The 60046-nt window shown below is 48.8% G+C and overlaps 24 protein-coding genes across 24 annotated transcripts; 1 reads left to right on the top strand and 23 right to left on the bottom strand.

Annotated features, from left to right (window-relative positions):
* The first annotated feature begins 10412 nt into the window (after positions 1-10412).
* On the top strand, positions 10413-12922 carry LOC147325286 (uncharacterized). The gene is made up of 3 exons (XM_086297730.1): positions 10413-11335; positions 11453-11605; positions 11675-12922. The coding sequence occupies exons 1-3, from the start codon at positions 10517-10519 to the stop codon at positions 12920-12922; spliced, it is 2220 nt and encodes a 739-aa protein (XP_086153856.1). The 5' UTR covers positions 10413-10516.
* An 8032-nt stretch (positions 12923-20954) lies between these two features.
* Positions 20955-21620, bottom strand: LOC147325285 (nesprin-2-like). Its single transcript, XM_086299731.1, has one exon. The coding sequence runs from the start codon at positions 21609-21611 to the stop codon at positions 20955-20957; it is 657 nt and encodes a 218-aa protein (XP_086155857.1). The 5' UTR covers positions 21612-21620.
* Positions 21621-21627: 7 nt separating this feature from the next.
* LOC147325284 (nesprin-2-like) lies at positions 21628-22710 on the bottom strand. Its single transcript, XM_086299729.1, has one exon. The coding sequence runs from the start codon at positions 22699-22701 to the stop codon at positions 22045-22047; it is 657 nt and encodes a 218-aa protein (XP_086155855.1). The 5' UTR covers positions 22702-22710; the 3' UTR covers positions 21628-22044.
* Positions 22711-23134: 424 nt separating this feature from the next.
* Positions 23135-23800, bottom strand: LOC147325283 (nesprin-2-like). Its single transcript, XM_086299728.1, has one exon. It carries the CDS (start codon positions 23789-23791, stop codon positions 23135-23137), a length of 657 nt encoding a protein of 218 aa, XP_086155854.1. The 5' UTR covers positions 23792-23800.
* Positions 23801-24224: 424 nt separating this feature from the next.
* Positions 24225-24890, bottom strand: LOC147325282 (nesprin-2-like). Its single transcript, XM_086299727.1, has one exon. It carries the CDS (start codon positions 24879-24881, stop codon positions 24225-24227), a length of 657 nt encoding a protein of 218 aa, XP_086155853.1. The 5' UTR covers positions 24882-24890.
* Positions 24891-25314: 424 nt separating this feature from the next.
* On the bottom strand, positions 25315-25980 carry LOC147325281 (nesprin-2-like). The gene has a single exon (XM_086299726.1). It carries the CDS (start codon positions 25969-25971, stop codon positions 25315-25317), a length of 657 nt encoding a protein of 218 aa, XP_086155852.1. The 5' UTR covers positions 25972-25980.
* A 424-nt stretch (positions 25981-26404) lies between these two features.
* On the bottom strand, positions 26405-27070 carry LOC147325280 (nesprin-2-like). Its single transcript, XM_086299725.1, has one exon. The coding sequence runs from the start codon at positions 27059-27061 to the stop codon at positions 26405-26407; it is 657 nt and encodes a 218-aa protein (XP_086155851.1). The 5' UTR covers positions 27062-27070.
* Positions 27071-27494: 424 nt separating this feature from the next.
* Positions 27495-28283, bottom strand: LOC147325279 (nesprin-2-like). The gene has a single exon (XM_086299730.1). It carries the CDS (start codon positions 28149-28151, stop codon positions 27495-27497), a length of 657 nt encoding a protein of 218 aa, XP_086155856.1. The 5' UTR covers positions 28152-28283.
* A 24-nt stretch (positions 28284-28307) lies between these two features.
* On the bottom strand, positions 28308-29250 carry LOC147325278 (nesprin-2-like). Its single transcript, XM_086299721.1, has one exon. It carries the CDS (start codon positions 29239-29241, stop codon positions 28585-28587), a length of 657 nt encoding a protein of 218 aa, XP_086155847.1. The 5' UTR covers positions 29242-29250; the 3' UTR covers positions 28308-28584.
* A 424-nt stretch (positions 29251-29674) lies between these two features.
* On the bottom strand, positions 29675-30340 carry LOC147325277 (nesprin-2-like). Its single transcript, XM_086299720.1, has one exon. It carries the CDS (start codon positions 30329-30331, stop codon positions 29675-29677), a length of 657 nt encoding a protein of 218 aa, XP_086155846.1. The 5' UTR covers positions 30332-30340.
* A 424-nt stretch (positions 30341-30764) lies between these two features.
* On the bottom strand, positions 30765-31430 carry LOC147325276 (nesprin-2-like). Its single transcript, XM_086299719.1, has one exon. It carries the CDS (start codon positions 31419-31421, stop codon positions 30765-30767), a length of 657 nt encoding a protein of 218 aa, XP_086155845.1. The 5' UTR covers positions 31422-31430.
* Positions 31431-31854: 424 nt separating this feature from the next.
* Positions 31855-32520, bottom strand: LOC147325275 (nesprin-2-like). Its single transcript, XM_086299718.1, has one exon. It carries the CDS (start codon positions 32509-32511, stop codon positions 31855-31857), a length of 657 nt encoding a protein of 218 aa, XP_086155844.1. The 5' UTR covers positions 32512-32520.
* Positions 32521-32944: 424 nt separating this feature from the next.
* On the bottom strand, positions 32945-33610 carry LOC147325274 (nesprin-2-like). Its single transcript, XM_086299717.1, has one exon. It carries the CDS (start codon positions 33599-33601, stop codon positions 32945-32947), a length of 657 nt encoding a protein of 218 aa, XP_086155843.1. The 5' UTR covers positions 33602-33610.
* A 424-nt stretch (positions 33611-34034) lies between these two features.
* Positions 34035-34700, bottom strand: LOC147325273 (nesprin-2-like). Its single transcript, XM_086299716.1, has one exon. It carries the CDS (start codon positions 34689-34691, stop codon positions 34035-34037), a length of 657 nt encoding a protein of 218 aa, XP_086155842.1. The 5' UTR covers positions 34692-34700.
* A 424-nt stretch (positions 34701-35124) lies between these two features.
* Positions 35125-35790, bottom strand: LOC147325272 (nesprin-2-like). The gene has a single exon (XM_086299715.1). The coding sequence runs from the start codon at positions 35779-35781 to the stop codon at positions 35125-35127; it is 657 nt and encodes a 218-aa protein (XP_086155841.1). The 5' UTR covers positions 35782-35790.
* Positions 35791-36214: 424 nt separating this feature from the next.
* On the bottom strand, positions 36215-36880 carry LOC147325271 (nesprin-2-like). The gene has a single exon (XM_086299714.1). It carries the CDS (start codon positions 36869-36871, stop codon positions 36215-36217), a length of 657 nt encoding a protein of 218 aa, XP_086155840.1. The 5' UTR covers positions 36872-36880.
* A 424-nt stretch (positions 36881-37304) lies between these two features.
* LOC147325270 (nesprin-2-like) lies at positions 37305-37970 on the bottom strand. Its single transcript, XM_086299713.1, has one exon. The coding sequence runs from the start codon at positions 37959-37961 to the stop codon at positions 37305-37307; it is 657 nt and encodes a 218-aa protein (XP_086155839.1). The 5' UTR covers positions 37962-37970.
* Positions 37971-38394: 424 nt separating this feature from the next.
* LOC147325269 (nesprin-2-like) lies at positions 38395-39060 on the bottom strand. Its single transcript, XM_086299712.1, has one exon. It carries the CDS (start codon positions 39049-39051, stop codon positions 38395-38397), a length of 657 nt encoding a protein of 218 aa, XP_086155838.1. The 5' UTR covers positions 39052-39060.
* A 424-nt stretch (positions 39061-39484) lies between these two features.
* LOC147325268 (nesprin-2-like) lies at positions 39485-40150 on the bottom strand. The gene has a single exon (XM_086299711.1). The coding sequence runs from the start codon at positions 40139-40141 to the stop codon at positions 39485-39487; it is 657 nt and encodes a 218-aa protein (XP_086155837.1). The 5' UTR covers positions 40142-40150.
* A 424-nt stretch (positions 40151-40574) lies between these two features.
* Positions 40575-41240, bottom strand: LOC147325267 (nesprin-2-like). The gene has a single exon (XM_086299710.1). The coding sequence runs from the start codon at positions 41229-41231 to the stop codon at positions 40575-40577; it is 657 nt and encodes a 218-aa protein (XP_086155836.1). The 5' UTR covers positions 41232-41240.
* A 424-nt stretch (positions 41241-41664) lies between these two features.
* LOC147325266 (nesprin-2-like) lies at positions 41665-42330 on the bottom strand. Its single transcript, XM_086299709.1, has one exon. The coding sequence runs from the start codon at positions 42319-42321 to the stop codon at positions 41665-41667; it is 657 nt and encodes a 218-aa protein (XP_086155835.1). The 5' UTR covers positions 42322-42330.
* Positions 42331-42754: 424 nt separating this feature from the next.
* LOC147325265 (nesprin-2-like) lies at positions 42755-43420 on the bottom strand. The gene has a single exon (XM_086299708.1). It carries the CDS (start codon positions 43409-43411, stop codon positions 42755-42757), a length of 657 nt encoding a protein of 218 aa, XP_086155834.1. The 5' UTR covers positions 43412-43420.
* Positions 43421-43844: 424 nt separating this feature from the next.
* On the bottom strand, positions 43845-44921 carry LOC147325264 (nesprin-2-like). Its single transcript, XM_086299723.1, has one exon. It carries the CDS (start codon positions 44499-44501, stop codon positions 43845-43847), a length of 657 nt encoding a protein of 218 aa, XP_086155849.1. The 5' UTR covers positions 44502-44921.
* A 9-nt stretch (positions 44922-44930) lies between these two features.
* LOC147325263 (nesprin-2-like) lies at positions 44931-48166 on the bottom strand. Its single transcript, XM_086299724.1, has one exon. The coding sequence runs from the start codon at positions 45598-45600 to the stop codon at positions 44947-44949; it is 654 nt and encodes a 217-aa protein (XP_086155850.1). The 5' UTR covers positions 45601-48166; the 3' UTR covers positions 44931-44946.
* Positions 48167-60046: the final 11880 nt, after the last annotated feature.

The raw sequence follows: 60046 nt of genomic DNA, 5'->3' as shown, positions 1-60046 counted from the left end.
GGCAAGTTCAGAAAGATAAGTTTTAAGGCGTGCTTTAAAAGAAAAAATAGAATCAGACTCCCGAATGCCAATCGGGAGGCTGTTCCATAACTCAGGTGCAGCAAAGGCAAACGATCGATCGCCTCTAGATTTCAACCGAGATCTGGGCTGAACTAACAATAACTGCGAGGATGACCTTAAAGCCCTGGCAGGGACATAAGGGTTTAAAAGTTCCTTAAGATAGGTTGGTGCAGTATTATTGATGATTTTAAAAGTAAGCAGCAAAATTTTAAATTGAATACGGTATTTGATAGGCAGCCAATGCAGCTCAGCAAGAACCGGAGTAATATGGTCAAACTTCTTGGTTTTAGTTAGAATACGAGCCGCAGCATTCTGAACTGTCTGTAATCTATGTAGAAGGGTAGCATGGAGACCAGAATAGAGTGAGTTACAGTAATCTAGTCTTGACGTTACAAAAGCATGAATGAGCTTTTCTAAGTCATTATACGGGATATAGTGTCTGGCCCTGGAGATGAGACGAAGCTGATAAAAACTAGATCTGACAACAGCAGACACCTGTTTATCAAGTTTAAAGGAGCTGTCAAACAAGACACCCAGATTCCTGACAGTATCAGAGAAAGAACTAGTAAGAAAGCCAAAGGCATCTTGAAGTTTGACGCGAAGGGCATTACTGCCAAAAATCACGATTTCAGTCTTTTTTTCATTGAGAATAAGAGTATTTGCCAACAGCCATTTCTTGACCTCACTCATGCACTCACGAAAGTTATTCAAAGATAAAGCGAGATCATCATGTAACTCAAAATAAATCTGGATGTCATCCGCATAATAGTGAAAAGCAATGTGGTATTTCTCAAAGATAGCACTTAAAGGAAGCATATACAGTGAGAAAAGGGTCGGGCCTAACACAGAACCCTGGGGGACACCACAGCAAACAGGTACAGGGGAAGAGGAAGATGAGGCCAGATGTACCGAAGAAAGCCGATTGGAGAGGTAAGATTTGAACCAGTCCAAGGCAGTGCCCTTAATGCCAACAGAGTGCTCTAATCTTGCGACTGTCCTTAGTAGGGACAGTGACAGCAAAACCTTCTAACAAACCTCACCCTGTCAGTCATGACAGAATATGATGCCCTTCTTAAATACACTGATGTTGATACAGGATAACCTTGTAAATTAAAGTAACCAAACAACCATTCAAATTAAGCAAGAACTCTAGCTTGTTTTTGTCTGGACTCCAAGCATTTTTTTTTATTAATCAAACTGACTTCCAGGATGTATTGCAGCATACCTCAGTCGTCCCCAAATGTTCTTGGTTTTAAATGCAAAAGCAAGTAAGCCATGTAATCATCGACTAGTTAAAGAAATATCGTACACCAGTCTAACGATATCTCCTCCTCCTTCCCAGACACCACAGATCCGCTGCAGTTCGCCTTCCGATCCAACAGATCCACAGAGGATGCCATCGCCCACGTCCTGCACACCACCCTCAGCCACGTGGACAAGAAACAGGGTAACTATGTGCGAATGCTGTTTGGTGATTAAAGTTCAGCGTTTAACACAATAGTGCCCTGCAGACTGTTCACAAAGCTCAGGGATCTGGGACTTAACAGCCGTCTGTGTGCATGGGTGTTGGACTTCCTCACTGGCAGAACTCAGGTGGTGAGGGTGGGCAGGTGCTTCTCCAACAGCATCACCATCAACACAGGAGCACCTCAGGGATGTGTCCTCTCGCCACTGCTCTACTCCCTCTACACTTCAGACTGTGTGGCCACCCATGGCTCCAACACCATTGTGAAGTTTGCTGACGACACAGTGGTGTTGGGTGCCATCTCCAACAACGATGAGGCGGCCTACATGGATGAAGTGAAGAATCTGGCATCATGGTGCCAGGACAACCACCTCCAGCTGAACGTCAGCAAGACCAAGGAGCTGGTGGTGGACTTCAGAAGGGGTCAGCACAGAGACTACAAGCCCATTATCATCAATGGAGCTCCAGTGGAGAGGGTGCAGTCCTTCAAGTATCTCGGTGTCCACATCTCCTCAGACCTGACATGGGCTGCCCACATTCAGGTCCAGACCAAAAAGGCTAGGCAGCGCCTGTATCACCTACGACAACTGAGGAAGTTCAGGGTCTCTCCAAAGATCCTCAGGATTTTCTATACAGGCGCTGTGGAGAGCATCCTCACACAGAACATCACATCGTGGTTTGGGAACAGCTGTGTGAAGGACCAAAAAGCTCTCCAGAGAGTGATCCGTACAGCAGAACGCTGCTGCAGGATTGCTCTCCCCCCGCTTCAGGACACCTACACCAGGAGATGCCGGACTAGAGCAGCGCAGATACTGAAGGACCCGTCCCATCCAGGCAACAAACTGTTCCAACTTCTGCAATCTGGTAGAAGGTTCCGCATCTTCCGGGCAAGGACAGAGAGACTCAAGAGGAGCTTCTATCCCCAAGCCATCCGTGCCCTAAACACACACACCCGCCCTCTCACATCATCTATAATTGACTGAGACAGGACTCTCTTCCAGACTCTCTCTCTATCTCTCTATCTATCTATCTATCTATCTATCTATCTATGAATATGAATGTAAGAAGGAGGGAAAAATGAATTTGAGAAAACAAATGAAGCTTTTACCCACTGACACAGGAGATGCACAGGGGACAAAAGACACAGTGGAAGACAAATGTATGTACATGGGGGACACATTATGACACAGCTGTGAACAGGCCACAGGTACTACCTACTCTGTAATTTCTGAGATTATTAGCCATAAGTAATAAAAAAAAAAGACATTTAACTTCAGAAACGGCATGATTATTTGTTATTGAGTGATTTCCATAATATTTATCTAAAAATATTATGGAAATCACTCAATAACAAATAATCATGCAAAAAAAAAAAAAATACACTGAGCCTGAGATTATTACTTATGGCTTGGAAACATCAAATATTCGCTCCCAACTACTGCTACCGCTGCGGCAACCAGGCGGCAATCATGGAACTAGACGACACCCTAAAATACTCTTTCTTGCAGTTTGATCCAGCGCCTCGCAGAGGGGAGCCCCACGTCACTCGCCGCACCCCAGACTACTTCCTGTAAACTCTGATTATTGATTGCCCTTTGACATTTGTACAGTATGACTTTCAACTGATGACAACATGAACTGGGAGGGTGAGAGACTTGGGGTGGAGCAGGAGGCACACCGGTACACATTGTATATCAACACACACGAAGAAAACAACTATTTAAACATTTAGCAAAAAACAATGTCTGTGTCTGAGGATGGACCAAAAAGTGTGTGCCATAATCATAACAATATCCATTGCCGAGGACTTGTATTGCGAATCTTCCCATTATATGGAAAAAACAAAACAGAAATGTTTAAATTCCCTTTCCTGTTACTGTGTAGCTGGACTGATGGCACCGAGGTCCAAGACATAAATTTTGCTACTCTGAATGCGGCTGTTTGAGTCCCACGCGCCATGGCTTATATTGAGTAGATCTGAACGTGATCTGTTTGCACTTTTGTAAATGAAAAGAAATGTAACATATGTCAAAATATGGAAAAGATTTCACACTACAGATGTTTGTTGTTTGTTTTTTTTCCCTTTTTTTTTCTTCCCAACCCAAGCTCTACACAAGGTTTCTTGTTCTTGTTTTTTTATTTAATTTTTTTTTTTTTTGCTTTGTTTTGTTTTGTTTTTTGCAGTCACACAGCTTGGTGTTTAAGATTACATGGAGTGTTCATCCACTTCAGCTCACTGACTCCCTCTGAGCTACAGCATCTGTATTAACCAAACAATTTTATTAATAAAGACGAAGGTGGCTTCTTGATGTGAAAAAAAAAAAAAAAAGAAACATCAAATACCAATCCGGACCAAATCCTCCAGTGGTCTGTTGTAAAGTTTGCAAACAAGACTTGTAGCATTTAACCAATAAAATCCATGTTTTCAAGTCACATAAAAAGTGAGTGGAAGCAGACAGTTTTTGATAAGGCCCATGTTACACATCCTATTTGATTAGATTCAAGGTAATTTTCATTAAAAAATACATGTAAAAATGCCTGTGCTATATGGTATACTGCTGTATGAAACAATCATCAGCAAATGTGATCATAAAAGAGTGTGACAATTATTCGTATTTGTCATGAATCGCCGTGCGGCAGGCAGGAGTAGGACCCAAAATGCAGGACTCACAGGCACGAGGGAATGAACTCAAAACTCAGCTTTATTCGCTGGCAGAACAAATATACAAACTAAACTGGGAAACCACAAACTAAGAACTCACAGAGAGACACAGGGAGATCCACACACGGCATGAGGGACGACGTCACACTGAACAGAGGGAGACGCAGACAGAAATACACAGAGGGTTAACGAGGGAAGTGGGAACACACGGGGAACACAGGTGACACTGATAATCATAACGAGACAGGGCGGGGTGAACTGAACACTGACGGGAGAGGTGAAACAGGAAGTACAGGAGGAGAGAGAGCACGAGTAGAACACCAACGTAACAGGCAGGGGAGACATGGAATAAACACGAAAGGGGACGAGGGCTCATAAATACATAGAGGGCACACAGGGGGAAGAGAGAGCACGGGGAGAACTTAGACATAAAGGGCAGGGGAAGCATGGAATAAAATACAAACATACAAGGAAACTAAGAACACTGGGCCAACATGGCCCAGGACCATGACAGTACCCCCCCCTCAAGGGCTGGCTCCAGACAGCCCAAACACAGAAAAAAAAAACCAAACAGAAAACAACCCAGGGCGGGCGGCGGGGGCCCAGGACGGAGGGCCCGGAACAGAAAACAAAAGAAGAGCACAGCAAACACCGGAGCCCAAGAAAATAACCCAAACACAGAGCAGTTCAGGGGGCCGGCCGTGCGCAAGGCAATGGCGGCGACGTGGAAACAGTTCAGGAGGCCGGCCGTGCGCAAGGCAACGGCGGCGGTGAAGGAGACGACGGAGCAGTTCAGGAGGCCGACCGCGCGGGAGGCGGCGGCGACGATGACAGCGCTGGTCCGGGGGCCGGCCGTGCGGAAGGCGACGGCGGCCACTCAGGCGAAGGCGGTCCGGGGGCCGGCCGTGCGGAAGGCGACGGCGGCCACTCAGGCGAAGGCGGTCCGGGGGCCGGCCGTGCGGAAGGCGACGGCGGCCACTCAGGCGAAGGCGGTCCGGGGGCCGGCCGTGCGGAAGGCGACGGCGGCCACTCAGGCGATGACGGTGCAGTTCAGGGGGCCGGCCGCGCGGAAGGCAGCGGCGGCGGCTCTCCAGTGTCAGGCGTACTGGCCGAGGCCCGGTGGGCACGGGACCAGTCAAGGCGGGACCAGGCGAAGCACAGGCTGAGGAGGCTGCGGCAGACGAAGACTCTGAGGAGGCTGCGGCAGACGAAGACTCTGAGGAGGCTGCGGCAGACGAAGGCTCTGAGGCCGGGCCAGACGAGGACGAAGACTCGGAGGCCGGACCAGACGAGGACGAAGACTCGGAGGCCGGACCAGACGAGGACGAAGACTCGGAGGCAGGACCAGACGGAGCTGCAGAAGCCAAAGCTGGACCAGAAGCACAGGCTGAGACTGGACCAGGCGTAGCAGAAGCACAGGCTGAGACTGGACCAGGCGTAGCAGAAGCACAGGCTGAGACGGGACCAGGCGTAGCAGAAGCACAGGCTGAGACTGGACCAGGCGTAGCAGAAGCACAGGCTGAGACTGGACCAGGCGTAGCGGAAGCACAGGCTGGCCCAGGCGTAGCGGAAGCACAGGCAGAGGCTGGCCCAGGCGATGACGAAGACTCGGATGCGGCTGGCCCAGGCGATGACGAAGACTCGGATGCGGCTGGACCAGGCGACGACGAGGCGGTCGCAGATGGCGGCTGGACAGGCTCCTCGGGCCCTCCAGCCGATGCGGCGTGAGGCTGAACGGGCCCCTCGGACCCTCCAGCGGAGACAGGAGGCTGAACGGGCCCCTCGGACCCTCCAGCGGAGACAGGAGGCTGAACGGGCCCCTCGGACCCTCCAGCGGAGACGGGAGGCTGAACGGGCCCCTCGGACCCTCCAGCGGAGACGGGAGGCTGAACGGGCCCCTCGGACCCTCCAGCGGAGGCCAAAACAACGCCAACAGGCATGAAGTCCTTCGGCCGACATGAGGACAACTGGCGCTGCACTGAGCACTGACTCTGCCCAGGCAATGCGAACATGGTGCAGTTCTTAGGGGGCTGCTTAAACTTCAGGGGTCCAGAATCAGCTGGTGACTGAGACCTAGCCTCTGGGGAAGCCCTGGAGTGGCAAACTGTGCCAACGGCGGCTAAACCATGGAAAGTACCCTGAGTAGAAATCCAGTTACCTCTCTGCATGGAGTGAATGAGCAAAACTGGCGACACAGGAGACTGAGCGGAGAGTGGCTGCTGGGCAGCTAACTGAGTTACTGGAGACACGGGTGAGAGCGGGAGCTGAGCTGCTGGAGACACGGGTGAGAGTGGGAGCTGAGCTACTGACGGTGGTGAAGTAGATAACTGCACGGGAGACTGAACTGAGGGCGTCTGCACTGGCACAGGGGACTGAACTGATGTCTGTTGTAACGGAGGTGGTGAGAGTGGAGAAGGCAGGGGAGTTGATGACTTCACAGGAGAATGAACCAGAGGTGAGTGCACAGGAGACTGAGCTAGAGGTGGTAGTGATAGTTGAGGGGAAAGTGGAGCTGGTGATTGAGTGGATGACTGTGCTAAGGGATGCTGCACTGGGGACAGCAGGGCTGCTGGAGACTGCACTGGGGACACTGGAGACTGCACTGGGGACACTGGAGACTGCACTGGGGACACTGGAGACTGCACTGGGGAAAGCAGAGCTGCAGGTGACTGCGCTAGAGACTGCAGTGATGGTTGTAGTGGAGGTGTGACGGGTGGAGGAGTGGCTGAAGTGGCTGCGGGTCGGGCGGCTAGTGGCTCAGCTACAGAGCATATTAACGGCAGGGCTATGGGTTGAATGACTGACTGAGTAGCAGCCTGAGTGGCTGGGTGTAGTGACGGTTGTGGTGGAAGAGAAACAGGTGGTAGTGTGGATGATGGAGCTAAGGGCGACTGAGTGGCAGACCGAACTGATGACTGAAGCGATGGTAGAGGTGAAAATGGAGCTTGTGGTGGAGTTAATGGCTGAGCTAGCGGGGACACAGGAGACTGAGCTGCGGGTGGCGGCGAGGGAGCTAACTGAGCTGCGGGTGGCGGCGAGGGAGCTAACTGAGCTGCGGGTGGCGGCGAGGGAGCTAACTGAGCTGGAAGTAGCAGCGAGGGAGCCGACGGAGCTTCTGGCAGCACAGAAGGTGAATTAGAAGGCCGAATGTCCGGCTGTGGGGTGGTGCGTCGGCGGCGTGAATGCCGTTTCTTTTTTGATGATGGCTCTGACGGGCCGAGCGGCTCCACATCCGGCCCTTCAGGCAGGTGGGTAGTAGCAGCTGGGGGATGAAGGTGAAGCTCGTTGCGGATTAAATCCTGTTCGAGTGGGTGGAGCGCACTGAGTAGCCAGGGAAGACCAGAGAACAAGCGCTGTAGTTTGGTTTCCACAGCACGGCGAAATTCCTTCCCCTCATGTTCGAGCCACAGATGCAGGAGTCTTTCCACGGAGTAGATTATGTCCAGACGCAGTTCTTCTGGTGGGTTGAGTGCTGCTGGGTCCATATCTGGTGACGTCGTACTGTCACGAATCGCCGTGCGGCAGGCAGGAGTAGGACCCAAAATGCAGGACTCACAGGCACGAGGGAATGAACTCAAAACTCAGCTTTATTCGCTGGCAGAACAAATATACAAACTAAACTGGGAAACCACAAACTAAGAACTCACAGAGAGACACAGGGCGATCCACACACGGCATGAGGGACGACGTCACACTGAACAGAGGGAGACGCAGACAGAAATACACAGAGGGTTAACGAGGGAAGTGGGAACACACGGGGAACACAGGTGACACTGATAATCATAACGAGACAGGGCGGGGTGAACTGAACACTGACGGGAGAGGTGAAACAGGAAGTACAGGAGGAGAGAGAGCACGAGTAGAACACCAACGTAACAGGCAGGGGAGACATGGAATAAACACGAAAGGGGACGAGGGCTCATAAATACATAGAGGGCACACAGGGGGAAGAGAGAGCACGGGGAGAACTTAGACATAAAGGGCAGGGGAAGCATGGAATAAAATACAAACATACAAGGAAACTAAGAACACTGGGCCAACATGGCCCAGGACCATGACAGTATTATTATCAGTTCTTGGCATTTGTACTGTGTGCTGCTGTTACTAGCCACCCAAACCAGAGACAGATGAAAACTGTGTGCCCCCTAAATAATGTCTTTGATTGTTGATTACATTAATAATGGATTTGCTTATTCAGTCAAATCAGTGAAGTAGACAATAAATCATTTCCAGATCACACTAAAAAAAGGTGCAATATCAGTTTCTTAAGAAGTGTCAAAAAAACAGATAAAGGCTGTATACAACATTATACATTATGTGTCTGTAGATACTGGACGGTTCTCTTGTGTTGTGCAGCTGTTGTTAGCTGGCATACTGGCAGCTGAGAGATAGCAGTCCATGTGTGTCTTTCCTTTACCCCTTTATTCAATAAAACGACAAAACCTGCAAATGATAGATGACTGCTTATTCCCATTCTAATCGGATGAGCCCATGATGATGACTACTTAAACCCTGAACCTTCCTTCCTCCAAAACAATTATTATTATACCACAGCAAATAGCAAATGCACTATTGTAAATGCAAAAAAATACTTCCTGAAGTAGTCACTCAATAGGATTTCGGCACTCACTGTTTATGAACTGTGGTCTAAATTTCATCTACAACGCAAACACAAGAATAGTGGAGATTGTGTAAATGGCTCCCTTCCAGTATGTCTGTGAAGGTTCTCAGTCATCCAGGTCATCGTAGTCAAAGGAGCTCGCAAAGAAAAGCCACACCGGCTGATTGGGACCCACACCCAGTTTCACACCTTGGCTCAGGCGATTAGAGGATCATCAGGGGGTCCTTTTGTCCCTCTGTGGGGGGACACTCCCACTAGGTTTATATCTGGGACTCTCCACCATTTGACCTTAGAACTGAAGAAGCTTCTCGGATGAGAGGTGAAACGTCTTCAAGTAACTTAAAGAAGTCCAGACGCTTTTCTTTGCAAGCTCCTTTGCCTCCTTCCAGTATGCAACTTAGAGTCAGATGTTTTAATTTAGGACATGACATTGGATCTATAGCCCATAGAGGCACCCCTCCCAGCAAATACAGGCATATAGCTTAGTTACTGACAAAGTCATTCTTGTTAGTAAAATCTGGTAGATGTGAACCACGATACAATCACAACAACTTAGAATGGACCCTAAAAAAACAAACAAACATTATAAATATGCAGAAAGAACTCCAAAAGCATTTCTAAGTAGCTGACTTTTTTGTAGTTTGAAATGATGAATAAAGAAAAGCAAACTCTCAAAGAACTTCTTTTAGACAGTTTAGAAAAGCTCCTTCAAAGATTACACAAAAAGAACTACGTGCAATTCTGTGAGAGTATCCTGCCTTTCATTTAAGTGTTTGTCACACTTAAATGTTTCAGATCTTCAAACAAATGTAAATATTAGTAGTAGTAAGTTCTGAGTGTTTCTTTGTTACAAAATCCCATTTAAGATACGTAGCTAACATTTGTTATCTGTACATTGGCACCAGCAGGTTATTCTGATTGAGTAGATGTTTATACTGTGATAAGGGCAAAGTACACTCTAAAAAATCTGCTAAGTGGAGTTCAGTATCAAAATCAGGCTGTATAGAAACATGACTGAGTAAAGTTGTCAGGCTTCTTTGTTATGCTGTTTTAATGCCAGTTAATGTTAAACCCCCAAATCAGATTTTAAGCCATAAAAGCTAAGATAAAAAAAACCCAGCAAACATACTGTCATGGTCCTGCGACCATGACTCAGTGACTTTATGTTTATGTACTTATTGTTATTACTTTCATTATTATTCATGGCTGTTTTGGGATGGTTTGTGTTTGGGATTTTAGACACTGGGTTCTGGGTTTGTGCTCCCTCTGTTGGTCCCTGGTGTTAGTGTTCCCCTGTCTCGTCAGGTTAATCAGGTCCAGCTGTTTCCCCCATCTGTGTGTGATTTCCCAGTGTCTCTTTGTGTATTTATAGCGTGTGATTTCCTCTGCTCCTCGTCGCGTCGTCTGTGTTCCTACCTGTGTTCCTACCTGTGTTCATCCTCTGTGTTACCCTGCGTACTCTGCATCTACCCTGTGAAATCCTCTGCGTGCTCTCCCTGCTGTTCTCCCTTCGTGTTCAGGTTTGCCACTCCTTTGTGTAGTTTCACCCAGTTTAGTTCCTCCGTAGTTCTGTTTTGCCATCTCCTCTTTATGTTTGTTATTATCAATAAATCACCCTCACACCTGAATGAGTGCTGCGCTTTGAGTCCTCCTTCCACTCTCCACACGGCCGCTGCCCCGGACCGTGACAGTACGACGCGACCACAACATGGACCCAGCAGCGCTTAATCCATCCAGGGAACTACGGGAAAATCTCATCGATGCCACACAGGAGCTGATCGACCTGTGGCTGGAAAGCCCGGGTGGCACGTCCCAGCGCGCTGTAGAGAGGCGGCTACAGCGTCTGGTGACCGGTCTCCCATGGCTTCTGGGCTCGCTTTGTTCGTGGGAGCGGGAGTTCCTCCTTCTGGACCTCGGTCTTCACCCCCCGTCTGCTTTTACTTCCGAGCAGTCCGAGGCGGTGAGCGAGCGACATGTTCTGGCTTCCCCAGATTCCGAGACTCTGTTTTCTGGGGCTATCCAGAGCGGGATGGGAGACTGTTCGGATCGCTTACCCACCTTCGTGGTAACGGACCCTTCGCAAGTGGGCGTGTACAGACCCTCTGTGAAACCGAGAGACTGTTTCTCTGCCGCTCCTTCTGAGCCAGGACTCTATCACCATTCTCCGGCTCAGTTCTGTGTCCAGTCACAAGCTTCCCAGTCTGTAGCTCAACCATTAGCCTCCCTTAAGCCACAATTTTCACACTGTTTTTCCACCGCCGTTTCTGAGCAGGGAGACAAACTGTTACATTACGGACCTGTTCCTCAACAGCTGGCAACATTAGTGACTGTTACTCACTCCGGGGCTTCCCCAGAGGCGGGGTTGCTGCCCTCAGCTTACTCTGGACCCCTGGTGGCCAAGATGCCAGCTGTGAACTGCACCGGGCTGTCACTGCCTGAGCAGGGTCAGTGCTCTGCGCAGCTGCAGCCCTCCGTATGTGTGCCAGAGGCCCACGTGCCTACTGGTTTTGTTTCACATGTGCCAGAGGCCCACGTGCCTACTGGTTTTGTTTCACATGTGCCAGAGGCCCACGTGCCTACTGGTTTTGTTTCACATGTGCCAGAGGCCCACGTGCCTACTGGTTTTGTTTCATGTGTGCCAGAGGCCCACGTGCCTGCTGGTTTTGTTTCATGTGTGCCAGAGGCCCACGTGCCTACTGGCTTTGTTTCATGTGTGCCGGGGGCCCCGGTGCCCACTGGTTCTGTGGCTGTTTTCGCTGGGGGGCCCGAGGAGCCCGTCCAGTCTCCCGCTTCGCCTGCTGGGGGGCCCGAGGAGCCCGTCCAGCCTCCTGTTTCGCCTGCTGGGGGGCCCGAGGAGCCCGTCCAGCCTCCTGCTTCGCCTGCTGGGGGGCCCGAGGATCCCGTCCGGCCACCTGTGGCTGCTTCTCCACCTGTGGCTGCTTCTCCACCTGTGGCTGCAGCGCCGCCTCCTGCAGTATCATCACCTGCAGCGCTACCACCTGCTACTGCCACGCCTCAGCCTGAAGCTTCAGCCTCGCCTGATTCTGGTCCAGCTTCATCCTCACCTGGCCCAGCTTCAGCTACAGCGTCAGCTTCGCCTGGCCCAGCTTCAGCTGCAGCTTCTTCATCGCCTGGCCCGGTTTCATCTTCGCCTGGCCCGGTTTCATCTTCGCCTGGCCCGGTTTCATCTTCATCTTCGCCTGGCCCGGTTTCATCTTCATCTTCGCCTGGTCCGGCTTCATCTTCGTCTGGTCCGGCTTCATCTTCGTCTGGTCCAGCTTCAGCTTCATCTTCGTCTGGTCCATCATCAGCATCATCAGCATCGTCTGGTCCAGCCTCCGTGTCTCCATCGCCTGGTCCAGCCTCCGTGTCTGCATCCTCGCCTGGTCCAGCCTCCGTGTCTGCATCCTCGCCTGGTCCAGCCTCCGTGTCTGCATCCTCGTCTGGTCCAGCCTTCGTGTCTGCATCCTCGCCTGGTCCAGCCTCCGTGTCTGCATCCTCGTCTGGTCCAGCCTTCGTGTCTGCATCCTCGTCTGGTCCAGCCTTTGTGTCTGCATCATCATCTCCGCCTGCTGCGGTCCCGGCTTCCGTGCCCTCAGCCTCGCCTGGCCCAGCCTCGTTTGGGTCTGGAGCTAAACGGCCGTTTTCTGGACCGCTGGCTAGGCTACTGGCCGAGCGCCATCGCCTGTGTGGCCGCCGCTGCCTTCCGCACGGCCGGCCTCCTGAACTCTTTACGCGCCGCCGTTGCCTTCCGCACGGCCAGCCTCCTGAACTCTTTACGCGCCGCCGTTGCCTTCCACACGGCCGGCCTCCTGAACTCTTTACGCGCCGCCGTTGCCTTCCGCACGGCCGGCCTCCTGAACTCTTTACGCGCCGCCGCTGCCTTCTTCGTGGACGGCCTCCTGAACTGTGCTTTGGACTCTGCTCCCCTGTGGGTTTTGTGTTCATCTTTGTTTTGGGACTCTGGGGCCTCCGTCCGTGGTCGTGGTCCGGTCCCTCCGTCCTGGGCCCCCTGCCGCCCGCCCGGATCTGGTGGTGTGTTTCTGTGGCTGTCGGGGGCCAGCCCTTGAGGGGGGGGGGGTACTGTCATGGTCCTGCGACCATGACTCAGTGACTTTATGTTTATGTACTTATTGTTATTACTTTCATTATTATTCATGGCTGTTTTGGGATGGTTTGTGTTTGGGATTTTAGACACTGGGTTCTGGGTTTGTGCTCCCTCTGTTGGTCCCTGGTGTTAGTGTTCCCCTGTCTCGTCAGGTTAATCAGGTCCAGCTGTTTCCCCCATCTGTGTGTGATTTCCCAGTGTCTCTTTGTGTATTTATAGCGTGTGATTTCCTCTGCTCCTCGTCGCGTCGTCTGTGTTCCTACCTGTGTTCATCCTCTGTGTTACCCTGCGTACTCTGCATCTACCCTGTGAAATCCTCTGCGTGCTCTCCCTGCTGTTCTCCCTTCGTGTTCAGGTTTGCCACTCCTTTGTGTAGTTTCACCCAGTTTAGTTCCTCCGTAGTTCTGTTTTGCCATCTCCTCTTTATGTTTGTTATTATCAATAAATCACCCTCACACCTGAATGAGTGCTGCGCTTTGAGTCCTTCCACTCTCCACACGGCCGCTGCCCCGGACCGTGACACATACACTTTGCATTTTAATATTTGAGATCTCAAATATTTAAAAAATGTATCTGGTAATTCCAAAAGGCTGGCAAATCTGTAACATAGAGCGTGGCTGCTATTCTCTTTGTCAAAGATTATTTTTTATTTTTTAGTTATATATGACTTTAAAAAACAACTTCAAACAGCTGGATGACAAGTCTACAAAACAAAAACATTGCACAGGTTAACATTCAACATTTAGTTACACTAAACTAAAACTGTAATCGCTTTACAAGCGGATATACTGCAACTGTTAAAAAACTGTTAATACACACACACACACACACACACATATATATATATAAATGAAAAATATCCAGATTACATCCTCACATTTCACAGGCACTTGTATTGACCTTGTTGTTTCACTCTTGCAGAGGACACACATGTACAGTAAAGTGTACACTTTACTGTAGCAGATTCTTAAATTTTGCAATATTTTGGCAAAACAAAATTTTTTTTAAAACACAATAGCAAATAATCATGCAGAAACAAAATTGCAGTCCCATTTAAAAGGAAAAATTGAAATATCACATAATTGAATAGTTGCAGTTTTTATGTTTTTCTCTGTAGATTTGTTTCAGACTCTGATAGGATAGATGGGAACCGTCAGTAGACAATTCAATTCTGTTTTATTTATATGCCACCAAATCACAACAGCAGTTGCCTCAAAGCGCTTTATGATGTAAGGTAGAAATCCTGCAATAATACTAAAGAAAACCACAACAATCAAACTAGCTCCTTTGATAGAGTACTTGGCAACAGTGGAAAGAAAAAAACCCTCCTTTTTACAGGAAGAAACCTTCGGCACGTCCAGACTCAGGGAGGGGCAGCCATCTGTCATGACTGAAATATGGCAGATGCGCTGATGCTCAAATTCTCAATATAAATTTGAAGTTAAGAATAGAAAAGTACTGTATTTACACTGTTCATTTACAATTTAAAGCTTTATTATCATCGGTGAGGCAAGAAAAGGAGTACAAATTCCAGCCTTTTCTATTTCATATCGAAAGCAATAGAATGGACCTTTGTGACAGCAGCATTGATGTTCATGAATCGTGCATGTGCCCTCAGATTACTGTACATTTAACTACAAACCGTGTGTGTCAGTGTTTGTACTGCAAAAGAAAAAAGAAATAATGCGAATGGAGCTTTATATGTCTTAACTTCTCATCCATTGCTCATTGGCCCCAAAGCCATGCTGTATATGCATACTGTATATCTGCACAACATAATGACATTCCCTAACATCTTCCAGGAGGAGTACACAGTCCAACAATGAAAAATCTCAAATAAATGATGAATTATTCTGGTCAATACGGTCTTTGCGTCAGTAAAATAGACAAGAGGAGAAGGAAACTTGGGGACATATTGTTTTCCAAACAATAGAATAGCTCTCGGTTTTCAAACACACCTAAACCTAAGCCACGCTCTCATTTCTTCTCTATTTTCTCAGTACCTTGCTTCTCTGCTCCAATTGGCTCTTCACTTTAAAGGCTCTGAAAACTCAAAACACATGTTTCTCTCCTCTGTCTTTCCAAGCACATGTAGAGAGGCTGGCAGCTTTCGTAACATAGAATATGGAATACAGAGTAGGTAGTACCTGTGGCCTGTTCACAGCTGTGTCATAATGTGTCCCCCATGTACATACATTTGTCTTCCACTGTGTCTTTTGTCCCCTGTGCATCTCCTGTGTCAGTGGGTAAAAGCTTCATTTGTTTTCTCAAATTCATTTTTCCCTCCTTCTTACATTCATATTCATAGATAGATAGAGAGAGAGAGAGAGAGAGTCTGGAAGAGAGTCCTGTCTCAGTCAATTATAGATGATGTGAGAGGGCGGGTGTGTGTGTTTAGGGCACGGATGGCTTGGGGATAGAAGCTCCTCTTGAGTCTCTCTGTCCTTGCCCGGAAGATGCAGAACCTTCTACCAGATTGCAGAAGTTGGAACAGTTTGTTGCCTGGATGGGACGGGTCCTTCAGTATCTGCGCTGCTCTAGTCCGGCATCTCCTGGTGTAGGTGTCCTGAAGCGGGGGGAGAGCAATCCTGCAGCAGCGTTCTGCTGTACGGATCACTCTCTGGAGAGCTTTTTGGTCCTTCACACAGCTGTTCCCAAACCACGATGTGATGTTCTGTGTGAGGATGCTCTCCACAGCGCCTGTATAGAAAATCCTGAGGATCTTTGGAGAGACCCTGAACTTCCTCAGTTGTCGTAGGTGATACAGGCGCTGCCTAGCCTTTTTGGTCTGGACCTGAATGTGGGCAGCCCATGTCAGGTCTGAGGAGATGTGGACACCGAGATACTTGAAGGACTGCACCCTCTTGTAGTCTTGGGCTTGTAGTCTCTGTGCTGACTCCTTCTGAAGTCCACCACCAGCTCCTTGGTCTTGCCGACGTTCAGCTGGAGGTGGTTGTCCTGGCACCATGATGCCAGATTCTTCACTTCGTCCATGTAGGCCGCCTCATCGTTGTTGGAGATGGCACCCAACACCACTGTGTTGTCAGCAAACTTCACAATGGTGTTGGAGCCATGGGTGGCCACACAGTCTGAAGTGTAGAGGGAGTAGAGCAGTGGCGAGAGGACACATCCCTGAGGTGCTCCTGAAGACACCTAGGCGGAGGAGAAACAGTCCCTGATGGATCTTTTCTTAATAACTTTGCCTCGACCTTGATGGAAAACATCATGAGGTGAAGGAAACACGTTAAGGAGAATTTATAAGGACTTACTCAAAGAATCCAACTCCAGGCAAGGCTCCTAATGTCACATCAAATGCTGGTGTTGCTTTGTTGTACAACGATGGTTTAGAAAAAGCATATCTTGACATGTTCTCATTGTTGTTTTCATATTAAAGGGAACCACATTTGCAAATTTCCCTTCATTACAGATAAATATTTGTCATATTGAGATTAGATTAATCTGTCCTACCCACTCATATGTTTCCTCTGTTGGAGAGAAGGACCATTTCAACTCTTGTCTTTATTAACTTTCCATCTCTGAAGTCAAATGAATTAATGATCATCTTAAAGGCTGTTGTACAGCAACAGACATAACCAGTGCAAACTAAGATGTGGCGAACCTAAAATTTATTGCGATCATCATTTTAATATGATACAAATAATCTTTATTTATAGAGCCCCCGTGTTATTAATTCAAGTGTAGCCAGGTAACTCAGAGTATCATGTATGAGCAAGATATACAAATCTGTTGGGAAATGTCTGGGACAAATGAATGACCTCATGAACAGAATATCTTTTGGGACAAAGGGACGCATTTTTGGAACTGAAACAGGTCTTGGGTAATAAGGATTAGGATTTTATTCTTTAGTGAGTAAAATGTGTCAGCCTATAGCAGCCACAGCTAGCTTTTCCTATCACTATAAAAAAAAAAGAAAAAAAAGAAATTTTTATCATGTTCAACGTTTTGTGTCTGAGAAAAGGCAAGAAAGGTAAATATTTGACATATTAGAAACTTTGAAACATTGTAATATCAAGCTGGGATAATGTGGGTTAGTTTGGTTTTGTGATTGCTTGACTGTATGTTTTCATTAAACTTTTTTTTTTATCCAAAAAGAAAAATGAAGTTCCAAAGAAATTCTGAATCGAGTGAAACTCCCTATATGTAAACAGTATGTGGGGTATTCAGCACTTTAGTCACCTGGCACTCAGTGTCACCTTGTAAATGCTGACAGCTCGTACTGCATAGTAATTTTAAAAAGCATACTGCATCCCATCTAGTTTATTCCATTTCTATGCACCCACCCTGGTGCTGGAATGCAGTAATAAAATATTTTTTCTTTCAGCAGTCACCTGCAACTCACAGCCGCTGGCCTGACTTCACACTGCTCTACAAATATCAAAACAGTCTCTGCATAGGTCTGCATTCTTCTTTCTGCCCAAGTCCAAGGCTTAGGAGTAATATAGCTGAGTCTAACAAATACCTCTCGCTTTCTCCGTGGGTAACAAGGAACAGGTGAGGCTCCCAGCTGGCTGAGGTAAACACTGACTTTTCTAAATAAAACTCTTTCACATGTGGTATCTTTTACTCAGACTCTCACTCAGCTCACAGCAGAACATCATGCCACTCAGACAACTCTGAAAAGTATGCACATTAAAACAAAAATGAAAAAAAGCAAGTTATTTTAGACCTCAGTCTGATCCATACACCCTCCTTATCCAGGGCCACCATTCCATAATCATTTAAGATGGTATATGTAATTTGAAAAAGTTTTTGAAAAACAAAGACAAAAGAAACTTGGGTATAAGACTGACAAAATTGTAATTAAAATACATTATTATTTAAATTCATTATTCAACGAGCATATTTCAACTCCACTGCTGTAACTTGACTAATTTCTTGGTACCAGTTTATTTTGTTTGCTTTGTTTTCCACTGCAAATGCGACTTCCTGTGTAGATAGTGCTGATCATAGAAGAGCTGCTTGAAACATCTCTGATGCATAGGGAGCCAATGTTTTTTTATATTTGTACATAGCTGCTTGGCACAGTTGGCACTGCCAGCCTAGCCATTTAAAACTGCCATGACTGATGTCGTGTTGCATATAGGACAGTTCTAATGCCACTTCTTTCCAACCAATCAGCATTCTGCATCATAGTCTTAAGTATCAGCTCAGCTCACTTAGAATCATGACTGGGGTGCTGACTCAAAAAGTACAAGGTACTTTCCAAAATGAAAAAAAAAAAGAGAGAGAAAAGACAAACCATAGAAACTGTACAGAAGAAAAGAGAAGGATTCATACAGAGATGGTTACCTGTTGAATTGTCTGTGGGTTTAAATTCAGACAATTCAACATGAACTGAACAACTGCTAAAGGATTTTCATCAAAGGGAAGTTTTTCTTTTTTGAGAATGATCCATAACAAAAAATATATACTTAAACTAAATGGTTCATACATTTAAAATAAAGTTGTATCAGACCAAACTCCTTAACAGTAAACAATAAATGTTGGTGGTATATTTATTGACCGAGTCCGACTCAGATTACTCCTTATCATCGATCCACCATACTTTATCAATAAATGTGTCTGGTCATACTTGAGACTGTGGTACAAGCTCCTCGTGTTTCACTAAAAGACTAAAAGTAAGTACTTCGGATTAGTCTCTTAAATTATAATAGGCCAAATGAATACGAATTTGTGTGCCTATGTGGCGACGTTTCGACCTGTGAAGGTCTTCTTCAGGCCTAGGCACACACAGAAAAAATGAAAAACAGGCTTGCTCTCAGAGGTCTGCTCTGTCCGATGGTTTGGAGTGGAATGAGCAGAGTGCCTTCCCCTTCTATTTATACCCTCCCACTTTTTTTCAGTTCGAATTTAGTTTTAGAAAGCCAAATTAGTGTTTTTACCTTTTAGGATTTGGGTAAAGATCAGGCCCGGCTATGCCGGAACCTGAGTGCACGGGCCATCACTGGGACTGGTGTTGGTGCCCCTGTTCAAAAAATTACCCTAAGCGGGTGTAGTGCACTGTGGTGGGCCAATCGCGACGTTTCGGCTCAATTTAGCCTTCTTCAGGCTGGCCCACCCGCTCTTGTGTTCAGTTTTGCCACTCTGGGCCTTTTATACTCTTCTTTTTCATTTCTGTTTTTCTTAACTTTTTCTGTTTCTTAGTTTTTTTCTTGTTCTCAGTTTTTTCTGCTTTAGCTCTCCCTTTTTCTATCTTTTTCTGTTGTTCTTTGTTCTTTCTGTTTTTCTTTATTCTTTCTGTTCTTCTTTATTCTTTCTGTTCTTCTTTATTCTTTCTCTTTGTTTTTCTGTTGTTCTTTTCTTTATTCTTTCACATATTTCTTTAAATGGCACCCCCTACTCTTTAGACATCCCGTCCTATGTTCTGTATTTTTCTTTTATGGCACCCCCTTCCTGTAAATCCTTTCCTTTATGTACTCTGTCTTTTTTTCTGACCTTTCTTGTCTTTTTTTCTCTTAGTTTAGGTTTTTAGGGCTCCATTAGGGTTAGGGCTAGAAGGGGAGGGGGGAGGGGGGCAAAGGGTTAGGGTAGGGTTAGGGTTGTGTAAATAAGCAGGCCGCCAGCAAGCTGGCAACCTGAAGTGCACGGGCCATCAATGGGGCTGGGTGGTGATGTCCCTGCCCTGTTTCAAAAAATTACCCATCTTGGGTGTATGCGCATTGTACATCATTGGGGCCTCGCGACGTTTCGGCATATCTGTGCCTTCTTCAGGCTGGGCCAATGTGTGTTCTCTTGTGTCTGTTTGACTTCTGTCTTGTCTGTGCCTCTCTTGGCTTTTATACTCTTTCTTGGCTCCTCCCACTCTTGGGTTTCCAACTTGTGTTTCTTACTTGTTTTTCTTTCTGTTTTTCTCTTTACGTGACTTTCTTGTCTTACTATGTTTCTTAAAAATTCTTACTGCTTTTCTTACTGTTTTTCTCTTTACGTGACTTCCTTGTCTTACTGTACTTATGTTTTCTCTTACTTTTCATCTCTTTATCTTTGTTTCTTACTTTTCTTTCTCTGTTTCTTTTTTGTGACTTTCTCTTTGTCTTTCTTTGTCTTTATCTTTGTTTCTTACTTTTCTTTCTCTGTTTGTTTTTTCGTGACTTTCTCTTTGTCTACTTTTCTTCATTTCTCCACTTGTTTTCTGTATTATTGTTTTTCATGGCACCCCCTGCTGTTTTGACATCCCGTCCTTTGATCTTTATTCATATTTATGATTTTGGCACCCCCTTCCTTTTATGTCCTTTCCTTGTTTCCTACTTGGTTTTTTACGTGACTTTGTTTCTTTTTCTTTGTGTTTTAGGGGACCCCCCTGGGGTTAGGGTTAGGGTGTGGGAAAGAGCAGGCCCGGCTATGCCGGAAGGGTTAGGGGTTAAGTAAGGAACAGGCCACCAGCAAGCTGGTAGCCTGGCGTGCACGGGCCATCGATGGGGCTGGGTGGTGGTGTCCCTGCCCTGGTTCAAAAAATTACCCATATCTTGGGTTCAGTGCACTTTTTTGGGCCTTCGCGACGTTTCGGCGTAGTTTCGCCTTCCTCAGGCTGGCCCAATATGTTTCTGTCTGTTTGTTCTCTGTGTGCCTCTCTTGGCTTTTATACTTGTGTTGTCTCCTCCCACTTTTAGGTTTTCTGTTTGTGTTTTTTTCAAAATTTCTTTCTTAGTTTCTCACTTGTTCTTTCTTAGTTTCACACTTGTTTTTTCTTTTCTCTCTTTCTCTTACTTGTTTTTCTGTTTCTCTTATTTGTTTTTCCTCTTCTCTTATTTGTTTTTCTGTTTCTCTTATTTGTTTTTCTTCCCCTCTTATTTGTTTTTCTGTTTAGGGTTAGGGGTTAGGGTTAGGGATTGGGTTGAAACAGGCCAACAATGGACCTGATGGGCACTGTCCATCAATGGGGGCCGAGGGTTCTTGCCGGGAGGTGGAGACCCTGCCCGGCGTTTCCAAAAATTACCCATGTCTTGGGTTGAGTTTTCAATGAGCCGTCGCAGCAAAGTGGCCACAAATGGCCAGTATAGAGCCCTGAGGGATACTACAATTAAGTGGGCGGTGGGCCGTTGGGGTAATGCAACATGGGGTAGAAGGACCGGGCGAAGTTATTGGTAAGGGTGCAGCTGGAGTCACTTTCCGACATTGGAATCAGGCAGGGCAGGAGCAGGAGCAGGAGGAGCAGCAGCAGGAGCTGAAGAGGGAAGGCGGCACGCAGGGCCTGGTAGAAGAAGGATCGAGGGGGAGACGATTCCCGCTTCTCTCTTTGAGTGGAGGAGCCTTTCTTTGAATTTGCAGCCTCCTGAGAAACACTTTGACACTGGGCGGCTGTAGCAGATTCACAGTCCAGACGTTGCCGCAGGTTGCTGAGGTCGCCGTCCACCTGCTTCAGGAGCAGCTTCAGCTTGCTCCCCGTCACGTGGAGTTTCTCCCGGGCCTCGTTGCTCTCCTCTGTGCCGTCTTCAGGCTGGAGCTGAGACCACAGAGTCTGAAGGGAGGCCTGATGAGCCTGCCTGCCCTGCAGCTCCTTTTGCAGAGCAGTGAGGGTGTTGCTGTGCTGTTGCAGCGCTGTGAGAGTCGTGTCTGGGTGGCCGATGTCCACTGCGTAGCGTCTGCTCTCTGCGTGAGCGAGCCACAGCAGCAAAGAGTGGAGGCTTTCATGAAAGTCCTGCTGCATCTTGTAGCTGTGTCGTCTTAAATTGGTCATGACGTTTCGGCTGTATTGTGCCTTCTTCAGACTGGCTCAGGTAAGTATGTTCTCTCCTTTTATTTAGGTTTTTCACAGGTAAGTATTTTCCTTTTAACTTTTTTTCCTTTTTTAGGTTTCACGGTAAGTATTATTTACTTTTTTTCTTTTTTTAGGTTTTTCTTAAGTTGAATTAAATCCCCCCTGGTTAGGGTTAGGGTTTGTGACAGGCAGGGGCATCTCCCACCCCCATGAGGCACGGGCTGAGTTAGGGATTGGGTTGAAACAGGCCAACAATGGACCTGACGGGCACTGTCCATCAATGGGGGCCGAGGGTTCTTGCCGGGAGGTGGAGACCCTGCCCGGCGTTTCCAAAAATTACCCATGTCTTGGGTTGAGTTTTCAATGAGCCGTCGCAGCAAAGTGGCCACAAATGGCCAGTATAGAGCCACAATCAAGTGGGCGGTGGGCCGTTGGGGTAATGCAACATGGGGTAGAAGGACCGGGCGAAGTTATTGGTAAGGGTGCAGCTGGAGTCACTTTCCGACATTGGAATCAGGCAGGGCAGGAGCAGGAGCAGGAGGAGCAGCAGCAGGAGCTGAAGAGGGAAGGCGGCACGCAGGGCCCGGTAGAAGAAGGATCGAGGGGGAGACGATTCCCGCTTCTCTCTTTGAGTGGAGGAGCCTTTCTTTGAATTTGCAGCCTCCTGAGAAACACTTTGACACTGGGCGGCTGTAGCAGATTCACAGTCCAGACGTTGCCGCAGGTTGCTGAGGTCGCCGTCCACCTGCTTCAGGAGCAGCTTCAGCTTGCTCCCCGTCACGTGGAGTTTCTCCCGGGCCTCGTTGCTCTCCTCTGTGCCGTCTTCAGGCTGGAGCTGAGACCACAGAGTCTGAAGGGAGGCCTGATGAGCCTGCCTGTCCTGCAGCTCCTTTTGCAGAGCAGTGAGGGTGTTGCTGTGCTGTTGCAGCGCTGTGAGAGTCGTGTCTGGGTGGCCGATGTCCACTGCGTAGCGTCTGCTCTCTGCGTGAGCGAGCCACAGCAGCAAAGAGTGGAGGCTTTCATGAAAGTCCTGCTGCATCTTGTAGCTGTGTCGTCTTAAATTGGTCATGACGTTTCGGCTGTATTGTGCCTTCTTCAGACTGGCTCAGGTAAGTATGTTCTCTCCTTTTATTTAGGTTTTTCACAGGTAAGTATTTTCCTTTTAACTTTTTTTCCTTTTTTAGGTTTCACGGTAAGTATTATTTACTTTTTTTCTTTTTTTAGGTTTTTCTTAAGTTGAATTAAATCCCCCCTGGTTAGGGTTAGGGTTTGTGACAGGCAGGGGCATCTCCCACCCCCATGAGGCACGGGCTGAGTTAGGGATTGGGTTGAAACAGGCCAACAATGGACCTGACGGGCACTGTCCATCAATGGGGGCCGAGGGTTCTTGCCGGGAGGTGGAGACCCTGCCCGGCGTTTCCAAAAATTACCCATGTCTTGGGTTGAGTTTTCAATGAGCCGTCGCAGCAAAGTGGCCACAAATGGCCAGTATAGAGCCACAATCAAGTGGGCGGTGGGCCGTTGGGGTAATGCAACATGGGGTAGAAGGACCGGGCGAAGTTATTGGTAAGGGTGCAGCTGGAGTCACTTTCCGACATTGGAATCAGGCAGGGCAGGAGCAGGAGCAGGAGGAGCAGCAGCAGGAGCTGAAGAGGGAAGGCGGCACGCAGGGCCCGGTAGAAGAAGGATCGAGGGGGAGACGATTCCCGCTTCTCTCTTTGAGTGGAGGAGCCTTTCTTTGAATTTGCAGCCTCCTGAGAAACACTTTGACACTGGGCGGCTGTAGCAGATTCACAGTCCAGACGTTGCCGCAGGTTGCTGAGGTCGCCGTCCACCTGCTTCAGGAGCAGCTTCAGCTTGCTCCCCGTCACGTGGAGTTTCTCCCGGGCCTCGTTGCTCTCCTCTGTGCCGTCTTCAGGCTGGAGCTGAGACCACAGAGTCTGAAGGGAGGCCTGATGAGCCTGCCTGTCCTGCAGCTCCTTTTGCAGAGCAGTGAGGGTGTTGCTGTGCTGTTGCAGCGCTGTGAGAGTCGTGTCTGGGTGGCCGATGTCCACTGCGTAGCGTCTGCTCTCTGCGTGAGCGAGCCACAGCAGCAAAGAGTGGAGGCTTTCATGAAAGTCCTGCTGCATCTTGTAGCTGTGTCGTCTTAAATTGGTCATGACGTTTCGGCTGTATTGTGCCTTCTTCAGACTGGCTCAGGTAAGTATGTTCTCTCCTTTTATTTAGGTTTTTCACAGGTAAGTATTTTCCTTTTAACTTTTTTTCCTTTTTTAGGTTTCACGGTAAGTATTATTTACTTTTTTTCTTTTTTTAGGTTTTTCTTAAGTTGAATTAAATCCCCCCTGGTTAGGGTTAGGGTTTGTGACAGGCAGGGGCATCTCCCACCCCCATGAGGCACGGGCTGAGTTAGGGATTGGGTTGAAACAGGCCAACAATGGACCTGACGGGCACTGTCCATCAATGGGGGCCGAGGGTTCTTGCCGGGAGGTGGAGACCCTGCCCGGCGTTTCCAAAAATTACCCATGTCTTGGGTTGAGTTTTCAATGAGCCGTCGCAGCAAAGTGGCCACAAATGGCCAGTATAGAGCCACAATCAAGTGGGCGGTGGGCCGTTGGGGTAATGCAACATGGGGTAGAAGGACCGGGCGAAGTTATTGGTAAGGGTGCAGCTGGAGTCACTTTCCGACATTGGAATCAGGCAGGGCAGGAGCAGGAGCAGGAGGAGCAGCAGCAGGAGCTGAAGAGGGAAGGCGGCACGCAGGGCCCGGTAGAAGAAGGATCGAGGGGGAGACGATTCCCGCTTCTCTCTTTGAGTGGAGGAGCCTTTCTTTGAATTTGCAGCCTCCTGAGAAACACTTTGACACTGGGCGGCTGTAGCAGATTCACAGTCCAGACGTTGCCGCAGGTTGCTGAGGTCGCCGTCCACCTGCTTCAGGAGCAGCTTCAGCTTGCTCCCCGTCACGTGGAGTTTCTCCCGGGCCTCGTTGCTCTCCTCTGTGCCGTCTTCAGGCTGGAGCTGAGACCACAGAGTCTGAAGGGAGGCCTGATGAGCCTGCCTGTCCTGCAGCTCCTTTTGCAGAGCAGTGAGGGTGTTGCTGTGCTGTTGCAGCGCTGTGAGAGTCGTGTCTGGGTGGCCGATGTCCACTGCGTAGCGTCTGCTCTCTGCGTGAGCGAGCCACAGCAGCAAAGAGTGGAGGCTTTCATGAAAGTCCTGCTGCATCTTGTAGCTGTGTCGTCTTAAATTGGTCATGACGTTTCGGCTGTATTGTGCCTTCTTCAGACTGGCTCAGGTAAGTATGTTCTCTCCTTTTATTTAGGTTTTTCACAGGTAAGTATTTTCCTTTTAACTTTTTTTCCTTTTTTAGGTTTCACGGTAAGTATTATTTACTTTTTTTCTTTTTTTAGGTTTTTCTTAAGTTGAATTAAATCCCCCCTGGTTAGGGTTAGGGTTTGTGACAGGCAGGGGCATCTCCCACCCCCATGAGGCACGGGCTGAGTTAGGGATTGGGTTGAAACAGGCCAACAATGGACCTGACGGGCACTGTCCATCAATGGGGGCCGAGGGTTCTTGCCGGGAGGTGGAGACCCTGCCCGGCGTTTCCAAAAATTACCCATGTCTTGGGTTGAGTTTTCAATGAGCCGTCGCAGCAAAGTGGCCACAAATGGCCAGTATAGAGCCACAATCAAGTGGGCGGTGGGCCGTTGGGGTAATGCAACATGGGGTAGAAGGACCGGGCGAAGTTATTGGTAAGGGTGCAGCTGGAGTCACTTTCCGACATTGGAATCAGGCAGGGCAGGAGCAGGAGCAGGAGGAGCAGCAGCAGGAGCTGAAGAGGGAAGGCGGCACGCAGGGCCCGGTAGAAGAAGGATCGAGGGGGAGACGATTCCCGCTTCTCTCTTTGAGTGGAGGAGCCTTTCTTTGAATTTGCAGCCTCCTGAGAAACACTTTGACACTGGGCGGCTGTAGCAGATTCACAGTCCAGACGTTGCCGCAGGTTGCTGAGGTCGCCGTCCACCTGCTTCAGGAGCAGCTTCAGCTTGCTCCCCGTCACGTGGAGTTTCTCCCGGGCCTCGTTGCTCTCCTCTGTGCCGTCTTCAGGCTGGAGCTGAGACCACAGAGTCTGAAGGGAGGCCTGATGAGCCTGCCTGTCCTGCAGCTCCTTTTGCAGAGCAGTGAGGGTGTTGCTGTGCTGTTGCAGCGCTGTGAGAGTCGTGTCTGGGTGGCCGATGTCCACTGCGTAGCGTCTGCTCTCTGCGTGAGCGAGCCACAGCAGCAAAGAGTGGAGGCTTTCATGAAAGTCCTGCTGCATCTTGTAGCTGTGTCGTCTTAAATTGGTCATGACGTTTCGGCTGTATTGTGCCTTCTTCAGACTGGCTCAGGTAAGTATGTTCTCTCCTTTTATTTAGGTTTTTCACAGGTAAGTATTTTCCTTTTAACTTTTTTTCCTTTTTTAGGTTTCACGGTAAGTATTATTTACTTTTTTTCTTTTTTTAGGTTTTTCTTAAGTTGAATTAAATCCCCCCTGGTTAGGGTTAGGGTTTGTGACAGGCAGGGGCATCTCCCACCCCCATGAGGCACGGGCTGAGTTAGGGATTGGGTTGAAACAGGCCAACAATGGACCTGACGGGCACTGTCCATCAATGGGGGCCGAGGGTTCTTGCCGGGAGGTGGAGACCCTGCCCGGCGTTTCCAAAAATTACCCATGTCTTGGGTTGAGTTTTCAATGAGCCGTCGCAGCAAAGTGGCCACAAATGGCCAGTATAGAGCCACAATCAAGTGGGCGGTGGGCCGTTGGGGTAATGCAACATGGGGTAGAAGGACCGGGCGAAGTTATTGGTAAGGGTGCAGCTGGAGTCACTTTCCGACATTGGAATCAGGCAGGGCAGGAGCAGGAGCAGGAGGAGCAGCAGCAGGAGCTGAAGAGGGAAGGCGGCACGCAGGGCCCGGTAGAAGAAGGATCGAGGGGGAGACGATTCCCGCTTCTCTCTTTGAGTGGAGGAGCCTTTCTTTGAATTTGCAGCCTCCTGAGAAACACTTTGACACTGGGCGGCTGTAGCAGATTCACAGTCCAGACGTTGCCGCAGGTTGCTGAGGTCGCCGTCCACCTGCTTCAGGAGCAGCTTCAGCTTGCTCCCCGTCACGTGGAGTTTCTCCCGGGCCTCGTTGCTCTCCTCTGTGCCGTCTTCAGGCTGGAGCTGAGACCACAGAGTCTGAAGGGAGGCCTGATGAGCCTGCCTGTCCTGCAGCTCCTTTTGCAGAGCAGTGAGGGTGTTGCTGTGCTGTTGCAGCGCTGTGAGAGTCGTGTCTGGGTGGCCGATGTCCACTGCGTAGCGTCTGCTCTCTGCGTGAGCGAGCCACAGCAGCAAAGAGTGGAGGCTTTCATGAAAGTCCTGCTGCATCTTGTAGCTGTGTCGTCTTAAATTGGTCATGACGTTTCGGCTGTATTGTGCCTTCTTCAGACTGGCTCAGGTAAGTATGTTCTCTCCTTTTATTTAGGTTTTTCACAGGTAAGTATTTTCCTTTTAACTTTTTTTCCTTTTTTAGGTTTCACGGTAAGTATTATTTACTTTTTTTCTTTTTTTAGGTTTTTCTTAAGTTGAATTAAATCCCCCCTGGTTAGGGTTAGGGTTTGTGACAGGCAGGGGCATCTCCCACCCCCATGAGGCACGGGCTGAGTTAGGGATTGGGTTGAAACAGGCCAACAATGGACCTGACGGGCACTGTCCATCAATGGGGGCCGAGGGTTCTTGCCGGGAGGTGGAGACCCTGCCCGGCGTTTCCAAAAATTACCCATGTCTTGGGTTGAGTTTTCAATGAGCCGTCGCAGCAAAGTGGCCACAAATGGCCAGTATAGAGCCACAATCAAGTGGGCGGTGGGCCGTTGGGGTAATGCAACATGGGGTAGAAGGACCGGGCGAAGTTATTGGTAAGGGTGCAGCTGGAGTCACTTTCCGACATTGGAATCAGGCAGGGCAGGAGCAGGAGCAGGAGGAGCAGCAGCAGGAGCTGAAGAGGGAAGGCGGCACGCAGGGCCCGGTAGAAGAAGGATCGAGGGGGAGACGATTCCCGCTTCTCTCTTTGAGTGGAGGAGCCTTTCTTTGAATTTGCAGCCTCCTGAGAAACACTTTGACACTGGGCGGCTGTAGCAGATTCACAGTCCAGACGTTGCCGCAGGTTGCTGAGGTCGCCGTCCACCTGCTTCAGGAGCAGCTTCAGCTTGCTCCCCGTCACGTGGAGTTTCTCCCGGGCCTCGTTGCTCTCCTCTGTGCCGTCTTCAGGCTGGAGCTGAGACCACAGAGTCTGAAGGGAGGCCTGATGAGCCTGCCTGCCCTGCAGCTCCTTTTGCAGAGCAGTGAGGGTGTTGCTGTGCTGTTGCAGCGCTGTGAGAGTCGTGTCTGGGTGGCCGATGTCCACTGCGTAGCGTCTGCTCTCTGCGTGAGCGAGCCACAGCAGCAAAGAGTGGAGGCTTTCATGAAAGTCCTGCTGCATCTTGTAGCTGTGTCGTCTTAAATTGGTCATGACGTTTCGGCTGTATTGTGCCTTCTTCAGACTGGCTCAGGTAAGTATGTTCTCTCCTTTTATTTAGGTTTTTCACAGGTAAGTATTTTCCTTTTAACTTTTTTTCCTTTTTTAGGTTTCACGGTAAGTATTATTTACTTTTTTCCTTTTTTTAGGTTTTTCTTAAGTTGAATTAAATCCCCCCTGGTTAGGGTTAGGGTTTGTGACAGGCAGGGGCATCTCCCACCCCCATGAGGCACGGGCTGAGTTAGGGATTGGGTTGAAACAGGCCAACAATGGACCTGACGGGCACTGTCCATCAATGGGGGCCGAGGGTTCTTGCCGGGAGGTGGAGACCCTGCCCGGCGTTTCCAAAAATTACCCATGTCTTGGGTTGAGTTTTCAATGAGCCGTCGCAGCAAAGTGGCCACAAATGGCCAGTATAGAGCCACAATCAAGTGGGCGGTGGGCCGTTGGGGTAATGCAACATGGGGTAGAAGGACCGGGCGAAGTTATTGGTAAGGGTGCAGCTGGAGTCACTTTCCGACATTGGAATCAGGCAGGGCAGGAGCAGGAGCAGGAGGAGCAGCAGCAGGAGCTGAAGAGGGAAGGCGGCACGCAGGGCCCGGTAGAAGAAGGATCGAGGGGGAGACGATTCCCGCTTCTCTCTTTGAGTGGAGGAGCCTTTCTTTGAATTTGCAGCCTCCTGAGAAACACTTTGACACTGGGCGGCTGTAGCAGATTCACAGTCCAGACGTTGCCGCAGGTTGCTGAGGTCGCCGTCCACCTGCTTCAGGAGCAGCTTCAGCTTGCTCCCCGTCACGTGGAGTTTCTCCCGGGCCTCGTTGCTCTCCTCTGTGCCGTCTTCAGGCTGGAGCTGAGACCACAGAGTCTGAAGGGAGGCCTGATGAGCCTGCCTGTCCTGCAGCTCCTTTTGCAGAGCAGTGAGGGTGTTGCTGTGCTGTTGCAGCGCTGTGAGAGTCGTGTCTGGGTGGCCGATGTCCACTGCGTAGCGTCTGCTCTCTGCGTGAGCGAGCCACAGCAGCAAAGAGTGGAGGCTTTCATGAAAGTCCTGCTGCATCTTGTAGCTGTGTCGTCTTAAATTGGTCATGACGTTTCGGCTGTATTGTGCCTTCTTCAGACTGGCTCAGGTAAGTATGTTCTCTCCTTTTATTTAGGTTTTTCACAGGTAAGTATTTTCCTTTTAACTTTTTTTCCTTTTTTAGGTTTCACGGTAAGTATTATTTACTTTTTTTCTTTTTTTAGGTTTTTCTTAAGTTGAATTAAATCCCCCCTGGTTAGGGTTAGGGTTTGTGACAGGCAGGGGCATCTCCCACCCCCATGAGGCACGGGCTGAGTTAGGGATTGGGTTGAAACAGGCCAACAATGGACCTGACGGGCACTGTCCATCAATGGGGGCCGAGGGTTCTTGCCGGGAGGTGGAGACCCTGCCCGGCGTTTCCAAAAATTACCCATGTCTTGGGTTGAGTTTTCAATGAGCCGTCGCAGCAAAGTGGCCACAAATGGCCAGTATAGAGCCACAATCAAGTGGGCGGTGGGCCGTTGGGGTAATGCAACATGGGGTAGAAGGACCGGGCGAAGTTATTGGTAAGGGTGCAGCTGGAGTCACTTTCCGACATTGGAATCAGGCAGGGCAGGAGCAGGAGCAGGAGGAGCAGCAGCAGGAGCTGAAGAGGGAAGGCGGCACGCAGGGCCCGGTAGAAGAAGGATCGAGGGGGAGACGATTCCCGCTTCTCTCTTTGAGTGGAGGAGCCTTTCTTTGAATTTGCAGCCTCCTGAGAAACACTTTGACACTGGGCGGCTGTAGCAGATTCACAGTCCAGACGTTGCCGCAGGTTGCTGAGGTCGCCGTCCACCTGCTTCAGGAGCAGCTTCAGCTTGCTCCCCGTCACGTGGAGTTTCTCCCGGGCCTCGTTGCTCTCCTCTGTGCCGTCTTCAGGCTGGAGCTGAGACCACAGAGTCTGAAGGGAGGCCTGATGAGCCTGCCTGTCCTGCAGCTCCTTTTGCAGAGCAGTGAGGGTGTTGCTGTGCTGTTGCAGCGCTGTGAGAGTCGTGTCTGGGTGGCCGATGTCCACTGCGTAGCGTCTGCTCTCTGCGTGAGCGAGCCACAGCAGCAAAGAGTGGAGGCTTTCATGAAAGTCCTGCTGCATCTTGTAGCTGTGTCGTCTTAAATTGGTCATGACGTTTCGGCTGTATTGTGCCTTCTTCAGACTGGCTCAGGTAAGTATGTTCTCTCCTTTTATTTAGGTTTTTCACAGGTAAGTATTTTCCTTTTAACTTTTTTTCCTTTTTTAGGTTTCACGGTAAGTATTATTTACTTTTTTTCTTTTTTTAGGTTTTTCTTAAGTTGAATTAAATCCCCCCTGGTTAGGGTTAGGGTTTGTGACAGGCAGGGGCATCTCCCACCCCCATGAGGCACGGGCTGAGTTAGGGATTGGGTTGAAACAGGCCAACAATGGACCTGACGGGCACTGTCCATCAATGGGGGCCGAGGGTTCTTGCCGGGAGGTGGAGACCCTGCCCGGCGTTTCCAAAAATTACCCATGTCTTGGGTTGAGTTTTCAATGAGCCGTCGCAGCAAAGTGGCCACAAATGGCCAGTATAGAGCCACAATCAAGTGGGCGGTGGGCCGTTGGGGTAATGCAACATGGGGTAGAAGGACCGGGCGAAGTTATTGGTAAGGGTGCAGCTGGAGTCACTTTCCGACATTGGAATCAGGCAGGGCAGGAGCAGGAGCAGGAGGAGCAGCAGCAGGAGCTGAAGAGGGAAGGCGGCACGCAGGGCCCGGTAGAAGAAGGATCGAGGGGGAGACGATTCCCGCTTCTCTCTTTGAGTGGAGGAGCCTTTCTTTGAATTTGCAGCCTCCTGAGAAACACTTTGACACTGGGCGGCTGTAGCAGATTCACAGTCCAGACGTTGCCGCAGGTTGCTGAGGTCGCCGTCCACCTGCTTCAGGAGCAGCTTCAGCTTGCTCCCCGTCACGTGGAGTTTCTCCCGGGCCTCGTTGCTCTCCTCTGTGCCGTCTTCAGGCTGGAGCTGAGACCACAGAGTCTGAAGGGAGGCCTGATGAGCCTGCCTGTCCTGCAGCTCCTTTTGCAGAGCAGTGAGGGTGTTGCTGTGCTGTTGCAGCGCTGTGAGAGTCGTGTCTGGGTGGCCGATGTCCACTGCGTAGCGTCTGCTCTCTGCGTGAGCGAGCCACAGCAGCAAAGAGTGGAGGCTTTCATGAAAGTCCTGCTGCATCTTGTAGCTGTGTCGTCTTAAATTGGTCATGACGTTTCGGCTGTATTGTGCCTTCTTCAGACTGGCTCAGGTAAGTATGTTCTCTCCTTTTATTTAGGTTTTTCACAGGTAAGTATTTTCCTTTTAACTTTTTTTCCTTTTTTAGGTTTCACGGTAAGTATTATTTACTTTTTTTCTTTTTTTAGGTTTTTCTTAAGTTGAATTAAATCCCCCCTGGTTAGGGTTAGGGTTTGTGACAGGCAGGGGCATCTCCCACCCCCATGAGGCACGGGCTGAGTTAGGGATTGGGTTGAAACAGGCCAACAATGGACCTGACGGGCACTGTCCATCAATGGGGGCCGAGGGTTCTTGCCGGGAGGTGGAGACCCTGCCCGGCGTTTCCAAAAATTACCCATGTCTTGGGTTGAGTTTTCAATGAGCCGTCGCAGCAAAGTGGCCACAAATGGCCAGTATAGAGCCACAATCAAGTGGGCGGTGGGCCGTTGGGGTAATGCAACATGGGGTAGAAGGACCGGGCGAAGTTATTGGTAAGGGTGCAGCTGGAGTCACTTTCCGACATTGGAATCAGGCAGGGCAGGAGCAGGAGCAGGAGGAGCAGCAGCAGGAGCTGAAGAGGGAAGGCGGCACGCAGGGCCCGGTAGAAGAAGGATCGAGGGGGAGACGATTCCCGCTTCTCTCTTTGAGTGGAGGAGCCTTTCTTTGAATTTGCAGCCTCCTGAGAAACACTTTGACACTGGGCGGCTGTAGCAGATTCACAGTCCAGACGTTGCCGCAGGTTGCTGAGGTCGCCGTCCACCTGCTTCAGGAGCAGCTTCAGCTTGCTCCCCGTCACGTGGAGTTTCTCCCGGGCCTCGTTGCTCTCCTCTGTGCCGTCTTCAGGCTGGAGCTGAGACCACAGAGTCTGAAGGGAGGCCTGATGAGCCTGCCTGTCCTGCAGCTCCTTTTGCAGAGCAGTGAGGGTGTTGCTGTGCTGTTGCAGCGCTGTGAGAGTCGTGTCTGGGTGGCCGATGTCCACTGCGTAGCGTCTGCTCTCTGCGTGAGCGAGCCACAGCAGCAAAGAGTGGAGGCTTTCATGAAAGTCCTGCTGCATCTTGTAGCTGTGTCGTCTTAAATTGGTCATGACGTTTCGGCTGTATTGTGCCTTCTTCAGACTGGCTCAGGTAAGTATGTTCTCTCCTTTTATTTAGGTTTTTCACAGGTAAGTATTTTCCTTTTAACTTTTTTTCCTTTTTTAGGTTTCACGGTAAGTATTATTTACTTTTTTTCTTTTTTTAGGTTTTTCTTAAGTTGAATTAAATCCCCCCTGGTTAGGGTTAGGGTTTGTGACAGGCAGGGGCATCTCCCACCCCCATGAGGCACGGGCTGAGTTAGGGATTGGGTTGAAACAGGCCAACAATGGACCTGACGGGCACTGTCCATCAATGGGGGCCGAGGGTTCTTGCCGGGAGGTGGAGACCCTGCCCGGCGTTTCCAAAAATTACCCATGTCTTGGGTTGAGTTTTCAATGAGCCGTCGCAGCAAAGTGGCCACAAATGGCCAGTATAGAGCCACAATCAAGTGGGCGGTGGGCCGTTGGGGTAATGCAACATGGGGTAGAAGGACCGGGCGAAGTTATTGGTAAGGGTGCAGCTGGAGTCACTTTCCGACATTGGAATCAGGCAGGGCAGGAGCAGGAGCAGGAGGAGCAGCAGCAGGAGCTGAAGAGGGAAGGCGGCACGCAGGGCCCGGTAGAAGAAGGATCGAGGGGGAGACGATTCCCGCTTCTCTCTTTGAGTGGAGGAGCCTTTCTTTGAATTTGCAGCCTCCTGAGAAACACTTTGACACTGGGCGGCTGTAGCAGATTCACAGTCCAGACGTTGCCGCAGGTTGCTGAGGTCGCCGTCCACCTGCTTCAGGAGCAGCTTCAGCTTGCTCCCCGTCACGTGGAGTTTCTCCCGGGCCTCGTTGCTCTCCTCTGTGCCGTCTTCAGGCTGGAGCTGAGACCACAGAGTCTGAAGGGAGGCCTGATGAGCCTGCCTGTCCTGCAGCTCCTTTTGCAGAGCAGTGAGGGTGTTGCTGTGCTGTTGCAGCGCTGTGAGAGTCGTGTCTGGGTGGCCGATGTCCACTGCGTAGCGTCTGCTCTCTGCGTGAGCGAGCCACAGCAGCAAAGAGTGGAGGCTTTCATGAAAGTCCTGCTGCATCTTGTAGCTGTGTCGTCTTAAATTGGTCATGACGTTTCGGCTGTATTGTGCCTTCTTCAGACTGGCTCAGGTAAGTATGTTCTCTCCTTTTATTTAGGTTTTTCACAGGTAAGTATTTTCCTTTTAACTTTTTTTCCTTTTTTAGGTTTCACGGTAAGTATTATTTACTTTTTTTCTTTTTTTAGGTTTTTCTTAAGTTGAATTAAATCCCCCCTGGTTAGGGTTAGGGTTTGTGACAGGCAGGGGCATCTCCCACCCCCATGAGGCACGGGCTGAGTTAGGGATTGGGTTGAAACAGGCCAACAATGGACCTGACGGGCACTGTCCATCAATGGGGGCCGAGGGTTCTTGCCGGGAGGTGGAGACCCTGCCCGGCGTTTCCAAAAATTACCCATGTCTTGGGTTGAGTTTTCAATGAGCCGTCGCAGCAAAGTGGCCACAAATGGCCAGTATAGAGCCACAATCAAGTGGGCGGTGGGCCGTTGGGGTAATGCAACATGGGGTAGAAGGACCGGGCGAAGTTATTGGTAAGGGTGCAGCTGGAGTCACTTTCCGACATTGGAATCAGGCAGGGCAGGAGCAGGAGCAGGAGGAGCAGCAGCAGGAGCTGAAGAGGGAAGGCGGCACGCAGGGCCCGGTAGAAGAAGGATCGAGGGGGAGACGATTCCCGCTTCTCTCTTTGAGTGGAGGAGCCTTTCTTTGAATTTGCAGCCTCCTGAGAAACACTTTGACACTGGGCGGCTGTAGCAGATTCACAGTCCAGACGTTGCCGCAGGTTGCTGAGGTCGCCGTCCACCTGCTTCAGGAGCAGCTTCAGCTTGCTCCCCGTCACGTGGAGTTTCTCCCGGGCCTCGTTGCTCTCCTCTGTGCCGTCTTCAGGCTGGAGCTGAGACCACAGAGTCTGAAGGGAGGCCTGATGAGCCTGCCTGTCCTGCAGCTCCTTTTGCAGAGCAGTGAGGGTGTTGCTGTGCTGTTGCAGCGCTGTGAGAGTCGTGTCTGGGTGGCCGATGTCCACTGCGTAGCGTCTGCTCTCTGCGTGAGCGAGCCACAGCAGCAAAGAGTGGAGGCTTTCATGAAAGTCCTGCTGCATCTTGTAGCTGTGTCGTCTTAAATTGGTCATGACGTTTCGGCTGTATTGTGCCTTCTTCAGACTGGCTCAGGTAAGTATGTTCTCTCCTTTTATTTAGGTTTTTCACAGGTAAGTATTTTCCTTTTAACTTTTTTTCCTTTTTTAGGTTTCACGGTAAGTATTATTTACTTTTTTTCTTTTTTTAGGTTTTTCTTAAGTTGAATTAAATCCCCCCTGGTTAGGGTTAGGGTTTGTGACAGGCAGGGGCATCTCCCACCCCCATGAGGCACGGGCTGAGTTAGGGATTGGGTTGAAACAGGCCAACAATGGACCTGACGGGCACTGTCCATCAATGGGGGCCGAGGGTTCTTGCCGGGAGGTGGAGACCCTGCCCGGCGTTTCCAAAAATTACCCATGTCTTGGGTTGAGTTTTCAATGAGCCGTCGCAGCAAAGTGGCCACAAATGGCCAGTATAGAGCCACAATCAAGTGGGCGGTGGGCCGTTGGGGTAATGCAACATGGGGTAGAAGGACCGGGCGAAGTTATTGGTAAGGGTGCAGCTGGAGTCACTTTCCGACATTGGAATCAGGCAGGGCAGGAGCAGGAGCAGGAGGAGCAGCAGCAGGAGCTGAAGAGGGAAGGCGGCACGCAGGGCCCGGTAGAAGAAGGATCGAGGGGGAGACGATTCCCGCTTCTCTCTTTGAGTGGAGGAGCCTTTCTTTGAATTTGCAGCCTCCTGAGAAACACTTTGACACTGGGCGGCTGTAGCAGATTCACAGTCCAGACGTTGCCGCAGGTTGCTGAGGTCGCCGTCCACCTGCTTCAGGAGCAGCTTCAGCTTGCTCCCCGTCACGTGGAGTTTCTCCCGGGCCTCGTTGCTCTCCTCTGTGCCGTCTTCAGGCTGGAGCTGAGACCACAGAGTCTGAAGGGAGGCCTGATGAGCCTGCCTGTCCTGCAGCTCCTTTTGCAGAGCAGTGAGGGTGTTGCTGTGCTGTTGCAGCGCTGTGAGAGTCGTGTCTGGGTGGCCGATGTCCACTGCGTAGCGTCTGCTCTCTGCGTGAGCGAGCCACAGCAGCAAAGAGTGGAGGCTTTCATGAAAGTCCTGCTGCATCTTGTAGCTGTGTCGTCTTAAATTGGTCATGACGTTTCGGCTGTATTGTGCCTTCTTCAGACTGGCTCAGGTAAGTATGTTCTCTCCTTTTATTTAGGTTTTTCACAGGTAAGTATTTTCCTTTTAACTTTTTTTCCTTTTTTAGGTTTCACGGTAAGTATTATTTACTTTTTTTCTTTTTTTAGGTTTTTCTTAAGTTGAATTAAATCCCCCCTGGTTAGGGTTAGGGTTTGTGACAGGCAGGGGCATCTCCCACCCCCATGAGGCACGGGCTGAGTTAGGGATTGGGTTGAAACAGGCCAACAATGGACCTGACGGGCACTGTCCATCAATGGGGGCCGAGGGTTCTTGCCGGGAGGTGGAGACCCTGCCCGGCGTTTCCAAAAATTACCCATGTCTTGGGTTGAGTTTTCAATGAGCCGTCGCAGCAAAGTGGCCACAAATGGCCAGTATAGAGCCACAATCAAGTGGGCGGTGGGCCGTTGGGGTAATGCAACATGGGGTAGAAGGACCGGGCGAAGTTATTGGTAAGGGTGCAGCTGGAGTCACTTTCCGACATTGGAATCAGGCAGGGCAGGAGCAGGAGCAGGAGGAGCAGCAGCAGGAGCTGAAGAGGGAAGGCGGCACGCAGGGCCCGGTAGAAGAAGGATCGAGGGGGAGACGATTCCCGCTTCTCTCTTTGAGTGGAGGAGCCTTTCTTTGAATTTGCAGCCTCCTGAGAAACACTTTGACACTGGGCGGCTGTAGCAGATTCACAGTCCAGACGTTGCCGCAGGTTGCTGAGGTCGCCGTCCACCTGCTTCAGGAGCAGCTTCAGCTTGCTCCCCGTCACGTGGAGTTTCTCCCGGGCCTCGTTGCTCTCCTCTGTGCCGTCTTCAGGCTGGAGCTGAGACCACAGAGTCTGAAGGGAGGCCTGATGAGCCTGCCTGTCCTGCAGCTCCTTTTGCAGAGCAGTGAGGGTGTTGCTGTGCTGTTGCAGCGCTGTGAGAGTCGTGTCTGGGTGGCCGATGTCCACTGCGTAGCGTCTGCTCTCTGCGTGAGCGAGCCACAGCAGCAAAGAGTGGAGGCTTTCATGAAAGTCCTGCTGCATCTTGTAGCTGTGTCGTCTTAAATTGGTCATGACGTTTCGGCTGTATTGTGCCTTCTTCAGACTGGCTCAGGTAAGTATGTTCTCTCCTTTTATTTAGGTTTTTCACAGGTAAGTATTTTCCTTTTAACTTTTTTTCCTTTTTTAGGTTTCACGGTAAGTATTATTTACTTTTTTTCTTTTTTTAGGTTTTTCTTAAGTTGAATTAAATCCCCCCTGGTTAGGGTTAGGGTTTGTGACAGGCAGGGGCATCTCCCACCCCCATGAGGCACGGGCTGAGTTAGGGATTGGGTTGAAACAGGCCAACAATGGACCTGACGGGCACTGTCCATCAATGGGGGCCGAGGGTTCTTGCCGGGAGGTGGAGACCCTGCCCGGCGTTTCCAAAAATTACCCATGTCTTGGGTTGAGTTTTCAATGAGCCGTCGCAGCAAAGTGGCCACAAATGGCCAGTATAGAGCCACAATCAAGTGGGCGGTGGGCCGTTGGGGTAATGCAACATGGGGTAGAAGGACCGGGCGAAGTTATTGGTAAGGGTGCAGCTGGAGTCACTTTCCGACATTGGAATCAGGCAGGGCAGGAGCAGGAGCAGGAGGAGCAGCAGCAGGAGCTGAAGAGGGAAGGCGGCACGCAGGGCCCGGTAGAAGAAGGATCGAGGGGGAGACGATTCCCGCTTCTCTCTTTGAGTGGAGGAGCCTTTCTTTGAATTTGCAGCCTCCTGAGAAACACTTTGACACTGGGCGGCTGTAGCAGATTCACAGTCCAGACGTTGCCGCAGGTTGCTGAGGTCGCCGTCCACCTGCTTCAGGAGCAGCTTCAGCTTGCTCCCCGTCACGTGGAGTTTCTCCCGGGCCTCGTTGCTCTCCTCTGTGCCGTCTTCAGGCTGGAGCTGAGACCACAGAGTCTGAAGGGAGGCCTGATGAGCCTGCCTGTCCTGCAGCTCCTTTTGCAGAGCAGTGAGGGTGTTGCTGTGCTGTTGCAGCGCTGTGAGAGTCGTGTCTGGGTGGCCGATGTCCACTGCGTAGCGTCTGCTCTCTGCGTGAGCGAGCCACAGCAGCAAAGAGTGGAGGCTTTCATGAAAGTCCTGCTGCATCTTGTAGCTGTGTCGTCTTAAATTGGTCATGACGTTTCGGCTGTATTGTGCCTTCTTCAGACTGGCTCAGGTAAGTATGTTCTCTCCTTTTATTTAGGTTTTTCACAGGTAAGTATTTTCCTTTTAACTTTTTTTCCTTTTTTAGGTTTCACGGTAAGTATTATTTACTTTTTTTCTTTTTTTAGGTTTTTCTTAAGTTGAATTAAATCCCCCCTGGTTAGGGTTAGGGTTTGTGACAGGCAGGGGCATCTCCCACCCCCATGAGGCACGGGCTGAGTTAGGGATTGGGTTGAAACAGGCCAACAATGGACCTGACGGGCACTGTCCATCAATGGGGGCCGAGGGTTCTTGCCGGGAGGTGGAGACCCTGCCCGGCGTTTCCAAAAATTACCCATGTCTTGGGTTGAGTTTTCAATGAGCCGTCGCAGCAAAGTGGCCACAAATGGCCAGTATAGAGCCACAATCAAGTGGGCGGTGGGCCGTTGGGGTAATGCAACATGGGGTAGAAGGACCGGGCGAAGTTATTGGTAAGGGTGCAGCTGGAGTCACTTTCCGACATTGGAATCAGGCAGGGCAGGAGCAGGAGCAGGAGGAGCAGCAGCAGGAGCTGAAGAGGGAAGGCGGCACGCAGGGCCCGGTAGAAGAAGGATCGAGGGGGAGACGATTCCCGCTTCTCTCTTTGAGTGGAGGAGCCTTTCTTTGAATTTGCAGCCTCCTGAGAAACACTTTGACACTGGGCGGCTGTAGCAGATTCACAGTCCAGACGTTGCCGCAGGTTGCTGAGGTCGCCGTCCACCTGCTTCAGGAGCAGCTTCAGCTTGCTCCCCGTCACGTGGAGTTTCTCCCGGGCCTCGTTGCTCTCCTCTGTGCCGTCTTCAGGCTGGAGCTGAGACCACAGAGTCTGAAGGGAGGCCTGATGAGCCTGCCTGTCCTGCAGCTCCTTTTGCAGAGCAGTGAGGGTGTTGCTGTGCTGTTGCAGCGCTGTGAGAGTCGTGTCTGGGTGGCCGATGTCCACTGCGTAGCGTCTGCTCTCTGCGTGAGCGAGCCACAGCAGCAAAGAGTGGAGGCTTTCATGAAAGTCCTGCTGCATCTTGTAGCTGTGTCGTCTTAAATTGGTCATGACGTTTCGGCTGTATTGTGCCTTCTTCAGACTGGCTCAGGTAAGTATGTTCTCTCCTTTTATTTAGGTTTTTCACAGGTAAGTATTTTCCTTTTAACTTTTTTTCCTTTTTTAGGTTTCACGGTAAGTATTATTTACTTTTTTTCTTTTTTTAGGTTTTTCTTAAGTTGAATTAAATCCCCCCTGGTTAGGGTTAGGGTTTGTGACAGGCAGGGGCATCTCCCACCCCCATGAGGCACGGGCTGAGTTAGGGATTGGGTTGAAACAGGCCAACAATGGACCTGACGGGCACTGTCCATCAATGGGGGCCGAGGGTTCTTGCCGGGAGGTGGAGACCCTGCCCGGCGTTTCCAAAAATTACCCATGTCTTGGGTTGAGTTTTCAATGAGCCGTCGCAGCAAAGTGGCCACAAATGGCCAGTATAGAGCCACAATCAAGTGGGCGGTGGGCCGTTGGGGTAATGCAACATGGGGTAGAAGGACCGGGCGAAGTTATTGGTAAGGGTGCAGCTGGAGTCACTTTCCGACATTGGAATCAGGCAGGGCAGGAGCAGGAGCAGGAGGAGCAGCAGCAGGAGCTGAAGAGGGAAGGCGGCACGCAGGGCCCGGTAGAAGAAGGATCGAGGGGGAGACGATTCCCGCTTCTCTCTTTGAGTGGAGGAGCCTTTCTTTGAATTTGCAGCCTCCTGAGAAACACTTTGACACTGGGCGGCTGTAGCAGATTCACAGTCCAGACGTTGCCGCAGGTTGCTGAGGTCGCCGTCCACCTGCTTCAGGAGCAGCTTCAGCTTGCTCCCCGTCACGTGGAGTTTCTCCCGGGCCTCGTTGCTCTCCTCTGTGCCGTCTTCAGGCTGGAGCTGAGACCACAGAGTCTGAAGGGAGGCCTGATGAGCCTGCCTGTCCTGCAGCTCCTTTTGCAGAGCAGTGAGGGTGTTGCTGTGCTGTTGCAGCGCTGTGAGAGTCGTGTCTGGGTGGCCGATGTCCACTGCGTAGCGTCTGCTCTCTGCGTGAGCGAGCCACAGCAGCAAAGAGTGGAGGCTTTCATGAAAGTCCTGCTGCATCTTGTAGCTGTGTCGTCTTAAATTGGTCATGACGTTTCGGCTGTATTGTGCCTTCTTCAGACTGGCTCAGGTAAGTATGTTCTCTCCTTTTATTTAGGTTTTTCACAGGTAAGTATTTTCCTTTTAACTTTTTTTCCTTTTTTAGGTTTCACGGTAAGTATTATTTACTTTTTTTCTTTTTTTAGGTTTTTCTTAAGTTGAATTAAATCCCCCCTGGTTAGGGTTAGGGTTTGTGACAGGCAGGGGCATCTCCCACCCCCATGAGGCACGGGCTGAGTTAGGGATTGGGTTGAAACAGGCCAACAATGGACCTGACGGGCACTGTCCATCAATGGGGGCCGAGGGTTCTTGCCGGGAGGTGGAGACCCTGCCCGGCGTTTCCAAAAATTACCCATGTCTTGGGTTGAGTTTTCAATGAGCCGTCGCAGCAAAGTGGCCACAAATGGCCAGTATAGAGCCACAATCAAGTGGGCGGTGGGCCGTTGGGGTAATGCAACATGGGGTAGAAGGACCGGGCGAAGTTATTGGTAAGGGTGCAGCTGGAGTCACTTTCCGACATTGGAATCAGGCAGGGCAGGAGCAGGAGCAGGAGGAGCAGCAGCAGGAGCTGAAGAGGGAAGGCGGCACGCAGGGCCCGGTAGAAGAAGGATCGAGGGGGAGACGATTCCCGCTTCTCTCTTTGAGTGGAGGAGCCTTTCTTTGAATTTGCAGCCTCCTGAGAAACACTTTGACACTGGGCGGCTGTAGCAGATTCACAGTCCAGACGTTGCCGCAGGTTGCTGAGGTCGCCGTCCACCTGCTTCAGGAGCAGCTTCAGCTTGCTCCCCGTCACGTGGAGTTTCTCCCGGGCCTCGTTGCTCTCCTCTGTGCCGTCTTCAGGCTGGAGCTGAGACCACAGAGTCTGAAGGGAGGCCTGATGAGCCTGCCTGTCCTGCAGCTCCTTTTGCAGAGCAGTGAGGGTGTTGCTGTGCTGTTGCAGCGCTGTGAGAGTCGTGTCTGGGTGGCCGATGTCCACTGCGTAGCGTCTGCTCTCTGCGTGAGCGAGCCACAGCAGCAAAGAGTGGAGGCTTTCATGAAAGTCCTGCTGCATCTTGTAGCTGTGTCGTCTTAAATTGGTCATGACGTTTCGGCTGTATTGTGCCTTCTTCAGACTGGCTCAGGTAAGTATGTTCTCTCCTTTTATTTAGGTTTTTCACAGGTAAGTATTTTCCTTTTAACTTTTTTTCCTTTTTTAGGTTTCACGGTAAGTATTATTTACTTTTTTTCTTTTTTTAGGTTTTTCTTAAGTTGAATTAAATCCCCCCTGGTTAGGGTTAGGGTTTGTGACAGGCAGGGGCATCTCCCACCCCCATGAGGCACGGGCTGAGTTAGGGATTGGGTTGAAACAGGCCAACAATGGACCTGACGGGCACTGTCCATCAATGGGGGCCGAGGGTTCTTGCCGGGAGGTGGAGACCCTGCCCGGCGTTTCCAAAAATTACCCATGTCTTGGGTTGAGTTTTCAATGAGCCGTCGCAGCAAAGTGGCCACAAATGGCCAGTATAGAGCCACAATCAAGTGGGCGGTGGGCCGTTGGGGTAATGCAACATGGGGTAGAAGGACCGGGCGAAGTTATTGGTAAGGGTGCAGCTGGAGTCACTTTCCGACATTGGAATCAGGCAGGGCAGGAGCAGGAGCAGGAGGAGCAGCAGCAGGAGCTGAAGAGGGAAGGCGGCACGCAGGGCCCGGTAGAAGAAGGATCGAGGGGGAGACGATTCCCGCTTCTCTCTTTGAGTGGAGGAGCCTTTCTTTGAATTTGCAGCCTCCTGAGAAACACTTTGACACTGGGCGGCTGTAGCAGATTCACAGTCCAGACGTTGCCGCAGGTTGCTGAGGTCGCCGTCCACCTGCTTCAGGAGCAGCTTCAGCTTGCTCCCCGTCACGTGGAGTTTCTCCCGGGCCTCGTTGCTCTCCTCTGTGCCGTCTTCAGGCTGGAGCTGAGACCACAGAGTCTGAAGGGAGGCCTGATGAGCCTGCCTGTCCTGCAGCTCCTTTTGCAGAGCAGTGAGGGTGTTGCTGTGCTGTTGCAGCGCTGTGAGAGTCGTGTCTGGGTGGCCGATGTCCACTGCGTAGCGTCTGCTCTCTGCGTGAGCGAGCCACAGCAGCAAAGAGTGGAGGCTTTCATGAAAGTCCTGCTGCATCTTGTAGCTGTGTCGTCTTAAATTGGTCATGACGTTTCGGCTGTATTGTGCCTTCTTCAGACTGGCTCAGGTAAGTATGTTCTCTCCTTTTATTTAGGTTTTTCACAGGTAAGTATTTTCCTTTTAACTTTTTTTCCTTTTTTAGGTTTCACGGTAAGTATTATTTACTTTTTTTCTTTTTTTAGGTTTTTCTTAAGTTGAATTAAATCCCCCCTGGTTAGGGTTAGGGTTTGTGACAGGCAGGGGCATCTCCCACCCCCATGAGGCACGGGCTGAGTTAGGGATTGGGTTGAAACAGGCCAACAATGGACCTGACGGGCACTGTCCATCAATGGGGGCCGAGGGTTCTTGCCGGGAGGTGGAGACCCTGCCCGGCGTTTCCAAAAATTACCCATGTCTTGGGTTGAGTTTTCAATGAGCCGTCGCAGCAAAGTGGCCACAAATGGCCAGTATAGAGCCACAATCAAGTGGGCGGTGGGCCGTTGGGGTAATGCAACATGGGGTAGAAGGACCGGGCGAAGTTATTGGTAAGGGTGCAGCTGGAGTCACTTTCCGACATTGGAATCAGGCAGGGCAGGAGCAGGAGCAGGAGGAGCAGCAGCAGGAGCTGAAGAGGGAAGGCGGCACGCAGGGCCCGGTAGAAGAAGGATCGAGGGGGAGACGATTCCCGCTTCTCTCTTTGAGTGGAGGAGCCTTTCTTTGAATTTGCAGCCTCCTGAGAAACACTTTGACACTGGGCGGCTGTAGCAGATTCACAGTCCAGACGTTGCCGCAGGTTGCTGAGGTCGCCGTCCACCTGCTTCAGGAGCAGCTTCAGCTTGCTCCCCGTCACGTGGAGTTTCTCCCGGGCCTCGTTGCTCTCCTCTGTGCCGTCTTCAGGCTGGAGCTGAGACCACAGAGTCTGAAGGGAGGCCTGATGAGCCTGCCTGTCCTGCAGCTCCTTTTGCAGAGCAGTGAGGGTGTTGCTGTGCTGTTGCAGCGCTGTGAGAGTCGTGTCTGGGTGGCCGATGTCCACTGCGTAGCGTCTGCTCTCTGCGTGAGCGAGCCACAGCAGCAAAGAGTGGAGGCTTTCATGAAAGTCCTGCTGCATCTTGTAGCTGTGTCGTCTTAAATTGGTCATGACGTTTCGGCTGTATTGTGCCTTCTTCAGACTGGCTCAGGTAAGTATGTTCTCTCCTTTTATTTAGGTTTTTCACAGGTAAGTATTTTCCTTTTAACTTTTTTTCCTTTTTTAGGTTTCACGGTAAGTATTATTTACTTTTTTTCTTTTTTTAGGTTTTTCTTAAGTTGAATTAAATCCCCCCTGGTTAGGGTTAGGGTTTGTGACAGGCAGGGGCATCTCCCACCCCCATGAGGCACGGGCTGAGTTAGGGATTGGGTTGAAACAGGCCAACAATGGACCTGACGGGCACTGTCCATCAATGGGGGCCGAGGGTTCTTGCCGGGAGGTGGAGACCCTGCCCGGCGTTTCCAAAAATTACCCATGTCTTGGGTTGAGTTTTCAATGAGCCGTCGCAGCAAAGTGGCCACAAATGGCCAGTATAGAGCCACAATCAAGTGGGCGGTGGGCCGTTGGGGTAATGCAACATGGGGTAGAAGGACCGGGCGAAGTTATTGGTAAGGGTGCAGCTGGAGTCACTTTCCGACATTGGAATCAGGCAGGGCAGGAGCAGGAGCAGGAGGAGCAGCAGCAGGAGCTGAAGAGGGAAGGCGGCACGCAGGGCCCGGTAGAAGAAGGATCGAGGGGGAGACGATTCCCGCTTCTCTCTTTGAGTGGAGGAGCCTTTCTTTGAATTTGCAGCCTCCTGAGAAACACTTTGACACTGGGCGGCTGTAGCAGATTCACAGTCCAGACGTTGCCGCAGGTTGCTGAGGTCGCCATCCACCTGCTTCAGGAGCAGCTTCAGCTTGCTCCCCGTCACGTGGAGTTTCTCCCGGGCCTCGTTGCTCTCCTCTGTGCCGTCTTCAGGCTGGAGCTGAGACCACAGAGTCTGAAGGGAGGCCTGATGAGCCTGCCTGTCCTGCAGCTCCTTTTGCAGAGCAGTGAGGGTGTTGCTGTGCTGTTGCAGCGCTGTGAGAGTCGTGTCTGGGTGGCCGATGTCCACTGCGTAGCGTCTGCTCTCTGCGTGAGCGAGCCACAGCAGCAAAGAGTGGAGGCTTTCATGAAAGTCCTGCTGCATCTTGTAGCTGTGTCGTCTTAAATTGGTCATGACGTTTCGGCTGTATTGTGCCTTCTTCAGACTGGCTCAGGTAAGTATGTTCTCTCCTTTTATTTAGGTTTTTCACAGGTAAGTATTTTCCTTTTAACTTTTTTTCCTTTTTTAGGTTTCACGGTAAGTATTATTTACTTTTTTTCTTTTTTTAGGTTTTTCTTAAGTTGAATTAAATCCCCCCTGGTTAGGGTTAGGGTTTGTGACAGGCAGGGGCATCTCCCACCCCCATGAGGCACGGGCTGAGTTAGGGATTGGGTTGAAACAGGCCAACAATGGACCTGACGGGCACTGTCCATCAATGGGGGCCGAGGGTTCTTGCCGGGAGGTGGAGACCCTGCCCGGCGTTTCCAAAAATTACCCATGTCTTGGGTTGAGTTTTCAATGAGCCGTCGCAGCAAAGTGGCCACAAATGGCCAGTATAGAGCCCTGAGGGATACTACAATCAAGTAGGCGGTGGGCCGTTGTAATGCAACATGGGGTAGAAGGACCGGGCGAAGTTATTGGTAAGGGTGCAGCTGGAGTCACTTTCCGACATTGGAATCAGGCAGGGCAGGAGCAGGAGCAGGAGGAGCAGCAGCAGGAGCTGAAGAGGGAAGGCGGCACGCAGGGCCCGGTAGAAGAAGGATCGAGGGGGAGACGATTCCCGCTTCTCTCTTTGAGTGGAGGAGCCTTTCTTTGAATTTGCAGCCTCCTGAGAAACACTTTGACACTGGGCGGCTGTAGCAGATTCACAGTCCAGACGTTGCCGCAGGTTGCTGAGGTCGCCGTCCACCTGCTTCAGGAGCAGCTTCAGCTTGCTCCCCGTCACGTGGAGTTTCTCCCGGGCCTCGTTGCTCTCCTCTGTGCCGTCTTCAGGCTGGAGCTGAGACCACAGAGTCTGAAGGGAGGCCTGATGAGCCTGCCTGTCCTGCAGCTCCTTTTGCAGAGCAGTGAGGGTGTTGCTGTGCTGTTGCAGCGCTGTGAGAGTCGTGTCTGGGTGGCCGATGTCCACTGCGTAGCGTCTGCTCTCTGCGTGAGCGAGCCACAGCAGCAAAGAGTGGAGGCTTTCATGAAAGTCCTGCTGCATCTTGTAGCTGTGTCGTCTTAAATTGGTCATGACGTTTCGGCTGTATTGTGCCTTAGGGGGTTAGGGTTAGGTGTTGAGGTAAGACCAGGCCCGGCTATTGCCGGAGCCTGAGGTGCACGGTCCATCAATGGGATTGGGAACGGTGCCCCCTATTCAAAAAATTACCCTTAGCGGGTGTAGTGCACTGCCGTTGGGCCATCGCGACGTTTCGGCTGGGTATAGCCTTCCTCAGGCTGGCCCAACGTCTCTCTGTGTTCTTTTCTGTTTCTGTCTTTCTGTTGCCACTCAGGGCCTTTTATACTGGGCTGTCTCCGCCCCTTTTTTTTCAGACATTTCTTTTTTCTAATTCTTTTCTTTGTCTTTTCTGTTTCTCAGTTTTTACGTGACTCTCCCTTTTTCTATCTTTCTCTGTGTTTCGTCTTTCAACTTTACCCCTTGTTCATTTGTTTTTTTCTCTATGTTTTTTTCTTTCTTTTACATGGCACCCCCTGCATTTTAGACATCCCGTCCTGTGTTCTTATGTTCTCTTTAATGGCACCCCCTTCCTTTATATCCTTTCCAGTTTTTCTTGTTTGTGTCACTTGTTCCTTCTTGTCTTTTACGTGACTTTCTTATTCATTATCTTGTGTCTTTTACGTGACTTCCTTATTCTCTTTAAGTGTTCTTATCTTTCTTTGTGTTCTTTACGTGACTTTCTTTTTCTTTGTTTGTGTCACTTGTTCCCTCTTTGTTTGTCTTAACTTTCTTTATGTCTTTAATGTGACTTTCTTCTCCATCTTTTTAATTTTTTTTTAAATTTTTTAGGGTTCCCTTAGGTGAGGGTTAGGAGGGGGGAGGAGGGGAGGGGGGTCAAAGGGGTTAGGGTTAGGAAAAGTTGGTGGGTGGGGGGATTCCCATTGTTAGGGAGAGAGTTATTTGGGCAGGGGCACCACCAATCCCATGAGGCACAGGCTGGTTAGGTGTTGAGGTAAGACCAGGCCCGGCTATTGCCGGAGCCTGAGGTGCACGGTCCATCAATGGGATTGGGAACGGTGCCCCCTATTCAAAAAATTACCCTTAGCGGGTGTAGTGCACTGCCGTTGGGCCATTGCGACGTTTCGGCTGGGTATAGCCTTCCTCAGGCTGGCCCAACGTCTGTCTGTGTTCTTTTCTGTTTCTGTCTTTCTGTTGCCACTCAGGGCCTTTTATACTGGGCTGTCTCCGCCCCTTTTTTTTCAGACATTTCTTTTTTCTAATTCTTTTCTTTGTCTTTTCTGTTTCTCAGTTTTTACGTGACTCTCCCTTTTTCTATCTTTCTCTGTGTTTCGTCTTTCAACTTTACCCCTTGTTCATTTGTTTTTTTCTCTATGTTTTTTTTCTTTCTTTTACATGGCACCCCCTGCATTTTAGACATCCCGTCCTGTGTTCTTATGTTCTCTTTAATGGCACCCCCTTCCTTTATATCCTTTCCAGTTTTTCTTGTTTGTGTCACTTGTTCCTTCTTGTCTTTTACGTGACTTTCTTATTCATTATCTTGTGTCTTTTACGTGACTTCCTTATTCTCTTTAAGTGTTCTTATCTTTCTTTGTGTTCTTTACGTGACTTTCTTTTTCTTTGTTTGTGTCACTTGTTCCCTCTTTGTTTGTCTTAACTTTCTTTATGTCTTTAATGTGACTTTCTTCTCCATCTTTTTAATTTTTTTTAAATTTTTTTCTAAGTTTTATAGGGTTCCCTTAGGTGAGGGTTAGGAGGGGGGAGGAGGGGAGGGGGGTCAAAGGGGTTAGGGTTAGGAAAAGTTGGTGGGTGGGGGGATTCCCATTGTTAGGGAGAGAGTTATTTGGGCAGGGGCACCACCAATCCCATGAGGCACAGGCTGGTTAGGTGTTGAGGTAAGACCAGGCCCGGCTATTGCCGGAGCCTGAGGTGCACGGTCCATCAATGGGATTGGGAACGGTGCCCCCTATTCAAAAAAATTACCCTTAGCGGGTGTAGTGCACTGCCGTTGGGCCATCGCGACGTTTCGGCTGGGTATAGCCTTCCTCAGGCTGGCCCAACGTCTCTCTGTGTTCTTTTCTGTTTCTGTCTTTCTGTTGCCACTCAGGGCCTTTTATACTGGGCTGTCTCCGCCCCTTTTTTTTCAGACATTTCTTTTTTCTAATTCTTTTCTTTGTCTTTTCTGTTTCTCAGTTTTTACGTGACTCTCCCTTTTTCTATCTTTCTCTGTGTTTCGTCTTTCAACTTTACCCCTTGTTCATTTGTTTTTTTCTCTATGTTTTTTTCTTTCTTTTACATGGCACCCCCTGCATTTTAGACATCCCGTCCTGTGTTCTTATGTTCTCTTTAATGGCACCCCCTTCCTTTATATCCTTTCCAGTTTTTCTTGTTTGTGTCACTTGTTCCTTCTTGTCTTTTACGTGACTTTCTTATTCATTATCTTGTGTCTTTTACGTGACTTCCTTATTCTCTTTAAGTGTTCTTATCTTTCTTTGTGTTCTTTACGTGACTTTCTTTTTCTTTGTTTGTGTCACTTGTTCCCTCTTTGTTTGTCTTAACTTTCTTTATGTCTTTAATGTGACTTTCTTCTCCATCTTTTTAATTTTTTTTTAATTTTTTTCTAAGTTTTATAGGGTTCCCTTAGGTGAGGGTTAGGAGGGGGGAGGAGGGGAGGGGGGTCAAAGGGGTTAAGGTTAGGAAAAGTTGGTGGGTGGGGGGATTCCCATTGTTAGGGAGAGAGTTATTTGGGCAGGGGCACCACCAATCCCATGAGGCACAGGCTGGTTAGGTGTTGAGGTAAGACCAGGCCCGGCTATTGCCGGAGCCTGAGGTGCACGGTCCATCAATGGGATTGGGAACGGTGCCCCCTATTCAAAAAATTACCCTTAGCGGGTGTAGTGCACTGCCGTTGGGCCATCGCGACGTTTCGGCTGGGTATAGCCTTCCTCAGGCTGGCCCAACGTCTCTCTGTGTTCTTTTCTGTTTCTGTCTTTCTGTTGCCACTCAGGGCCTTTTATACTGGGCTGTCTCCGCCCCTTTTTTTTCAGACATTTCTTTTTTCTAATTCTTTTCTTTGTCTTTTCTGTTTCTCAGTTTTTACGTGACTCTCCCTTTTTCTATCTTTCTCTGTGTTTCGTCTTTCAACTTTACCCCTTGTTCATTTGTTTTTTTCTCTATGTTTTTTTCTTTCTTTTACATGGCACCCCCTGCATTTTAGACATCCCGTCCTGTGTTCTTATGTTCTCTTTAATGGCACCCCCTTCCTTTATATCCTTTCCAGTTTTTCTTGTTTGTGTCACTTGTTCCTTCTTGTCTTTTACGTGACTTTCTTATTCATTATCTTGTGTCTTTTACGTGACTTCCTTATTCTCTTTAATCAGTTCACAGGAAGGAAATGTACGCAGGTAAGTGAGCCTTCTAGGTGATCAAGCAGCAAGTCAGATCAGCATCTCTCTTCATCCAGGCCAAATACGTTTCTTTGGAAACAGAAACACAGATTCTCCTATCCTTTTTTAGGGCTGAGCTCCAGTGCTCAGAGCAGGGAAGTAGCTACAGCAGACAGGGTGAGAGAGCAGGTCATGCAGGTAACTCATTTTTACAGGTTTTCCAACAGGTTTTGTAAGAGAAATGAGGTACAGAATTAGAGTAACAAACAGCTTCAGCCGGAGATGACAACCTGGGTTAGTGGTGGAGAACAGGTTTAAATACGGCCTTGATTGAAGATGAACGACAGGCGTGCCTCCCTGGGGTTTTCCTGAGACCACGCCCACAGCTGACAGACTAACAGACTGGTTAGTTTCCATTCATGCCAACATTCACACAGACAATGGAGAGAGGAGCTGGAGGAAAGAGAAACACAGGTACCCCAACTGGAGGACAAGGTGGGCCATGACACCATACACTCCCTCTCCAGTTGTATGCCTTCCTGCCCTACATGGCTGGTAGTTCTTGATATCAGGGTTATTGTGTTACATATCTAACATTTAAAAAAAGGAGTAAATAGACTGGTTTGTTTCAACTCTGCTTGAGCACTTAAAAGCACTTTATACAGCATGCCTCATTCACCCATTCATACAAGCACTTTTCTCTATGTGGTTAAATTAGGGTGACCATATTTTGACTCCCAAAAAAGAGGACACTTGACCCAGTCATAAAGAACTTTAATAACACTGTTTGTTTAAAGAAAACTTTAACATATTTAAACAATGACTTCTGTGTGCAGTTAACGAATGGTGAAATAAAAAAGGTCTTATAGGCTTTTACAAGTCAAGAAGTGCAAAAAAAGAGGACGGTTGGTCACCCTAGTTAAATAGCTTTTAAAAAACAAACAAACAAACAAACAAAAAAACCCTTTGGGCATGAAAAAGTGAGGTCACTCAGAAAACTTTGTACATTAGAAACTTTGCTTCATTTATGGAGTAACTGTTGGGTTTCTCCAATGTAGAGATCTGCACTGTACAGCATAGCTTGTGTTTGGGAGTTTTGTCGTTGGGACGAATTCGTTTTTGTCTGATGGTGTGACTGGTTTGAAGTGAACTGGGATGTCATGCTTGGAGAAAATTCTCCCGAGTTTCGCTGATAAACCTGCTACATGTTTTTCCATTAGTCTCAGCTACTGTGGTGAGGTCTTTGATGATATTCCACTGGGCCTTCCCTCTGATGCCCAGATTTCCTTCAGAAGACTTGCAGTGAAATCGGTGATAAATCACCTGCATTTCACCTCCATTAAATGCACCATCACACTACAGCCTCTTTCCTCTGCTTCAGCCTCCAGATTGGCATAGCACAGCTGCTTCGTTTTATGTGCTTCATAAAGGCGTCTTACCAAGGACCTGTGGGCTCAACAGTGTAGACGCGACAACAAGAGTTGGACCACATTACCAGGTCTGGGCACAGGTTAGTCATGGCAATGTCTGGTGGGAAAGCAGGTCTCTGATCTGAGATTACATTTTCTAATGGACTCGAGTTGAGAAGCATCATACAGAAAGTTGGCGACCTCTGCTCACTATGTAACTCAGAGACCGCTGACCCCACTCTGTGATTTTACGTGGCCCACCACTTCATGGTTGTTATTCCCACTCACATTCACTTTGCTATATTACCAATATTTAGTTGCAAGGAAATTTCACGACTGGACTTGCTGCACGGTAGCACAGTACTCCATTTCAGTTGAGCAGTGGAGATATGTGGTGAGGTAGAGTCTGTGGCTCTGCTGCAGAGCAGGGATGGTGCAGTGGGGCCAAGGGCAGTGTTACTCTATTTAGATTAGAAAACAGCATGCAACCCCACCAGCACTTTATCAATGTGGGTTAGTATTAGATATGCTTGTTTGTCCCCATTATCTATCCTGTAATTGGCATAATTCAAACCAAACTGTTGCTGGTGTCAGATGGGCTAGTTTGGACCAGGAATTGATAAGAATTTAGTGATTCCAGTTCCCTTATATCTCTTATCGATTCTCATTGGGTTCTCATTCGCTCCGCTTTGAGAATCACCACTGCCGTTAAGCAGGTCAAATACATCAAATACATTACATTTGTGCATGCTGCATGGTCAAATGTTTGTGGGTATGGTATTTCCCCTCATTGTTGTGTTTAGTGATGGGGTCGTTACTCAAAAAAAAGTAATGTTTTACACAGAACACTTTTCTTAAGATTAATGCAGTACGCTAAGCAGAATTGATAGGAAAGCAGACTAACAATGCCAAGTATCTTGCCCAAGAATATTTTGGCATGCAGACTGGAGCAGCCAGGAATTGAACTGCAACCCTTTTCATTTTTAGATGACCCCCTCAACCAACCCAGATGGAAGGGAAATGTTTTTCCATATCCTTACAGGTACCTGAAATCACAATATGTCCAGCTGTATGTAGAACCGTTTAAATGGCAGATTCAGACTGCTGTTTCAACAATCTCCCAGACAGAATTTGATGGCATCTGTGAGTAATTATGTTGAGGCCATGACTGGGGATGGGAAAGGAGCGTGAGTATAGATTGTTATTGCACAAAAGGACCAGAGCGTGATTGCAAAGTGCAAAGTGCATCAAAGACAGAAATAGCGGCATTATGTGTGCATGTGTTAGTCCCCGTAGGGAAATTACTCCTCTGCATTTAACCTGTTCACCCAGTGAAGCAGTGGGCAGCCACCAGTGCAGCACTCAGTGAGCAGTGTGTAGGGACAGTACCTTGCTCAGGGGTACCTCAGGGTAGCCGTCCAGTGGATTCGAACCCCCGACCTTCCGAGCATAGGGCAACCACTTTACCTGCTATCCCTGCCCTGTCTTATTATGTTGTGTTAACAGCATTATTGTGTTGGTTTTCATTTTTGCTTGATGTTGTCGTGTAATGGCTCTGGGTAATTTTGACCAAGCATTTTGAGTTTCTGGTGTTTTGGTATTATTCTGTATGATGGGCGATCGTGGCTCAAGAGTTGGGAGTTCGCCTTGTAATCGGAAGGTTGCCGGTTCGAGCCCTGGCTTGGACAGTCTCGGTCGTTGTGTCCTTGGGCAAGACACTTCACCCGTTGCCTACTGGTGGTGGTCAGAGGGCCCGGTGGCGCCAGTGTCCGGCAGCCTCGCCTCTGTCAGTGTGCCCCAGGGTGGCTGTGGCTACAATGTAGCTTGCCATCACCAGTGTGTGAATGTGTGTGTGAATGGGTGGATGACTGGATATGTAAAGCGCTTTGGGGTCCTTAGGGACTAGTAAAGCGCTATATAAATACAGGCCATTTACCATTACCATTTATGTTGCTGTGCTGTTTTGATTAGCACTATCTAATGTTTTGGTTTAATTCGTGTTAAGAGTTTAGTCTTAGGTTTTTGTTCTCTCTCTCTGTTTAGTGTCTACTCTGCATCTCTGTGCCTGTTGTGTGCTTCCTGTTCCATTTTGATAGTCCTGCTCTGTGTTCAGCCTCTGTCCCCTGTCTCGTCTGTGTAATTAGCACCAGCTGTGTTTCCCAGGTGTTTCCTCTTTGCTCTGTTCCCCTCTTGTATTTTAGTCCATGGGCTGTGTCCCAATTCAGGGTCTGCACGCTTGAAGCACGCGCACTACGCATACTACGTACGGTGCGTACTATAAGTACGAGAAGTGCGGAAGTGAGAGGCTTGTGAAATGGGACGGTATACGCTTCATATATATATACATATATATATATACACATATACATATATCACTGACTTTCAGCTTGTTGTGTTTGTGGATATATGACTGACTTTAATTATTAAACATTCGCACATAAATAAGTGACGTCATATTCAGTACTTTTGACAGTTCACTCTTCGGCCGCTCCATCTTATTAGGGAAATTCCACATACATAAATGTAAATTTCAAAACTCAACCCCATCATTTAATTTGGTTTTGATTGAAATTGAATATTACTTAAACTCTCTTAAATTAACTTCCAATAAAAAAGGTTTATCATTGATTGAAGTTCATTCAGAAATGTTTAACGAATGAGCTGTCATAACTTTCAAGTACAAAGTTGTTATGAAGTCTGTCACATCCCCCCCCTTTTTTTTTCTTTTTTTATCCTTTATTTATTTATCCTTCTTATTTCATTGTACTGTATATTGTTACTCTTATTTGCCTTGTATGTCTACTGTACAAACTGGACTGGAATGACTGACTGTTTGCTTTATAAGTTCAATAAAGTTTGGAGAAAAAAAAACCCTCTTCAGCCGCTCCCTTCTGCCTTCTTGCGGCAAAATTATCCACACCCACCGCCGCGCTATGAATTGTGGGATATATGGGACCACGAAGTGTGCACCGGACCACGCTTGATATTTGGGGAAATCGACGGCGCATTTGGAGTATGCATTTGAAGTACACTTCGAATTGGGACAGCAGTCGTCGCGTGGCGGTGACGTAACCGCACTTGAAATGTGTACTTCAAGCGTGCAGAATTGGGACACAGCCTCAGTCTTCCCCTGCTTGTTGTTGCGTATTTAACCTTCATTCACACCTTCTCCGTGCTGTATCTCCCTTTGTGTTCTGGTGAAATTCTATTCCTAGTTTCTGGTTTCATTCTTCTAGTTTATGCTGTCTAGTTTTAGTTTCTTGAGTCTAATTTAGTTGTTAGTTTGGGTTTGTGGTTCTTAGTTTGTGTTTGTAAAATTAACTTCTTAGCAAGAGTGTTCCAGCAAATAAAACTGCACTTTAAGTTAACTTCCTGTTTCTGAGTCCTGCGTTTTGGTCCACATCCTGCCTGCCACACAGCGCGATCTTTGACATGTCGGCTGTTTACTAAGATAACGATCAGATATGTGTCCTCACTACTCTATAGGTTTATATTATTAAATGGTAGTTATGAGACATTAAGTTTCAGGTCAATTTTTGAAGAAACAAAAAAATTTAACGAGTTGTGTAACAAATTACTTTATCCTGGGAGTAATCCGGTTGTTCAGTGATGACGTGACGAATCCTACTTCCGGGTCTAAAGTAGTCTGCGTTTAATATGTCTTTTGTATTGTTAACATGTTTAATGTTATGCATTTTCTTCTATTTGATCTCAAAAAGCTCCTAAAACAGTCAGTGATCACTGTTGACCTCCCTCATCTTTTATTACCGCTAATCATTTATTTAAGCTCAGTTTTTAAAACCTTAGGATGTAGCTACAGCCCAGCCCATGCAGCAGTATATGAATGACTAACCTCGTATTGTGGATGGATTATCTCAGTTGTTCTCCTGGCTGAAGTTTGGTCCTTTTACAGCATCCTGCCATGCGATTACATTTGTTCCTGACCACCGAGAACACTCACGGTAACTTTTATCGAGTGGAAAAAAGGTTAGCTTGTTTATATTAAGCTAACATAGCTGTGTCGCTAGCGGTCACGTAGCACATCATTATATACCAGCTAGCCCAACTTCAGTAACCCTACAAACGTCACTGCTGTTTAGTTTTCTGTCTTCATTTATGCTGGAAGTGATAACAGAGCTGTACGTTTTAATTTGTTTCCAAAACCCCGCAGTCAGGACATGCTATATTGTATTTAAATAGAAGCTAGCGAGCTAACTCCCTGCTAACTTCTAACTCCGTTAAATGTCATAAATTCCGTTTTCATGGATGCCTGGATGTTAAACTCAATTGTTAGAATAGAATAGAATAGAATAGCCTTTATTGTCATTGTACAGAGTACAACGAAATTGGAGTGCCACTCCCTTGGTGCAAGTTTCAATAATAAATATAAATGTAAAATATAAAAAGTACAAAAAAAACAATCGTAAGTACTCAAACAATAGTATGTACAATATATACAGGATAGCAGCATTAATATAATGACAGTATGAATAGCAGCATAATATAATGACAGTGACGGTATGGAATAGGTTCAATTGTTTTTGTGCTTATTTACTACGGTGATAGCTCTGGGAAAGAAGCTATCCCTGAATCTGTTTGTCCTGGTTTTATGTGACCTGTACACCTGGTAGAGCAGAACGCTGATCATTTTATTAAAGATGAAAGACTTTAGACAGTTTTTCAACTCTCAGTAATGCCATAGTGATCGTTTGATATATGGACCTGCAGCGGAGTTTAGACCCAGACACGGCTAGTGACGTCAGACTGAACAACCGGATTAAGTAACGCACTCCAATAATTTTAAGAAAAGTATTGTGTTTATCCATCCATCCATCCATCCATCTTCATCCGCTTTATCCGAGGCCGGGTCGCGGGGGCAGCAGCCTAAGCAAAGAGGCCCAGACCTCCCTCTCCCCAGCCACCTCCTCCAGCTTATCCGGGGGAATACCAAGGCGTTCCCAGGCCAGCCGAGAGATATAATCTCTCCAGCGTGTCCTGGGTCTGCCCCGGGGCCTCCTCCCGGTGGGACATGCCTGGAACACCTCACCCAGGAGGCGCCCAGGGGGCATCCTTGTCAGATGCCCGAACCACTTCAGCTGGCTCCTTTCGATGTGGAGCAGCAGCTGCTCTACTCTGAGCCCCTCCCGGATGGCCGAACTTCTCACCCTATCTCTAAGGGAGAGGCCAGCCACCCTTCGGAGGAAGCTCATTTCTGCCCCTTGTATCCGCGATCTCGTTCTTTCAGTCACTACCCACAGCTCGTGGCCATAGGTGAGGGTAGGGACATAGATCGACCGGTAAATTGAGAGCTTCGCTTTTACACTCAGCTCCCTCTTCACCACGACGGACCGGTGCAGCGTCCGCATTACTGCAGCTGCAGCCCCAATCCGTCTGTCGATCTCCGGCTCCCTTCTCCCATCACTCGCGAACAAGACCCCGAGATACTTGAACTCCTCCACTTGGGGCAGGAACTCATCCCCGACCCGGAGTGGGCACTCCACCCTTTTCCGGCTGAGAACCATGGCCTCAGATTTGGAGGTGCTGATCCTCATTCCCGCTGCTTCACACTCGGCTGCGAACCGTTCCAGTGCGAGCTGGAGGCCCTCACCCGATGAAGCCAACAGAACCACATCATCCGCAAAAAAGATGAGATTCTGAGGCCACCAAAGCGAAAACCCTCCGCCACTTGGCTGCGCCTAGAAATCCTGTCCATAAAAATTATGAACAGAACCGGAGACAAAGGGCAGCCCTGGCGGAGCCCATCACCCACTGGGAACGAGTTCGACTTATTGCCGGCAATGCGAACCAAGCTCTTGCAACGGTTGTATAGGGATCGAATGGCCCGTAGCAATGGGCCAGACACCCCATACTCCCGCAACACCTCCCACAGGACACCCCGAGGGACACGGTCGAATGCCTTCTCCAAGTCCACAAAACACATGTAGACTGGTTGGGCAAACTCCCATGCACCCTCAAGTATCCTCGAGAGGATAAAGAGCTGGTCCAGTGTTCCACGACCAGGACGAAAACCGCATTGTTCCTCCTGTATCCGAGGTTCGACTAGCGGACGAACTCTCCTTTCCAGCACCCTGGCATAGACTTTCCCAGGGATGCTGAGGAGTGTGATCCCCCTGTAGTTGGAACACACCCTCCGGTCCCCCTTCTTAAAGATGGGGACCACCACCCCGGTCTGCCAGTCCACAGGTACTGCCCCTGATCTCCACGCAACATTGCAGAGGCGTGTCAACCAGGACAGCCCTACAACGTCCAGAGCCTTCAGGAACTCGGGGCGGACCTCATCAACACCAGGGGCTCTGCCACCAAGGAGTTGTTTAACTGCCGCGAGGTCACTGAGGCAGTTAAAGCCAGAAATTGGCGGGTCATTCCCCTCATCCCCAGACTCTGCTTCCTCCTCGGAAGACGTGTCAGTGGGATTAAGGAGGTCCTCGAAGTATTCCTTCCACCGCCCGACAATTTGTATTGTGTTTAGTATATCTGATTACTTTATTGGTGTAATGACCCCAACACTCATCACAATAAAGAGGGGAAACACCTCCAGCATCCACAAACATTCTCCATAAAGCATGTAATTAATATGAATAATGTAAAGTATTTGATATACTGCTCAGTGATGGTGACTCTCAAAGAGGAACCAATGAGAACCCAATTAGAATCGATACTGGAATCGAAATCACAAAATTCTTATCAATTCCCTTCCTTATTTTAAAGCAGCATAAAAAAATTAAACTAAAATAAAATACTTAAACAAAACAAAAACTTTGATACTAACGAACCAGAAACAATTCCACTATGGCTGCCCACACTAATTCATAAAATATGTCAGCGAGCAGATCGAACTTACAATTACAAAAAACATAACTCATTCTGCTGACACCTTTGACACTCCTACTTCCTCCAGTTTTGACCTAAACTATGAAAAAACACAAAAATGAGCTACAGAGTAGTAATCGTGTCTGGCTTTACTTATTTGAAGAGAGATTTTTACAATTAAAAGTTGAGAGGGGGTTCAACCTGGCACCTGTTGAGGTGCCAGAATTACTGATTGCACAGACACACCAGCTGTGCCAAAACCGCTGAAAACAAATAAAATGCCCTCTGCTGCTTTGGAAAGGCAGCAACCTCACACTTTAGTATGAAATGCCAATACTGAATGTCATCGCTTTCACAAGCTAGGCAACCGAAAAAGGCCTTTGAAGCCAGAAAGCTGTGTTCTCACATTTTTTACACCTTAATGGCTCCCATGTTTGCCTCTTAAAACAACCTTGTGTTCCTGCAACCTGAAAGTGCTCCTGCTGTGTGAGTGTTTGTGTGTGGTTCATCTGTCCGTGTGTGTGTGCAGGTCACGTTTGTGCATGTATACAGTATCTTTTCAAAAGGCACACTTGCAAGGAGAATTTTTGTTTTCTCAGTCTTCATACATATTTTAAGGGCACATGGTTTCCAAAAGCACTTTTCAAAATGTGATTCTTCAGACCTCAGACTCCATTTCACCTCAGTGTATCTTAGCTGAGCTTAGGAGGACAGTGCTGTTTCCAGAGGACAGCTGGAAACAAACCGTTTTAGTTCCCCCTCTCTTTAAGGTTTTTTTTTCTAATGTGGCCACAGCTGTGTGCCTAAGGTGACAATATTAAGGATTTACCTTTTCAGCTATAGCATGTTACACATTGTATAACATGTTTAACACAGCCACAGTGTTTTATCTCAGTCAATTAACTCGCTCGGCTGTTCAGAGCAGCCTGATTCCTGGCAAACAGGACACAGAGAGCAAGCACGCGACTTTTAGGAAGCAATCACCTCTCTGCAGATGACTCTTGTGTATCAATTACTTTGAGTGTTATGTGACATGACTCATATAAACTGGCCAATATATACATTCCTAAACCTCTGTGAAACAACACTTTCTTAGACTCATCTCAAACACACCTTGAGTTGAGTCAACTACTGTTGTCAACTAAATGAAATTGAAAAATCCCTTGGTTCTCATGTTACACGATCAATGGGTCTGGCTCTCATTTTGTTCATGGTAATAATTTTTTGTTTCTGTGCAGTCCTCTCTAGGAAATTGGAACCCTTCTCAAGTTTATGTATGTATTGTGACCACAGACCGATCTGAGTCGATGCTTATCTTTTTCCCCAGTCCAGTCAAATCTCTGACAGTGTTCTTCTGCACAAAATTTTCACGATGTCTTTCGGGAGAGTTTTTGGGTTAATACCGCATATTACAGCTAGAGGTCACCCTTTTCAGTTTTCTGTATGGTAGGTTTATGTAAAGGTATTTAAGGTAGACGCACGTAATCAGCGTCAGATGTGTTGTTAATCGGAAGAAGGCAAACAGTTTGTGGCCGCTGCGCTATGTCAAAAATGATGTTGGGATAAGGACCAAAGGGACAAGATAAGTACTGATGGAGTTATTGGACTGTTTAATTCATTCATGCATACCATTGACATCGCGTCACCCCCGTTAACAAACATCTCAGTGGCTTCAAGCGTAGGCTTAGCCTCTACACTGGTGTTTTTAATTTTTGATTTTAATCAACTTCATGAGAATCAAGAAATAGTTGTTAAATGCTGAAATGCCCAATAAAGCTGAGGGAAAGTGATGTTTTTTTGCAATAGATGTGAAACTGACCTCTTTCGAGGATTACAGGTGATCCTCTTAACACCCATCTGTTGTTTGTTTGCATTTTAAATTTCTCCTGTTTTAGCCTTGTAAGTATAAAAAGAAAGAATCACCTTTCAGAAAAAGTAATTTAAAAAAGCTGTGCTGATATGATGACGATTGGTATGTCTGTGAAGGTTCTCAGTCATCCAGGTCATCGTAGTCAAAGGAGCTTGCAAAGAAAAGCGTCTGGACTTCTTTAAGTTGCTTGAAGACGTTTCACCTCTCATCCGAGAAGCTTCTTCAGTTCTGGGTGTGAAACTGGGTGTGGGTCCCAATCAGGACCCACACCCAGTTTCACACCTTGGCTCAGGCGATTACAGGATCATCAGGGGGTCCTTTCGTCCCTCTGTGGGGGGAAACTCCCACTAGGTTTATATCTGGGACTCTCCACCATTTGACCTCAGAACTGAAGAAGCTTCTCGGATGAGAGGTGAAACATCTTCAAGCAACTTAAAGAAGTCCAGACGCTTTTCTTTGCAAGCTCCTTTGATGACGATTGGTATATTTTACAGCATAACACAAAGTTGAAATATTTTAACAAAGCTTAAAGTGGTTATTTAATCGGTTTATCAGGAGCGAAGCAGAATCAAATAATAAAAATCACTAAAAAATTCTTTAAATCATCTGAATTATAGCTATCTGATTAACCTACTCTAGGCCAACACTGACATTATTCTGATCCTTTTGCGGAAGGAGGTTAGAGAGAGAATGGGCACACCCAGGCCTGAAGATGCGCCTATTTCTGTGGAAATACAAATCTCCTTGAACTAATGGTCTTCAAGCTCTCTCTCAATCCACCACTCTCGACACATGGAGCGCTGAAAGATAAAGACCAAATGCAGGGCAAAAGGGATTTTTTGGGTTGTTTTGTTTTTTTAAACAATGATTTATTGATTTTTGGGGGGAACAATACAAACAGCAACAAATCAGCACAGCCAAATACGAACAAAAAGAAGAGAAAGAAAAAAACAAACAAATACAGGTACAAACGAACATGTCTGGGTCAAATACAGTGTTCCACATTT

The sequence above is a fragment of the Aulonocara sp. 'chitande type north' Nkhata Bay genome, linkage group LG7 (assembly GCF_057382095.1).
Source record: "Aulonocara sp. 'chitande type north' Nkhata Bay isolate Kocher_YH1m ecotype deep benthic linkage group LG7, A_spYH_male_GT1.1, whole genome shotgun sequence".
Lineage (NCBI taxonomy): Eukaryota > Metazoa > Chordata > Actinopteri > Cichliformes > Cichlidae > Aulonocara > Aulonocara sp. 'chitande type north' Nkhata Bay.
Note: the sequence above shows the minus strand (reverse complement) of the source record. Positions and strands in the feature narration are given on the sequence as shown.

Coding starts and splice junctions, on each gene's coding strand:
- LOC147325286 (XM_086297730.1), top strand. CDS start 10,517: ATGGACCCAGCAGCGCTTAATCCATCCAGGGAACTACGGGAAAATCTC. Junction 11,336..11,452: donor TTGTTTCACATGTGCCAGAG/GCCCACGTGCCT, acceptor TGTGTGCCAGAG/GCCCACGTGCCTGCTGGTTT. Junction 11,606..11,674: donor TCCAGTCTCCCGCTTCGCCT/GCTGGGGGGCCC, acceptor GAGCCCGTCCAG/CCTCCTGCTTCGCCTGCTGG.
- LOC147325285 (XM_086299731.1), bottom strand. CDS start 21,611: ATGACCAATTTAAGACGACACAGCTACAAGATGCAGCAGGACTTTCAT.
- LOC147325284 (XM_086299729.1), bottom strand. CDS start 22,701: ATGACCAATTTAAGACGACACAGCTACAAGATGCAGCAGGACTTTCAT.
- LOC147325283 (XM_086299728.1), bottom strand. CDS start 23,791: ATGACCAATTTAAGACGACACAGCTACAAGATGCAGCAGGACTTTCAT.
- LOC147325282 (XM_086299727.1), bottom strand. CDS start 24,881: ATGACCAATTTAAGACGACACAGCTACAAGATGCAGCAGGACTTTCAT.
- LOC147325281 (XM_086299726.1), bottom strand. CDS start 25,971: ATGACCAATTTAAGACGACACAGCTACAAGATGCAGCAGGACTTTCAT.
- LOC147325280 (XM_086299725.1), bottom strand. CDS start 27,061: ATGACCAATTTAAGACGACACAGCTACAAGATGCAGCAGGACTTTCAT.
- LOC147325279 (XM_086299730.1), bottom strand. CDS start 28,151: ATGACCAATTTAAGACGACACAGCTACAAGATGCAGCAGGACTTTCAT.
- LOC147325278 (XM_086299721.1), bottom strand. CDS start 29,241: ATGACCAATTTAAGACGACACAGCTACAAGATGCAGCAGGACTTTCAT.
- LOC147325277 (XM_086299720.1), bottom strand. CDS start 30,331: ATGACCAATTTAAGACGACACAGCTACAAGATGCAGCAGGACTTTCAT.
- LOC147325276 (XM_086299719.1), bottom strand. CDS start 31,421: ATGACCAATTTAAGACGACACAGCTACAAGATGCAGCAGGACTTTCAT.
- LOC147325275 (XM_086299718.1), bottom strand. CDS start 32,511: ATGACCAATTTAAGACGACACAGCTACAAGATGCAGCAGGACTTTCAT.
- LOC147325274 (XM_086299717.1), bottom strand. CDS start 33,601: ATGACCAATTTAAGACGACACAGCTACAAGATGCAGCAGGACTTTCAT.
- LOC147325273 (XM_086299716.1), bottom strand. CDS start 34,691: ATGACCAATTTAAGACGACACAGCTACAAGATGCAGCAGGACTTTCAT.
- LOC147325272 (XM_086299715.1), bottom strand. CDS start 35,781: ATGACCAATTTAAGACGACACAGCTACAAGATGCAGCAGGACTTTCAT.
- LOC147325271 (XM_086299714.1), bottom strand. CDS start 36,871: ATGACCAATTTAAGACGACACAGCTACAAGATGCAGCAGGACTTTCAT.
- LOC147325270 (XM_086299713.1), bottom strand. CDS start 37,961: ATGACCAATTTAAGACGACACAGCTACAAGATGCAGCAGGACTTTCAT.
- LOC147325269 (XM_086299712.1), bottom strand. CDS start 39,051: ATGACCAATTTAAGACGACACAGCTACAAGATGCAGCAGGACTTTCAT.
- LOC147325268 (XM_086299711.1), bottom strand. CDS start 40,141: ATGACCAATTTAAGACGACACAGCTACAAGATGCAGCAGGACTTTCAT.
- LOC147325267 (XM_086299710.1), bottom strand. CDS start 41,231: ATGACCAATTTAAGACGACACAGCTACAAGATGCAGCAGGACTTTCAT.
- LOC147325266 (XM_086299709.1), bottom strand. CDS start 42,321: ATGACCAATTTAAGACGACACAGCTACAAGATGCAGCAGGACTTTCAT.
- LOC147325265 (XM_086299708.1), bottom strand. CDS start 43,411: ATGACCAATTTAAGACGACACAGCTACAAGATGCAGCAGGACTTTCAT.
- LOC147325264 (XM_086299723.1), bottom strand. CDS start 44,501: ATGACCAATTTAAGACGACACAGCTACAAGATGCAGCAGGACTTTCAT.
- LOC147325263 (XM_086299724.1), bottom strand. CDS start 45,600: ATGACCAATTTAAGACGACACAGCTACAAGATGCAGCAGGACTTTCAT.